The sequence below is a fragment of the Durio zibethinus genome, chromosome 24 (genome assembly GCF_047325235.1).
Source record: "Durio zibethinus cultivar Kanyao isolate XHJ-2024 chromosome 24, ASM4732523v1, whole genome shotgun sequence".
NCBI lineage: Eukaryota > Viridiplantae > Streptophyta > Magnoliopsida > Malvales > Malvaceae > Durio > Durio zibethinus.
Genome location: NC_143185.1, coordinates 5337581 through 5409669, shown reverse-complemented (window position 1 = coordinate 5409669; position 72089 = coordinate 5337581). Strand labels below are relative to the sequence as shown.

Here is a 72089-nt window from a genome sequence, read left to right as displayed (position 1 = left end):
AATGTACACATACAAAGATGTTTACATTGACGAAATGTATATGCAAATACATGTATATAATACATAGTAAAAACAAGAATTCATGCACAACTATATACAAAACTGAAAAGGTAAAGGTCGCCTTCAAATAAATGAAATAATGTACATACAAAAATATTTACATATATAAAAATATATATGCAAATACATGTATGCAATACATAGTAACAACAAGATTCATATTCACAACTATGTAAAAAATTGAAAAGGCAAAAATTGCCCCCAAAACAAAAAAAAATAATTTATATACAAAAATATTTACATGGATAAAAATATATAAACAATATATGTATGCAATACATAATAACAATAAGAATTCATAATCACAACTATGCACAAAATTGAAAGAAAGTAATCAAAAAAATTATTGCTTAATTTACAATTAGGCATTCACATTTGTTTTATATGTATGAAAAAGTGAAATGAAATGATGCATGAATGAATGGACAACCAAAATATATGTACAAATGCATGTATGTAATGGATATGATCCTAGATCATATAACAAGAAGATAATACATTTCAAAGTCTCACCTATTTTTCTTAATTTTTGTTTTCTAAAGAAAAAAATTATAAAAAATATTTTATTTTTTTACAAGTTTGGGTCTAAAATTTATACATGAATGCATATGGAGTGTGTGTAAAGGGACATGTCAACCTAAATAATCAAATAAATTGGTACACATGTGAGATCAAAATCTAAAAAATAAACAAATAGATTAGTACACAAAAAAAAAAAAACATAAGCTACAAGATAAACAAACATGTTAGTACACATGAAAAATCATAATAATGAAACCATCAAAGCAAGGCTTAAGATATCATATAACTAACTAATGGCTTGAATCTCTAATATCTCTAGTGGTGTCACCAAACTATCATAACATTCAAGTTCGAGAACTTGCTCATTAGACACAAAAAATATGGAGTCGTTACTAATCTTTTTTATCTAGATGTGATTAGTCACTTATGTAAATCTATCTTTTTTAAAGTTATCTTAAGCTTAAACTAGGATTCCCAAAAAGAATAAGTTTTGGTTTACATCATCAAAATTAAGTTCAGAGTCAATTACGTATAGAGAAGGTTTTAACAGCCCCACAATGCCTAAAATTGGTACCAAATTAGTCTTATGTTATCTTATCTAAATCTTAATTCAAATAGTTTTTATTCCTTTTTATTTATTTACAAAATATTAATTGCAAATAATGATACAATTATATTTACAAGTTTCTAATCATAAAATTATATATTTACACTTTTCTAAAAAATATAATTCAATTTTTAATTAAATCAGTTAAATAAATTAATTAATAGGTAAAAAATTGAAATAAAAAATAAATAATGAATAAATAAATATAGAAATAAACAAATAAGTACAAAAACTAGCAAAACAAAATTATCTCATAAAAAATTATTATCACAAATATTACCCCCAAACCACATTAAATAACAAAAAAATATATTATAAAAGAAAATATACCTAACTAATGCTCTTAGGTCAAACATGAAATAAAGCTTACTATCAAGAAAAATTTTGCTTGACTCTTTTTGCTTTAATATTATGTGTATGGCTCTCTTTTGTTATGCTTAATGATTCTTCTTCTTCCTTTGATCGAGAAGTTCTTCTAAATATTCAAAACTTTGTCTTGCTTGATGATTGTTGATTGTGTTATTTTTTCTTTTGCTTCTTAATTTTTTAATTGTTGATGATTTCTGATTGAAAATTGGCTCTTTCTATAGGGATTGAATACTTTGTCAATTTGAAAAATTTTAATGCTGACTAAATCTATCAAAATCTTGCCAAAATTTCTTTTATTTTTTGTAAAAACTTGATTCCCAAGAATTATCAAAATCAAACTCAATCTTTAAATTTTAAATATAAATAAAATCACTATCTTAAAAAAAATCAAATTTTATGTTATTATTTTTACCAAATAAATATACAAAATATTTTCGAGCCTTTAAAGTTGAATTTAAAAAATAGCTTTTAAAACCTAATAATGCAATTCGAGACTCAATAATATCAAAAAGACTTGGACAAAATTGTGTATCTACAAGTTTGGTTAGTTATTTAGGTTTTTAAATGTGTGATTGACTTGTTTGATGTTTATTTGAGGAGTTATTGAAAATATTTATCTTTTTAAACTAGGTATTAATTGCCTTGATTTTGTTTACATGTTTGATTTTTGAAATTGCTTCAAATATTTTCTTAAATTTAATATTCTACTTAATTTTGCAACAATTAATCTTTATGGAATTACAAGAAACCTTGAAGGTGTTTTAGCAACTTTGTTTGACATTAGTTTTGTTGTATTGATTATTAAGTTTGATTGAAATTGAATTAACTTTTTTGTTTGATTATTTTTCTTCATTTTCTTGCATGATGTGTTAAAGGTATTTAGTGGTTTGTAAATTCACTTTTTTAAGATATTCTAACAAGTGTATTTAAAGTTAACTTTGTTTTTAATTTTGTTGCATGTTGTTTAAAATGGTTTTGAAATTGATCATTAGCTCATAAACTATTTATACAATTTTACTTGAATGATTTCTTCATTTTCTTACAATAAGTGTTTAAGTTATTTTATCTATTGTGTTTGAAGTTGGTATGAATTATTGGTTTTAAATATTTGATTGAATTTTTTAATGTTTATTTGAAAGGTTGTTCAAGATATTTGGTTGTGTTTGTAACTTTTTCTTTATATTGCAAGGATTATTCAAAGTTTATGGGCATTTAAGTTATAGACCTAATATGGTTTATACTGGTTTGTTTTTGTATTATTTTAAATTGGATACTCTTCATTGCATCAAGATACTATTATGGTATATGTGTTTGATTTTGGGTTTTATTATTGCTTTTCCTTACTATTGGTTTTCTCTTTTTTTTTTTTTTGTTGCTTTATTTTTAGTTATTTGCACATAATGGTTGCTTAATTAGTATGTTTAGGTATGGTATGGATAATATTAATTAAACAAGAGAGAATTAGATTAAAAGATTAAAAAAGTTAAGGCCCGATAGATTAAAAAGATAAAATAATGCTATTCTGAAAGTGTTTTTCGAGTTTGTTATTAGTAATAGGAAGGATGGTAGAGTTGTTGATCAAGAAGGGAATGGGAAGGCTGAAAAATCAAATGACATAAGTATGAACAAGAGAAAGTTCCTAAGTTTAAATGATATTTAAATAGATTTAGAATTGTCTATTAGTAATATTTCAGATGATATGTTGATATGTTTGTAAAGTAAATGTCGAGATCAACCCCGTTCGATTTAAGATTAGGGTTATTCTTACCTAACAAGATATACAATATGTATATCTTATCAAATTGAGAAGAAAATGTTGTATTTTGTTTTTTTTTAATAGGCTAGAAATTTAATTTTTTTGCTAATATTATTTTTATAGAGTTAATATCATGAATGACCCTCTGAATTATAGTGAAATATTCAATATAGTACTTAAACTTTAAAAATCTTTAATTTGATATCTAATTATGAATATGTTAACTAATATGGTATTCACTCTTAATTAACTAATTTCAAATAATGACATGTAACAGATAAACAACACTTTAAATACTGCATTAATTAACAGATTCATAGTTAATGTACCACATTAAAGATTTTTAAAGTTTGAATACTATATTGAATTTTTTTTTTTATAATTTAAGGTTCACTGATGACATTAATCTCCTTTTTATATTTAGGTTATGCTTTTCGTTAGATATGTTGCTAAAATGAAACAAAACCAATATGCAAATTTAATTGTCATTTAAAACTTTTTTTTTGTTCAATGTGAAATTAAAAATTGAAAATTTAAGTTTTATTAATCTTAAGGTTTTATATCTATTTGAGACTATACCTTAATAAGATTGAAGTTGTAAAAAATATAAAAATTTTCTTAACCTTCTTGAAAATTGTTTCTTTGAGATGGTTAGGGATATTGTGATTTTAAGTGCTATAAGTAATTTCAAACACATACGAATTAAAACAATTGTAGCTTACCTCCTATTAAGCTTTTTTAAGCTCAAAATTTCTTTGAATTGTTTTTTTTTTCCAAGTTTTTTTATTGTTCACTATAATTAGTGAATCTTTAAGATAAATTAAGGATATAGAATATGAGTAATTCCATATTCTTATTACAAGAACCAAGGTATTTGTCACATTGGTTTTGACAGTCTAATATATCCTAGTTATGGATTTTAAATTCAAAAGGTATAGGCTAGTTAGGGGTATTTACTAGAATATTCGAATGTTATGCCATGCATGAAATGGATGGTATTGTAAATCGGATATCACTTTAGATTTACTTTTCTCATTCAAGTGTCTTTATTGTACTTCTAAACTTAACGTAATTATTTGGTTGAATTAGAATTTCTTTGTTGTTTATGCTTTAAATAATTGGTAGCTGGATGAGATAATAAGATTAGACTTTTCTCATCAAGTGCCATTATTGTGCTTCTAAACTTCAATTAATTGTTTCGTTTTGATTAAAATATTTTATTGTTTATGCTTAAAGGTGTCATTGGTATCCAACATAGTACAGATGATAAAATAAGATTACACTTTTCTCATCAAGTGTCTTTTTATGTTTTAAAACTTTACTTAATTGTTTCGTTTAATTAGGATTTCTTTGTTGTTTATGCTTAAAGATGTCATTGGTAGTCAATACAGTTGGAATGATAGAATAAGATTAGGAAATGGTAGAATTATTAATTAGTATTAATAATAGGATATAGCAGATGAACATTGAATACCAAATTGCAATGTATCTTGAATATTACTTTCAGTCACTGACTTTAAGCATCGAATTTATACAAACACTAATGTTGGCTTATATTAATATATTATATTTATCAAATAAATTTTATTTATATATTTAATAATTTAATAATATTCCACAATGAAGTGCAGTTTAACTCTAGTTACAAATTATAAGCACATTCTAGTTTTTTTATTTTTTCCACACAATTTAATTATGTTTTTAAAATTATTTTATTTTTCTTTTACATACATCGATAACTACTTTCTAATTGTATTAAAAAAATTTTAATATTCATTTTCTCATATAAGTAAAAGGACATAAGAGTTTATAAATTACTTTAAAATCATAAAATAATTTTTTTTATAATTATAATTATAATTAATATGTTTTGTTGTAAATTATGTAAATTAAAAAAAATTCACAACCACAATAATTGTAATTATATTCATTATATTTTGTAATCATGATAAATGCTATAAATTGAACACGTGTTTGCAACCAGAATTTAAATCCATGCTTTGGGTTGGAACTGAGTATTTAGCGCATTATTTGCATGAAAATTGATCTTGTACACAAAAAAGTAATCTTCAAATTCAAAAGCTGTACAGACAGAGAATTTGAGTATTGGCCTATGATACAAGCAAGGCACTCTTTTTTTATTATTAGGCTCACCAGCCTGACACTCAATGGGGCCTTCTACTGTTGATTGAAAAAGATGTTTCTCAACATTAAGGATATGATTGGTAAAATGGAAAAGTGGAAGAAATGATAGGGGAATGTGGAAAAGTGGAAAGAAAATAAATTTTATATGTGTGTGGTAGAAAAGAAAATTGAGAGGAAAGATAATTAAAAAGAATATCATTTTCCATTTATTAACAAAAATAAATCTTTTCAAATTGGAAAGAAAAGAAAAGAGAAAATGGAAGAGGTTTAAGCATGTATTGGATATTTACAAAATTATCCTTTATATTAAAATTTTTGGCTAAAGGGTATATAAAGCCCTTGAACTATAATTAAAAAATAATCCAATCTGTTATTTTTTGTTGCAATCAATCAACTTCTCCAACATTTATTTGCATCCAATTAAGTCTTTATTTAGATGAAAAAGTTAATATAATTAATTTTATTGCCAACTAAAACAAAATTCCATGTGACATCAACAAAATAGATGAAAGTTTGCCACTGGATGCAATTAATATATGTGAAAATTAAATAAAATAAACTTTTCTTCTTTGTTTCTTTTACTTCTCTATTTTCTTTATCTTTCTTTTTAAGATCTCTTTAAGAATTCAATTGACTGTAGTTTAAGATTTAATTGATTAAATTTTGTCAAGTGACTAGATTTTGTCCATTTAAGATTCAATTGAGCTGAAAATATTAAAGGCTTGATTAATTACAATAAAATGTTAAAGACTTAAATAATTATTGAATTATAATATGAGGGCCTTTTTTACCCTTTCGCTTATAATTTATTAAGACTTGACTTGATTACTATTTACCTTTTAATTTTTTTTTGCTAATACTTTTAATGTTGTTAGGGTTACATATATATCCTAATTGTTTTTAGTTAATGTTAGTTTCTTTTGAAAAAAAAAAAAACTTTGGCATAGGATCTCAAACTTAAGCTTTCTTGGTAGGTGGATAGAAAAATGAAAAGATGAAAAATTAGAAGAAAAGAAAAGTTAAAAATGAAAAAAAAATATATTTTTTTATTGATGTGATGTTTGAAAAGATGAAAAATTGAAAAAAAGTTTAATTTTCTTTCCATATATTATTTGGTAGAGTTGAAAATTGAAAGGAAATAACATGAAAATTGTATAATCTTACCATTATAACTTTTTGTAAATTAAAATAAAAAAGAAAATTTTAAATATGGAGGACAATTTAGTAAATATGTAACATATACTCACACTTCTTCCATTTTCTCTCCTTTTTTTCCCCAATTTGAAATGATTTGTTTTTGTTAGTAAGTGTGAAAAATGGTAATCTTTCCTATTTTCTTTCCTTCCATTCTTCTTTTCCACTAAGCACACCAAAAATTCATTTTTCTTTCCAGTTTTTCATCATCTCATATCAATCCTTCTATTTTTTTCACTTTACCAGGCATAGCTTTACGATATGTTTGGATAGACATTGATAAAGAAAAGGAAAAATTTGAATAGACATTGACAAAGGAAAGGAAAAATAAAGGAATTAAAGGAAAGGGTTAAATATAAAAATAGTTCTTGAATTATACACTTTATGTTAGTTTAGTATCTAAAGAAATAAAATTGTTAAATTTGTATATGAACTTTCATTATGTTATCATGTTGGTACCACAGACTAATACTACTCATCAACTATGTTGAAATGAAACAAACATCTAATAAAATGTTAACATATGTCAACAAGTATAATCAACATCATATCATCAATGCTACATCATCCTTAAAAATTCTAAAATACTTATAAAAAATTCTAAAAGGTTTTCAAATTTTCTAAAATTTTTTTAAAAATTCAAAAAATTCAAAAAAAATTTAAAAATTTTTCAAAAATTTTAAAAATTTTAAGAAAATTAAAAAATCTCACAAAATCTCAACATTATTTTCAAAATCTTAAAAATTTCAAAAAATTTTTGAAACATAAAAAAAATTAAGATTTTAATAAAAATAAAAAACTTCTTAAAATTAAAAAAAAATGATCAAAAATAAAAACAGTTAAAAATAAAAAATCTACAATTTTTTAATAAATAAAAAAAATTCTTAAAAATTATCAAAAATTTTTAAAAAAGGTTTAAAATCTTTCATATTTTTTGAATCTTACAAATTTAACTTTTTACATTTTTTTTGAATTTGTCAAAGTTTTTTTTTTTTTGAAAATTTTCAGTTTTTTATTAAAGTTTTAAGTTTTTTCTACATTTTTTTTCTAGAATGCTTCAAAAATTTCAAATTATTTGATGCTTAAAAATTTTTAGATTTTTAAAAAAAATTTTAGATTTTTTCAAATTTAAAATTTTTTAAAATTTCATGCTTTCAAAGTTTTTGTATTTTTTAATTTTTTAAAAAGATTTTAAATTTTTTGACTTTTTATTATTGTTTTTAGAATTTTATAATTTTCAAAATTATCATAATTTTTATATTTTTAAAATTTTTTTTTTTTCAGTTTTTATAAATTTCAAACAATTTAAAAACTTTTTTGCATCTTTTAGATTTTTTTAAATTTTTTAGAATTTTAAATATTTTTTAGAGATTTTAAATATTTTTTAAAATTTAAAATACATTTTGGAAATTTTTTTAGAAATGAATTAAGAATTTTATTATTTTTAAAAATTTTTAATGAATTGTAAAGTTTTTTGTTGTAAATTTTAAAAAAATTTTAAAAATTTTATTAGAAAATTTTTAATAAATTTTAAAATTTTGTAGAATTGTTTTGAATTTTTGTGAAGATTTCTTGAAATTTTTTGAAATTTTTTAGAATTTAAAAAAAGATTTTATGAATATTTTTAAATTTTTAAAAAATTAGAAAAAATTTTATTGAATTTTTGTGAATTTTTAAATACTTTTAAATTTTTTATAAAATTTTTTGGAATTTGTTAAAGTATTTTAGAATATTTAAAATTGTTTTTAGAATTTATTTCAAAATTTTGTAAAATTTGACAATTTTTTTTGAAAGTTTGATAATTTCTAATTTTTTTGGAATTTAAAAACACTTTTTATATTGAAAAAAATTTTTGAAATGTTTTTTTTTTTTAATTTTTTTAAATTTTCTAAAAATTTTTGAAAATGTTTTTATTTTTTAAGAATTTTAACATAGTTTTTTAAAAAATTTTAGAATATATTAAATTTTAAAATTTTTTAAATTTTTTTTGAAGTTTTAAATGTTTGTAAAGTTTTAAAAAATTTTTGAAAATTTTCAGTATTTTAAAAAATTTTTTGATATTTTTTTTAATGCTAATGTGGCATTGATGGTGTGTTATTGACTGAATTTTTTGATGCATATCTGCATCTTGTTGAATATTTATGCCTCGCCAACAAAGTTATTAACACTATTAGTCTTTTAGTATTAACGTGATAATGGAATGAAAGTTTAATTACCAATCTAACAGTTTCATTTATTTAGGTAACAAAGTGATAAAAAGTATATAGTTTAGAAATTTTTTTTTAGATTTAACTCTAAAGGAAAAAAAAAGATATATGTACTCCTTATTTAAGTAATTAAAATTAATAAAGCAAAAAAAGGAAATGAAATCCTAATAACGTTCAATTAAAAAGTTATTTATTATAATAATTTTCAATTATGCCTTGAAATGTTTCATTTATCATGTAAGTAATTTAGAAATTATTTGTTTTAAGTAAAAAATGAAAAAAATTCAATAAAAAGATTAATTTTTTTTAATCTATAAAATAATGTATGTTTGAAATTATTTCTATACAATTTTAGTTTTTCAAAATTAATTTCAATAAAAAAATTCAAAAAATAAATATGTCTTAGTAAATAAAATTAATTATAAACTTGTATTAATATTTTCTCATAAGTTTAACAAGCTTCATTAATATAAGCGTAATTTCTCAAATTATACATATTATATATATTTCTTTTCTTTTTCTTTTCTTTTTTCCAAATATATGAAATAATTATAAAATATAAAAATGATATAACGAGTTTGGGTTTGATAAAAAAGTAAATATTAATATTAAAAAATAACTTATATGATTACTTTTTCTTTATGGATAATTATAAGTTATCTAAACCAATAATAACTTAAAAGTTTGTTTTCATATAAAATAAAAAAAACGTGCTAAAAAAGGAGAAAGAATAAAAAAATATGCATACAAAAAATCTATAAAAAATTGAGGACAATAATATAGAAAGTTGATGAAAGTTATAAGAAAGCAAAAGAAGTAATGATACGGGTTTGGGTTTGATAAAAAGTAAATATTAATACTTCTTGTCAAGCTAGAAATGTATTTTTAAAAATTGAAGAAAATAATAAAGTGTAATAAATGTTATTTTGTATTTAAAAAATGTTCATTCCTTACCTTTTCTTAGTTTTTCTCTAGTTTAGAGTAATTAAAAATAGGGTTTTGAGGGAAAGACAAGGGTGCTCAACCTTTTCTTTATTTTAATTTAAAAGGAAAGCTAAACAAGAGAAATGTATATTGTTTCTCTTGCTTTCCTTTCATTTCCTTCACCTCTCTTTAATCCAAATATAAGCTTAGGCTTTGTTTAGTATGATGGATAGAAGAATGAAAAGATAAAAAATTGGAAAAGAAAAAAAATGAAAAGATGAAAAACATATTTTTTTCATTGATGTATTTTGTTGGAAAGATGAAAAAGTTGAAAGAAAATGTCATTTTCTTTCTATCCATTGCTTAGTAGAATTAAGAAATGAAAGGAAAAAATAAAAAATATATAATTTTATCATTATAACCCTGTAAATTAAGATAGAAAAGAAAAATCTAAGCTAAATGCTTAATTTATGACTAATAGTTTGAGTGCCTGTTTTAAGACTAAAAGATTTATTTTATACGAATAAGGATTAAAGATTATCAACTTGTGATGATGTAGGATTTTTTAGATGGAATTTTAATGTGAAAGACACATGCCATAATATTGCATGAAAAGAGTCAATTCCAACTGACCTGAACTTTTGGCAACAAAAAAATGGGATGATTTTTGCTTTTTTTGTTAATTTTTAGGTTCAAGAAAATTACAGGTTTTGGAACACAGATAAACAAAGAAAATTTAGAAGAAAATTCCAAAATCATCGCAAACATAGAAGGAAGAATCAATTGAGAGAAACCAAAAAGAAGAAGAATTGCAATTGGTGGCAGCAAATTTTTTTTAGAATTTTGAGCATATTTTTAAGGAATTACATAGATAATTGAAAATGGGAGAATCCAGCAGAACGTTTCATAATAAACACAAATGGGTGGAAGAAATATGTTAATGAAGAAGAAATTTGCACAAAAAATATAATAAAAATAAAACAAAGATAGAAACAAAAAAAGTGGAGGGGTCTGTGTTCCTGTGTAATTAATCTGCATTATTGTTTTTTTTTATTGTTTCTTGAGAAAATTTGGATCAAAAATAAAAACTCAAAGCAAAATAATAAAAAAAAAGGGTTTGATTTAATTTGTCAAATCAATCAATTGGGCACAATAAGCTTACCCCATTTATAAAGATTTCATTTCCTTCCCTTTGTTTGTTTTGTTGTTCCCCTTTGTTCGATTTTTCTTAATAAATTCCTACTTAAGGTACTTGGTTTGATGTCTTTTATCAATTTTTATGAAACCTTTTTTTAAGTTTTGATTAATTTTTTTTAAAGTTTTGAAATATTGTTTAAAACAAATAAATAAAATAAATGAAAAAAAAAGGAATATTAGAGTTTCTCAATGATGTAAAGAAATGGCGATAGCAAGTGAGACGACATTTGTGGAAAAAAGAGGGCAATTTTGGGAAAAAAAAAAGAAGATAAAGAAAGAGGAACAAAGAAAGAGAAAGATGATTTTTAAAATTAGAAAAATCACATGTCATTTTCATTTGTTAGGTTTTTCAAACTTAATTTGCATGTCTTTTACATTAATATTTTTGTTTAAAAAATCTTATATTGTTATAAGTCAATAACATTTAATTTTTATTTATATAAAATAAAATATTTAATCTTAATTAAGTAATTGTCCTAACATTTAATTTTATATTGAGCATTTGGCCCTTAAATTATAATGTTCAAGTATCGCATGATTAAATGCAATAAAATTATAAATATAAATATTATACATTATTGTTTTATTATTTTTTTATATTTTCATATAAAATATATTTAAAAATTAAAAATTCAATCAAAGTATTAAAGTTTTCATTTAACTTGATGTTACTCAAATAGTTCAAACTTGTATTTGGCTCAATAAGAAATGAGTAAAACTAGAATATTCATCAAAATTGAACTTGAATAGTTCACCAATAACTGAATTTGTTTATGCTCTTAATCAAAAGTGAAGTGATGGTGGGGTAATGTTAGGAGTATGTTTTGTCCAAAGGAAAAAAATGGACTTTTCCCTTCATTAGTATAAGTCGGTAGATAGTTAGTGGCATTTTGGACTTTTTGACCAAGCTGACGTGTCAAACCAACTTGAATTCAAGGATCCACATCAGCTTGACCACCTTATCAAGTCCACGTGAGGGAACCTTAAGGTGTTAATTTGGCACACCATGAATAGAAAGTCAACTACCATGTCAACCAAGGCTTACCAGGTCATTTTTAATCTTTAGAGCTGACCTCTGGTAGTCTAGGTTGCCTATGATACCCCACTTATAAATATAAATAGCACCTTCCAAATACCTTTCAACCATTTTGCTTTTCTATGTTTATTGCTTTCTCCTTCCCATTCTTTTCCTATACCAACAATTAACTTGAGCATTGGAGCACAAACGTTGGGATCACCCCTAGCCTTTATTGTTAACTATTTTTTTCCTTCTTTGTTGTGATTTTAAGGTTTTACCCCTTACAGATAGCTCAACATAAACATTTTGGGTACCAGGTAAGGGCACTTTTCATAAAAATTAAGCTAAAAATACCATCCAAAAAGAGAACTACTGAAAAAAGAGAAGCAGTTGCTGTTAGAATAGATACCCAGGTTAGCCAGCCTAACATAGATCGACCTACAGCAATAGGCCCTACAATGGAACAATTCTAAGCCTTAACCTAATAGCTTTAATGTTTAAAAGAAATGATCTAAAATCTTACCCCATTTCAAACATCAAAAACACTAAACCCAACCACACTAAGAAACCCTCATGTCTAAAAATTATCGAGATATGATGACACCATAGCCTCATCAGCATTAGATGATAATGAAGAAACCAACTCGATGACCTACTATCTCACACATACCTTGACATAAGCCACCACTTAAAAATCCAAGCAATACACTTTGAAGCTCTAACCGAATAAGGACTTAGAAGTTCAAATGTAAATCATGAAAAGAGAATTGAAGAACAAGGCTACTTCTTTTAATGATAAGTTGAAATTTTGAAAACTTTTCCTTTTATTGAGGAGATTGACTCATCTATACCACCAAAGGTATTCAAAATGTTGACTTTGAAACATATAACGATATATCTTACCTTTTTAATCATTTAAAGCTTTATCAAACAAATATAATGATGTGATAAGCCGATGAAGCTCTAATGTGTAAAGGATTGCCAACTATACTTAAAGGGGTAACTCAGTCATGGTATTTCAGTTTGGAACCAAAGTCTATCACTACATTTAAATAGTTTAGCTATTCTTTCTTGTCTAGATTTGTCAATAGCCAACAAATTAAAAAAACTATACTAAGCTTGATATCTATCTATCAAGGTCGAAATGGATCCCTAAAAGAGTACATCATGCATTTTAATGCCAAGGCTCTTTAGGTGAAACATCTAGAGTAAGCTACTGTAGTCGTTACTTTGACTAATATGCTGAATGATAAAGAGTATCATTTCAAGCTCAACCTCTTCCTAGAGCCACCAAAGACTTTGGTCAATGTTTTATTTATTGTCATAAAATACAACAACACTAAAGCTACAATGAAAAGCAGTTGAGGTTAGATAAGCTCGTCTTCCTTCTTCGACTTGCTAAAAGGAAAGGAAATCTATGATCTCTTATGAGGGAAGAAAATCTACAATCCCTCATAAGGGAAAAGATTGAAGTACCCTAGGACCAAGAGCTTAAAAAGATAATAAACAACTACACTACATTGAATACCTCCAAAAAGAGAATTTTGATTACCATTGTTATGTGAAAACCATGAAAGGTAAGATTAGGAAATAGATTGACAATTCAACTAGAAATGAAAAATCCCAAAATAGTAAAGAGGTCGAGGTAATGGTAAGGGAAATTAGTGAAGTAAAGAAAAATAGTTTAGGTAACAAGCAAAAAGAAATTGATGAAAAAAGAGAAACACGCTTTTAAGCCACTTTGAGCTCTTAAACTCAGTTCTTATACATACATTTGAAAGAAATTTTATGAAAAACCCATTAAGGTCACATTCTGAAGCTGGCATATACATATGTTAAGTACATTATGCTTTTAAGTTGGTCATACGAATACAAAAACTACATTTTTATCTACTTATCTTTCTACAATGTGTTACTCTACTATTAAATCAACTAGCTACTATGTTAGGATTTATCCATATCACAAGAAGTAGTCCCTACCTAACCAAATAAAAAAAATTATCGATCAAATACTTGAGGCCTACGATGGCCGACCAAAAATGATAAAAGATCACATTTCTGTGTTGTTATGCAAAAACAATACCAAGAAATGCATGCAACTTAAGGCCTAAGCTCGATTATAAAGAATAGATAATTTAACTCATAACAAATAATATTAACCTATTTGCATAGGCCTCATCTGACATATCTGAGATGAATCTCGTGATGATGATCCATAGGTTACATAATAACCCAAATATGAAACTAGTTCAGCAAAATAAAAAAGACTTTTACCTCAAAAAGGCCAAAAGCAATTGAAGAAGAGGTTGACAAATTATTAAAGGTAATCTTCATCAAGAAGCATATTACCCTAAATGGATTGCTAATGTCGTCATGGTGAAAAAGCACAACGAAAAGTAAAGAATATGCATAAATTTCACCAATCTTAATAAAGCTTGCTTGAAAGATAGCTTTCCCTTACCCAACATAGATCGACTGGTGGATGACAATACTAAGCATGGCTTGCTCAATTTTATGGATGCTTATTCAAGCTATAATCAAATTAAAATGTCAAAAAAAGATAAGAAAAAAATAACATTCATGACCAAAAAAGTATTTACTGTTATAAAATGATGCCTTTTGGTCTAATATAAGGGTGACTTATCAAAGGTCACTCAAAAAAGTATTTAAAGATAAGATCAATCATAATGTCGAGGTATACATCAATGGCATGATTATCAAAAGTAAAAGCTCAATTGAACACTTAAAGGATCTGAATAAGACCTTCAATACTCTAAAAAAATATAATATGAACCTCAACTCGATCAAATATGCCTTTGGAGTCACATCGAGTAAATTTCTAAAATAGATGATTAATAAAAAAAGGATATAAGTCGATGTATTTCATGAGCTGAGTACTAATAGGTGAACTATTTAAAAATAGAGAAGTTGGCGCTTATGCTGTTGTCAATTTAGCCAAAAAGCTTAAATCGTACTTCCAATCCTACATGGTAAGTGTTATGGCCGACTAGCCACTTAGGTAAATTTTAAAAGCTTAAATTACCGAAAAGAATAATCAAGTGGATAGTAAAGCTTAGTGCATATGGCTACATGTTTTACCCAAATCAACACTGAAGTCATAGGTATTATATGATTTTATAACTTAATGCACCTTTACAGAAATTGAGGAATAGCCCAACGAGGCTAATGAATAGAGAAAAGAAGAGACATGAAAACTTTTTATTGATGGGTCGACTACAAACCATAGGAGTGGGGCTGGCTTGATTTTGATCAGCCTTGAAAATATGTAATTTCAATATACCATGAAATTTGAATTCAAAGTTTCAAATAATGAAATTGAATATGAAACGTTGATTATTGGCCTTAAACTAGCTTCTAACTTGAACATTAAAAACCTTATTTTGTATAGTGACTCACAATTAGCTGTCAATTAGGTAAATCGAAAATTTAGAGCCTTAGAAGAAAGAATAAAGAAATGTCTCAATAAAACACCGGCACACTTAGTCGTATTTTCAACGACTGAAGTAAAAAAGATACCAAGGTTAGAAAATACTTTGGTTGATTTGTTATTCAAACTAGCATCTTGGATAACAATAAACAACCTAGCCCATGTCTTGGTGAAAGAGTTGACAAAAAAAGTATTAATGAGAAACAAGTTGACCAAATTGAAGAAAAATAATCATTGATGACACCAATTAGAATTTATTTGGTAACTAGTGAACTACCTAAGGATAAAATACATGCTAAAGTTTTGACTAGAAAAGATTTCAGTACATCATCAATAGAAAATTGTACATGAGATCTTTAAATTTACTTTACATAAGATGTGTGGATAAAGAGGAGACAAACGATGTACTTAGAAAAATCTACGAGGGAATATATGATAATCATGTTTGACCTCAGCTATTGGCTTATAAGGTGCTCAGACAAAGATATTATTAGCCAAACATTAGAAAAGATGTGATTGAGCTAGTGAAAAAAAATGTGATAAATGCCAAAGGTTTACTCATGTACAATATCTTTTAACAACCGAGCTCACACCCATAATTAGCCCATGGCCATTCATGTAGTAAGAGATGGACGTCCTCAATCTTTTCACCTTGACTATGGGACAAAAGAGGTTTGTGCTAGTAGCTATTGATTATTTCACCAAATGGTTTGAAGTCGAAACACTAGCTACCACGACTAAGTCCCAGGTAGAAAAATTTGTCTAGAAAAACATAAAATGCCAATTTGGCTTACCTTGGGTCATAGTAATAGATAATGGGAGATAATTTAATAATCTAAAGTTCAATGAGTGGTGTTTCAACCTCAGCATTGATATAAGATTCACCTTAGTTGCACATCCTCAGTTTAGTGGTCAGGTTGAGGTTCCTAATAAAACCATACTTGAGGCTCTTAAGAAGAGGCTAAATAAAGCAAAAGACAAATGGGCCAATAAGCTTCCTAGGGTATTATGGCTCCTCAGGATGATAACTAATGTCTTTAAAGGGGAAATTTCTTTCAACTTTGCTTTTGAAACAGAGGTCATGGTAGTTGTAGAGATTAGACTCCTTAGTCTTCGAGTCGAGCTCAGGTTTGAAGAAAAAAATAAGGAGACCTTTAGGGCCAACCTAGATTTGACCAAGAAATAGAGAGATATAGCTTTGACAAGGATAACAACCTATCAATAAAAGGTTTCCAATTTTTACAATAACATTGTTCGATGAAAGAACATAAACAAGGGAGACATGATGCTCAGAAAAGTGAAAGCCTTAAGTTGATGACTGAAATGAAAAGTTGGCTTTGAACTGAGAAGGCCCTTACATAATTAAAGAGGTCATATTAGATGGGATGTATAGGCTGAAAGATCTTAATGGAAATCTCATTTTGAATACATGAAAAATAGATAATTTAAAAATTTACTATTAATAAAATCTTCAGAACTGATCTCATACTTATAATTTGAAAGTGTACTGTACATATTGAAGTGGTTTTTTTTACTACAACGACTTCAATCTCCAAGTCTTTTTTTTCCTGAATAGCTTTAATAGGTGCCACAACTTGTTAAGACCTTAGGTTGTTGATGTTGATCATAGACAAGTTCAAATAAGCATGAAAAAACTTCACTTTTTTCAATGTTAAGTCAAAAGAGTCGAAGACTTATTCTTGAAATAAGTCTATTTACATATTGTAGAACTCATTGGACTTAAGGAAATTTTGCATAGCCTACTGCTTAGTCTTTTTTGCAACTTCAAACTCTTTCTTCAACCTCTCCACCTCAGCTAATGCTTCACTCAGTTTAAGGTCGGACTACAGCTACAAGGATTCAGCTATGGCTTTTTAGACTAAAATGTTTTCAAGCCATTAAGTCAAATCTTTGACCTTCTTGTCAAGTTTATCATTAGTATTTCTGAACTCGGTGTTTGATGCTTTGAATTTCCTCATAGTCTCTGTGAGGGTATTGAGTATAAATCTTGATATCCTGTTTGATCTTGAAGTAATAAACCAAAACTTAGTAGTAGTGCATCAAGCACTACCGTACATTATGGGAAGTAGAGGTTGAGAGTTGATCAAAAACTATAAAAAAAAAATTAAGCTTAGTGATAGGAAATAATTTAAACAAAAAAAAAGTTTTTAAACTGAACTTAAGAATACAAGTACCTTTCTTAGAAAGGGTAGCCCAAGTGATATACCTCACCACTTCAAGATTTTCATAGACATTCTTTGAAGAGTCAAACTCTACATTGATCACCATTTTTTTCAAGGTGGGTTAGAGTTTAACCATGAGCTCTAAAGGAGAGGTTTCGATCCTTGGCCTTTTCTCAGGCCTTACATCCACACTTTTCTGTTTCATCTTCTAAAGTGTAGCAGGACTTTTGCCACTAGCTTGGCCTTGTTGAAGAGGTGTTGGATCGATTATTTTAATACCCTTCAAAGGGGCATTAAGTTGAGGAGAGCCTTTGTTCTTCCCTCTCCTTTGGGGAGGTTGAACAAAATGAGATATGTCAAAAGCTCTAACTCAGCCAAAGATATCTACAAAAAAGAATTAAACTAAGAAAAAAAATTAAGAAGGATAAGTTTAAGACAAAGTTACTTTACACCTAGCTTAATACTTGACCTTCTTAAAAACACTAGGGGAAGTCAGCTCATAAGCATCAATTATTAACTTCCCCTTTTGAGGGAAGTCTATTATTTTATCATGAGCACCTAGCTCGTCTTTATTCAGAAAGCTGACCTGGGTTTCTTAAAAAATGTTGGGCCTATTATTTATTTTTCAAACCCTCTTAACCTTTTCTACGCAAAGGAAAAAGACTTTTCAAATTTTTATTGAACTCGAGTAGTTAGCAAAAATCCTCTTATCAATATAAGCTATTATATAGAATTGACTTTTATCATATGGATATATTTTCATCTCAGAAAATTCTCTAAATAGAAGGATGGTGAGAACTAAACCTAGCTTTCTATAAAGAATAATAAAAGCTACTATATACCAAAAAGAATATGGAGCAAGCTGAGTATAGTTAGATTGTAAGATAAAAAAAGCTCAACAATAAAAAAAATGTAATGAAAACCTAAAACCAGCTGCTATAAACTCCCAATACACCTAAACTTTATTAGAGTCTAAAGGTGTGGTGATCTGATCATCGTAGGTCACATTATTATATTGTACCTTTTCATGAAAAAGTCAAATTTGACCTTTATCGCAAAAGCAAGATGAACCAAGTACGAGTTAGGGCAGTCCTCAAGATTAGTCTTGCCTTTTATGCTCTTCATCACCATATTTAAGGTTATGCTTAAGGGACATGGGGTGTAGTAAGGAGGGAGGTTTTCATCATCGTCTTAGGTAACCTTTGCTTCCCTTTCACCTTTACCCCATTTCTTAGCATGGTCGAACCTTTTTGCTTACTTAGATCCTTAAACCTTTTCAACTCCAAAAGCCACATTACCTACCTATCCAGCTTTTGAAAAGGGAATAGGTCTTTGAATCTAAACAGGGGCAGGGACTTTTATTACGTCAGAGGAAGAAAAAGTTAAAAAGAAGCCAGAAGACTCATCGAACTCAAAAGATGAGTTAGAGTTTGATTTTGAGCTCGAATTATTGGATCATTGAGAAAAAAAAAAGGTAAAAAAGGTGAAAAGGACAAGGATTATTAAGGTGGCAGTAAAGAAAAAGGAAGAAAAGTTAGTTGGAGGAGCCAAACTGACCACAATAATTAAAACCAGAGGGTTTAAGAGGTTGGAATAGATTACAATAAGGAGCTCATCCATCCTATGATAAACCTATTCTCCCTTTGCTTGAACATTGTCTTTGATTTGTTTTTGGCCCTCAACAGACATCGAATTTAACTAGTAAGTAACTCGGCTATAATCCTTTCTTACAATGATAGAAGAGACCTGATCATTTTAAAAGAAAACTTCACGGCCAAGCTGATCTTCCCTTACTTTTACCTTAAAATTATTAGACATTTTAGAGTCAAAAGACATAATGAAAAAGAGAAGAAATATATCTAAAAGTTTAAAAGTAAGAAGGTGGATGAAAAAAAGCTAGAAGGATTAGAGGTCGATTAAACTTGGTTGGCTCGAGAGCTAGAGGTTTGTGATGTGAGATACTAAAGTGTCGAGGGCCCCTTATATAGCAAACTCAAAGATCAGATGGACATTCCAGATTGAGCCAAGTCATTGTCATAATGTATAGATTTGTAGATCCATCGCTAGCTATAGACTTAAGAAGTTGTCATAAATTTTTTTGTTTAGATGCGATTGACCACGCAGCTAAATCTGTCATATTTAAAGAAAAATCTCAAGTTTGACTTAGGTATATTTAAATAGTAAATTATAGTTCATAAAATCAGATTTTAGATTCAGGAGTACGATTATACGTGAGAAAAGTTATAGTATCCTCATAACACCCATCCAAAAGATGATACTAGTTTAATTTCAAGTTATCCAAGCCTTAAAATATATTTAAAATTTACCAAATAATTTTAATTATGAAAATTAATCCTAAATTTACTCCAATAGTTTAGTAGCAATTTAAGATGATTTTCTCACTTTAAAAGTATTCATAGAGACTAGTGTCCCACTATAACGAAGCTCTGTCATTGGATTCATTAATATATTTTATTCAAAAATATAATTAGTGAATTCCTCCAATAGTTTGGTAAGATTTACTTTGATGTAAATCTTTTAATAGTTTGGTGAGATTTCATTGTAAATTTATTTTTAGGAAATGCTTTAAATCTTCCAATAGTTTGGTAAGATTTAATTTAAGATTCAAATCCTCCAATAGTTTGGTAGGATTAAAACAAAATATTTTATGTTTTAATAAAAAATTATTTATGAAATTCTTCAATAGTTTGATCAAATTAATACAAATTTAAATCCATAAGAAATCCTTTAATAATTTAGTAGGATTTATGAATTTATTTTAGAAACATTTTTTGCTTTTTTTAATGAATAAATAAATAAAATAAAATTCATAAAGGTTTTTAAAAAAAATAAAAATTTCAATTTAAAATAATGAGTAAAATAATAATTAAAGATAATAATAATAATAATAATAATAATAATAATAATAAGTAAAATAAAAAAATCTGAAAATAAAATATATAAGAAAATCAAAACAAAAAATAAAATGAAAAAAGAAAAGTAAATACTTATTATCGGGTCGAATTTGAAGTTGGATCAATGTGCGAGTTGTCATAAGTTCACGTGTGTCAACTTCTTTACCCAAAACAATGTTGCGTCGATCCTGTTATAAAAGTAAAAAATCTTCTTTTTCCTCATAGTATCTTGATCCATCCTCTCTTTAGAATACTTTTTCTTTGTCTTTTCTCTAAGCTTCAAACGAAAAACCAAAAACTCCAGCCAATTTTTCAGATTCTGGCGTCGTGAAATTTGAACTGTCATCGAAAATTTAAGTTTTTTTCTAGAAAACCTTATGAATCCAGAATTTGACTTCTGCAAAAAGCTTCCGACTACTGTTAAAAGCCACCGAAAAAATCAAATTCCACTGAAATATTCAAGTAAAACCTAGAACAAACCTAGGTTTTCGAAAAAATTTCTAGAAAAATATCAGCAAAATTCAATGATTCTAGAAAACTTTATAAATTTAAATAAACCCAAAATTCCTTAGGAAATACCCAAAATTTAAGATCAATTCAAAACTAAAAATAAAACCTTAGAGGACCAAAATTAGAAATCCAAAACCCATATTAAAAACCCCAAATCCACAATAATGGCTAGAACCAAATCCACATCCAAAAACAAATTCTAATCAGAAACTAATTTCAATAACACCAAGGATACGAAACCATAACTAGTACCCAGAATCAAAAACCCAAAATTTTTTCTTTTACACTGAAGTTGATTGCTTTCTAAAATTAAAAACCCAAAAAATTTAGATCCATAGAGTTTTCTTTCTTCCTTTCTATAATCCTAAAAAAACCTAGTTAAAAAACCTAAACCTAGAAAACCCAAAATAAATCCAAAGCCTCTGATATTTTCTCTTTATCTTATTTTTTGTGTGTGGTTGATTATGTTTTTATAATAATTTAATCTGTCTCAAATCTAGAAACTAAATCAAATGGATTATTAATTTGATTTTATGTGATTCTTGATTATTTGAATCAAATTTATGAATTTCCATTCACCTTTTTTTCCGTTTTGGTTTTTTTCCTTTTTTTTCAATTTTTTACACGAACTTTTGACCTTTTTTTAAACTTTTTTACTTTAAAAAAAAAGTAAAATTAAAAAAATTAAATCAAATTAAAATTTTTCTATTGGGCCTGAAGCTTTCCAATCAAGACTAATTTTATGATCAAGCCCATTTTTTATTTTGAAAAGATTTTGGATAAAATGGAGTGTCTACATTCATCATAATAGTTACCAATGATGACTTTTCACATTCTCAGTCTTCTACACTTAACCGCCAATTTTTTTTTGTCATTAATAAATGCAAATTCAAATGAATTTGCATGAAAGGTATGTTGGTAATTCTAATGCCAAAATCACCAATCAAAGCAACATGGAACGATATCGATTATACATTCACAGCACATCAAATCTCTCACTGCTCAATACAAAAAATACCATAAGTCTCACATAGGCTATCAAGATAATGAGATGACTAGTGAATTGCAAATATCACATAATGCAATGTCAATCATATTAATCCATGTTTTGGTAACACCATTGCAAACTTGATTAGTGCTACCATCATTTACATCAACACTTAACACTCACCACCTTGGTAAAATGAGGTAGGAATAATTATCGATACAAAAATTTTTCAAACCCCACACTCAATTAACAACTCGATGTCATCAAAGACAAATTTGATCGATCCAACCCATGAACACCAGTTTGACACCTTATACTGCTAGATGAGAGGATAAAATGTTAGGAGTCTTTTTATATCCAAAGGGCAAAATGAATTTTTTTCGCCCATTAGTATAAGTCAACAGACAGTCAATGATATTTTAAACTTTTCAATCAAGTTAACATGTTAAACTGACATGAATTCACAGGTTCACGTTAACTCAACAACCTCATCAAGTCTACGTGGGGGATCCCTAATGTGTTGATTTGGCAAATCTGAGTGGAGAGTCAACTGTCAAGTTAGTTCAAGCCTACCAAGTCATCCCTAGCCTTTAAGACTGACCTTGGGCAGCCTAGATTGCCTGTGACCTCCACCTTGTACATATAAATAGTACCTTTCAGCCATATTGGTTTTTTCATATTTATTGCTTTCTCCTTTCTATTCTTTTTCTAAATCGACTACTGACTTAAGTATTGGAGCACAAATATTAAGCCATCCCCAGTCTTTTATTGTTAACCATTCTTTTTCAGGGTTGTCCCTCACAAACAGCTCGGCACCAACAAATAATATTAGCATAAAAGGTCGGGAGGTTTAAGAGTATACAAAAAAGCAGGTAATGAAAACCTGACGTCGGCGTTAGAAACGGGTTAAGGCCCTGCCTTTGCGGGGCGTTGGTATATTTATTTCCTTCCTTCCCGAGAGAAATGCATGCATAATCAAACCTGTTTCTGCTGCAGCTGCATAATCAATGGTTCCAAAATGAGGTTTGAGATAAGAGTAGTTGGAATAGCAGTTACATTTTGGTTATTTGCTATTGTTTCGCTAATAAGAGACCGGACTAAGAACATCTCCTCCTACAGCCCTTGAAAGAAATACCCATGAAAATAAATCATTGGTTCATGTCCTCTCCCTTCAATCAAACCCCAAATTTATGTAATTATTTTGAACTTAACTCAATTAATTCATATAATCATTTTTAAAAAATAATATCCAATTAATATAAAATTCAAATTCCAACACATATAGCTCATTCACTTATCCCTAAGCTTTAACATCCTGTGTAAAAAAAATACCCATGAAAAAAATCATTGGCTTCATATTAGCCATTACAATACAAGAATGCACCGCTCTTTCACAATTTCTATCTATACTGTTTACACTTTGACAGGGAATAGCTCTTCAACAATGAAATCTACCATATGACATCAACTTACAGATACTCGATTCGTACAATGCCTAATAGTATACCAAAAAATATGCTTAACGCCTTAGCCACTTAAGTTTTCATTTCAAGCTGCTTGTTTCCCTTTTAATTATCCTTGTCCTGTACAATTGAATTCTGAATCATCATCTTCTGTACGGTTCCTGAAGACATTCTTCCATGAATTCATTCCAAGCTAGCAACGCCGCTCCAACTGCAGGCTCTACCTGAAAAGCATACAAGAAAACAGCCCAAAAGTAAGTTGTGATACATATAAAACAAAATTCGCCTAGTGTCGGCAACCACACAGAGTTGGCTGTTAGGCCAGGAGGACCTCCATGCTACTCATCCCTTGCACTAAAGAACTACCATCTGCCAGTCAGCCACTTATAATATTGAGGGACATTCTTATAAAGACATTAGACCATAGGATATGCTTGAAGGACTAATTTGAATAGAGCAATGACTCAACGGGTGGTTAAATGCCTTGGGAGATATTTTATTGGCAGCTGCAGGCCAGCCAGCTTAAATCAGCCCCATCCCAAAACCATGCCAAGGCATAACAAATAAGACTGTACTTGCCATGACAATTAGATATCAGACAAAAAGTAGTAGTCTGATGGTGTAGGCCAGCCAACAGACCCACTTAAGCAGGAGGACTTTGAAATTCATTATCTCATCTTGTAAGTTTTTGATGTTCTGATATTAACCCTGGAATTTATTCCTAAACAGCAGTTGTGGCATTTTGCATCTCCTTTTGATTTCTACTCTGCTAATGTTTGTTGCAAGAACATGTGATAATTTTTGTCAGTAAAGTGGCCAAAAAGAAGATGACTGCACTTCAAACATAAAAACGTGGATGATGCTTGTACTGGCCATTTGCACTAGAATAGACTAAACTATTCTTACCTTAGGCCTAATAGGAAGGGCCCCTGGGTAGTCCTTCGAGATAAATTCCATGACTTCTCTTCCTATGTCCCACCTCTGCTTCGCTTCAAGAACACCGCCAACCATAACAAGAGGAAAGGAGTTTTTTCCATCTGCAAGGATTGATGCATAGAAATGGAAATTTAGCTGGAACATTCTAATCAACCTGTGGCATAGCTATCAAGGTAGAGACTTCCAAGTTACCCATTATTGCTTCAAAATTACATAATCTGCTGCTTTTGCAAGAACACAATAGCTACTGATTATCATACTAGTAACTAGTAACCATAAGAATGGACCACATACTTGTAGAATGCTTATTCAAACAATCAAATCAATTTATGGCAGAGATATAAAGGGAGTAAAAAAAAATTTTAGAAAATTACTTGTTATGACTTGGGATCACAGCAAAATATATTAAGACTCAACTGCTATATGAATGGCCCATGGAATTTTAAGAAAATGCTTAGCGTAAAAAAGAGCATCCAAAAGATTGTGACCAAACAATAAGGCAAACGGTCATTACAAGGTTATAATCCAAATAAAGCAGATATTAACAAACACAGCCTCTTAAGACTCCAACTGGCACTCCAGCACTTGTAAGCACAAGATATGCACTGGACAATGGCCCTTATAATAAACTAAACAATAATCTTTTAAAGACCAGTCATTTTTTATGAGGGGATAGAATAGACCCTTCATTATTTTTCATAATTAACTCTGCATGATATCTCGTCCAGGCCTACAAAGTCAAATCTAATTTTGTTGTCTGAAAGGTATAGCAAATAATCCTATGTTCTCCACATATTCAGATTTTCTACAAGAATGAAATATCTTTGTGCTAAATTTAGCCAATACTGCACTATCTGACACTACAAAGAGTTTTTTGCTTCTAAATATAGGAATAATTAAACCAAAAAAAAAAAAAAAGAAACTCTCCTCTAATTCAAATTTTGCTTGATACACCCTACCTTCACCACACAAGCCAAGTCTCTGAACAACAGCTTTCACACTTAAAGCCAACTCTTGAACTGCCTCTTTCAAGATCTTATTCGCAACTTCATCACCAGCCTCTGCACAAGAGACAACAACTGGAACAAGTGCTGCAATGCGAGCCCAGGATGGATCTGCATAGGTCCACCTAAATCAATAAGAGAGAAAACAAATGAAATTCAACATTTTATCAATAACGAAACCATGAAGCTCTAATTATATTAATCTATCCCGCAAACTTTGGTTGATGTTACAAACTTCGTGACACTACCTAACCATTGCTCCTAAGTTTCAGAAATTGTGAGAGGAGAAAATAAATTTCCTACATGATAATATAGTTGAGAGAGGATAAAAACAAAGGTCCTTACATAAAAATTAATTTGGATAAACTACATTTATCATCTGTGACCTTTTAAAATTAGTTCCATCTCATCCATGACCTTTTTTTAAGTGAAATGTGGTACCTCAGTGCCTTCTATAATCATGTTAATATCATCCTTCTACCATTAGCCATTAGAAAGTTGACCAAAAACAGCCCCATAAGCAACAATTGGCATGCCAGGGGGCAAGGGAGGAAAGAAAACATAAGGTAAGTTACACTCGTAATCCATGACTTTTTTTTGCAGTTTCATTTCATCCATTAGTTTCCAATTGCAACATAAAAATCTGTAACTTATGAGTGGTTCAATGTCATCCATCCAACTGACTGCATTAGAAATTGTATGGAAGTTGCTACAGAAGAAACACTTAAGATTGCACTGGTGGCAAGTCACCTAAAAAACAATGGTTAAAAGAAAAAGGTAAATCCAGATTATTAACATGCTTTAAATAAAGTCAATAACTAGTCTATCATGAAAAAAAAATATGAGTTTATAAGCTCTGGAAAGAATTTTTGAGATTCAGATAAAAGCTATACGAGCTTAGAGAAAGAAAATGAGAAAATTAATTTGGTGAAATAAGACAATAGAAAAAAAAAAGGAAAATCAAGCGTTTGTGGTGCCAGTAGCAAGGCGAGTTGGGCAATATATGTTTTAAGGTAAGGAAAAGGGGAGAGGGGTTTGCGATTTGGGTTTCTGATACTGCAAAGAAAGATACAGACATGCCAGAAAGATGCAAGAAATGAGAATAAAGAGCAAATGAAAAAAAAAAAAAAAAGATTAGTAATGTGGTTGCTTCATCAATGCTTATTTAGACATTTACATGACAACTTCTGACCATTTTTTAATGGCAATACAACAAATTAATCACAATGAACCATTTTTAAAAGGTCATGATTAAAGTAAAAAGTTGTAGATAAAAATCAAATTCTATAGAAAGATCACAGATGATAAGTGCTATTTACCTTACTTTTTCTTGCCCACATTTGTTACACAGCATGACTCACCTTGCTTACAAGGTCTTTTTGTTGATTTCTTAATGCTTGACTATTGAAAGGTTGATATTGACAGACATATGAAAGGTCATGAAGTATAATGTTAAAATTGAAAGGTAATGGATGAAATATAAACCCACCTTAAAAGGACAAAACTGAATAGTGCAATGAATATGATTTCCTAGCGGACTAATATTTTGATATATTCATATCGTTTAATTGACATCACAAATTGCAAAGAAATTCTAGGAGGCAATTATTAGCCATCTATTAAAGAATTAATCCATACATAAAAAAGGACCACACATATGAAAATATTGTCAATGAGTAACCATTATGAAAAGGGAAGTGGAAACTGTCACATACATTAACACTTTTCAGCCATATTTGATTGATCAATTATTTAATTTGTCTTTCTGAAAGGAGTAGCAATAAAGAGATCTTAACACAACAATTAGATAAATACCCAATTAGTTCATCTGCAGAAGAAAGACCAAGGGTCTGCAAAATGGTAGATTGAAGCATCGTTTGTGGACCACGACCGTCATGAGCCCTAATTACAGCAGTTAGTGCCTGTGCAGCTATTCCATATCCACTGCACTTAAATAAATAAGCACGTCAACGAAAGCTACACTTATAATCATACCAGCAGGTAAAGAAAAAAAAAAAAATAGTAACATATCATCCATCAATAAGATAATAAGTAGGAACAGTAAAAGTTCATGTAATTAAAGCAAATCGTCCTAGAAGCTATTAGGATTATAGAAGTTACTAAAAGAAAGAAGACTGAAAGAGGCTTTGTTAAACAAGTGTCAAATCAAACTTTCCCGAGTTAAGTTGTATTAAGCGAGCAATTTGCTTTTTCATATCTTTCTGCACTTATTTGCACCATTCTACAGCACTTGATTAATCCATCTTCTTTTTTCCATTTCTACACTTGTTCCAAGATTATTTACATTTCAAAGAACTGATACTCGCACAGGGCTATGGTAGACTTTAAAGGAGATACTAACATCCCTATCAAATCGTTGAACTCTACTATAGATGGGCAAAGAAAAAAGAGTTTGCACCATATCCTGGACAACTGCTACAAATACAGCTTTATAACACTAGTAGTTGCAACATTTGTGAAAACGAGGCCATTCAATCAAGCTCTTCTTTCCAATCAAGAGGCTTCTATTTAAGGAGAATTTTCCAAGATCTGAGTTTAGTATTTTTTTTTCCAGAGGAGCAGAACAGCAGAATCTATATTAAAACTCAAAAATGATTGGACTACAATTATCAAGTCTAGAATATGGACCAGTTGGTTGTCAAAAACCCTAGCAAAAATCACTTTGAAAATTGGGATATAAGGGTCAAGAAGGTACAGAGTATTGTATAGGGAATTGTTTTTGGTGTTTGATGTAGCGGGGGCTATGATAAGCCAAGTTTGTTTTTGGTTGGTATCATTTGGTTATTTTAACAAAATTGATTCACTTATAGGAAAAGAGGGGGGGGGGGGGGGGGGGAAGGAGGGGGAACGCTCTTCAAATTTTTGTAAGAAATGAAAGTGCAGAATCGTTTTTGTAGAATAGAATTTTCTTTTGCTAAAAAGTTTAGAATTGTAAAGTTGATTTCAATAAAGTTAATGTGTCAATGTCAATTCAAATCTTAAGCCATCTAATGATATAAATAATGAACTTGAACTTGTTTGAAATTTTGTATTCAAATCCTAACTATATCCAAACAAAAAATTTCAGACTCAAAATTTTCAGCTCCAAATTTGAGTCCCCATTCCCCAAAAAGACCTTAACCCTTAAGCATTGTGTCAACTAAACATCATCAAAATAAAAAAGTAACAGTCTGATAGGTAAAAACTCAAAATGTCTGGAAATGAATATTAGAGAAAAAATAAACAACAAATAAGGAGGCTAAAAATAAAAACAAAGTCACAATCATCTACCTTCCCCAATCTCCTAGGACAGGTCCTGCGCCAGCTGCTCGAGCTTCTCTGCCGTCTTCTGTGAATCCATATGCAATGGTTCCTGTACCAGCAATTAGTACACAACCATGGAGCTTACCCATTGTCCCACTAGCCAAAGCTGCCACAGCATCATTTCGTACATAGAGCTTTACATGGCTGGGAAATATGTCTCTATACAAATCATCAAAAGGCAGGTTCATAAATGACTATTTTTTACATATTTATATATAGAACAAACTTCAGGTAAAGAGAGAAGCAAAAAGGTTAAACGAATTATCATAACAAAATTTGAATATTTCAGCAGAAAATTGATAGAGTCGATGCATCTGCCCAAACCTTCAGATGCCTCTAAAGAATTCATAACTCAATAAGCATGGGTCATTTTCATTTTTCCTTTTCCACAAAACATGTCAGATATTGCAAATGAAAGGTGAATTACATGGATTTTCTTAAACTTGTATTAATTCTTAAAAGACATCAGAATCTCCATTTCATTTAAAATGAACACAGTTTCTCCCAGAATCTAGACAATGCTAGTTTATATGTTCCAAGTTAGGGATAACAGCGTTCACATTAATTCTAGCAGCTTTGCAATTATGTTGAGCTTCAAATTAGATGCCAGTCTCAAACTACAAGATGCATAAATAGAAAGCAAACCTAAGCCAGGTTAATATTCTTTGCTGGTCTGTAGGATGGTTAACACCAGATACTGCTAAACAAACAGCTCGAACTGCAGATCGATTAGAACCAGACTTTGAAAGCGCATCTGCCATAACTTGCTCCAATGTTTCTTTGGCAACAGTTTCTGTAAAATACAGAAAATTGATAACCACAACATTGACATGAACTACCGGTATTTACTATTTTATGGCCCAAAAAGAAAAATAACGGAAGAAACAACCAAAACCAGACTGTGAATCCAACATATTATGGACAATACTTGTAATTGCAATCAAAGATTAGCTTGCCAATTCAGGCTGCATCTAGTCTAATTGCTTTTGTTATTTGCTTTTTGCTTCTTCTGTTCTTTAGAAGTTGCTAAAAAAGGCAAAAGCAAATAGTAAACAGAAAATCACACTTCATTGAGAATGAAAAATGTTAAACATATTCAAACATAATTGTTTCACATAAAAGCAAAATCATGCATTGTGTTTTTCCCAAAATTTGAACTTTAATGTTTTAATAATTAAAAAATGCTACTATTTGCTTTTAAACCTATGAACACTTCTAAACTAATGAATTTGAACCCTCAAAATTGCTAATTATGTATAAATTTCGGAGACAAAAACAAATGAAAAATAAAACCCTACGCTTTAAGAGAGAGAGAGAGAGAGAGAGAGAGAAAGAGAGAAAATTACCGCCAACGCTGTTGTGATTCGAGCAGCCGGCGACGGCACGGGCGAGAAGGGGAAGTGGGTCAGGAAGAGCGTCGGAGAAAGGCATAATTGAAATACAAACGCAAACAGTGGAAGTGGTTCCACCGTCCAATCCTAAAATCACCTGCCTGTTCGTCGGCACCGCCACCTCGTGCTCGAAGTCCCAGATCTCGCCATTCCTGTATCTCTTCATTGCAGAAAAATCTGTTGATGATTCAAACTTGTAAAAATTCAAAGAGAGGGAGTCAGACAGTAGTGAATGAGCCAATGTAGAGCGAATTTTCCTTTTTTTTTTTTTTTAATTAACAAATGCGGGAAAGGGTTGGCGAAGACTTTAAAAAATACTCTGACAATTCGGACGGCTAATCCGCCAAATGCTAATAGCTTGACGATTCCGTCATTCAATGACTTTGAATTCAATTCCACGCCCACGTTGGCTCCATCTGTCGCTCTTAGAAATTTGATGATTTTTGACTCTACAAAAATGTACAAAAATGGAGGCTTCGAATCAAAATACAAAACATATAAAAGATGGAGGCTTCGATCGCCCAGCCGATTGGATGGGTTACGTTGTGAGGGAGGGCCAAGGGCAGCCAGGACCTGAATTTTTTAACAATTTCACAATGATGCAAAATTTCACCATAAATGCTAAGGACTCCTTAGTTTTCGCATTATTAATTAAAATTTTTGTAAAAGATAAGATTGAGATATTTCACTACTCCCTATCTCTGTCTTCTTTAATTCATTTATATTTATTTTGATGATAGTAATTAAAATTTTCGTAATTCCCATCTCTCTCCTCTTTAATTCATTTATTTTTATTTTTAAAATGTTTGATACGTTATCATCACTTAAAAATTTTGATATGGTATTATCAACCGAAAAATTATGATGATTTATGTATAAGGATTAAATTACCATATTTGATAATCATATAATGATTTAATATAACAATAATTTTGAATAATAAAAAATTATTTAATCATTATTTTGGAACATTATTTAATTTATATCCAAAAAGGTATGAAAATTTTTTATTGCAGTAAAAAAAATATAAAATTAATAATAGTTAATATTATTTATTTAATACATGAATTAAAAATTTATTTTTTTAAAATTAATTATAATTATTTTATATTTTTAAATTAATATTTATTGTGACAAGTTTAAAAATAATTTATGTGATTTCTTTTAATTTTTTAATTTATGTAGATGTGTCAAATAAATTAGGTGGCTAATGACATAACATGGTTCGATAGTCGTAAAATAATCGGATTGAATCAAGCAAAATACATACATATATATATATGTCATGTTGAGTTAGAAGTTTTAAAAATCTCTTGGTTTGACACGGTTCGACCCGTTAAAAGTTAGTTTCAGCACGTGATATATGGATTAATACTACATGATATACAAGTCTAAATGTGCCATACCATATTGGCACGTAATTGTTATAAATTGACTTTCGGGATTTGATTGTAGTTTTGTTATTTTTTGTATTATAATGAAATTATATTTATTTTTTGATAATTTATAAAATAAAATTATATTAAATAAATTTATTTATTAAATATTTAAATTATTAATAAATAAATTATCTCTAATTAGTTTGCAAATCATTCTATACATGAATTATTTTTATTCATTTAAATTGGCATTTATAAAAATAAATTAGTATTCTTTTCAAAGTTATATGATCAAAATATTCAAACTTGTAACATATATACATATATATATATATATATATAAGATTTTAGTTGTAAAATAAAAAGAGGGATTGGTCACTTAAAAAGGCATAAGAAAAAACATAAGGATGCATCTATCACTTTTAATAATCCCACACATACTATACTTAGTCAACATCTTAATGGGTCTTTAGGTGCATTTCATTTTCACAAGATAATTGGTGTAACCAATTAGTTAAATTTATAATATGATTTGAGCAACCATTTGTTTTTGCAGATGATGAACATTTTAATAATTTAATTAAAAATGATATACTACTTAATTATAAAATAATTTCAAGAAGTATCGTTAGATCATATGCTTTTACAATATTTTTTCTTATAAAAAAAATTTAATATCTAGTTTATAAAAAATTTCTTTTAGAATTTCACTTATTTCTGATATGAATTAATGACAAAACTTTAATTATGTGTATTATTGGGCAATTGTTAGATGATGTATGTATGTTTTTTTTTTTTAAATATTAGGATTGTAATTTCAATATCTTTATTTGGTGAATTATATTATTCATCTCTATGGATGTAGACATTTAACTAAATCAAGTAAATTATATGTTCTTTTTATTTCATTATGTGTTTATTATTTATCACATATTAATTTAAAAATAATAGATGAATCTTTTTAAATAATTAAAATTTTGAAAAAGTATTAATAGACTTTTCTTGACCTAGCTTGGCACAAAAAATAGTGTTGTGCCCAGCATGGTATGACCCATGAAAATTACTGGCTATGTGCCATGTTGGGCCATACTTTAACTTTCATGAACAGTGTTAGCATGACACATTAAAAAATAATGTTAGGTTGGCATATCTATTAACATATGAACTAATATTTAAGTGAGTTATGTCAGACCAACATAACTCATTTGACACTTCTAAATTTATATAATATAATATTTGATTTTAATATATTAGTTTTATTTTCTAATTCAAATATTTTTTTACATAATTTATACTATAAAAATTAATTTACTTATGAATAAATATATTTTTATTTAATAATTTAATAATATTTTATTATGAAGCAAATAAAATATTACTAATATTTGATAAATTTTTATTTTTAAATAACATTAAAATCATTAATTCATATAACTATTATAATGTGCATAGTTATTTTGGTACATTCAAATAAAATAATATTTAATTTATAATAACATGATAATCTTCAATTACTAAAAATTAATGATTTTTAATCAAACAATGTGATTAAATATCACAAGCAATATAATCACTTTAATAATAAGATTACCTCAGTTATTAAATTATCATAATGATTTTGAAAATAATATCAAAAGTTACGTTTAAGTTTATTTATTTATTCCTTTTTATTAATATATGATTTTAAATTATACAATAAAAATAATTTTTATTATTTTATAAATCTCATCTTTTTTTTTTGAAAAAAAAAAGTCAAATTGGAATTAAAATTGTAAACAAACCTAAAATTAACAAACGTTACTCATCTATATTAAAGAGTTAGTTGGCAAAAGCATTTAAATATTATAAACTATTTCTAACTTACAACCTCTAAATGCCAATTTCAAAGACGTACCAACTAATTCAAAAGTCAGTTGATAATATAGACACTTAATTTTGTTTGGTGTCCTTTGAAATTATTTTGATTCTTAATAATCTTGAATTTGTGGTGGGCTTTGAGCTAGTCCATTTCCTCATGGGTTTATTTGTGTCTCAGGCTTTTTGAATCAAAAGCCCAATTCTCTTTTTTTGAGTAAATTTTAATTTATCTTATTATTATTTGATTTTGAAAAATGAATCCGATAAACAAATCAGAAAATTTTGAGATAAATCTTAAATGAAAATGAGTTTGAATTGAAATATGATTGAAATGAAACCCTTATTAGATGAAGTTTTTAAAAGCAATCTAAAACCCTATCTCATTTAAGACCTTTTATATAAACAAACTCAATCAATCAAAAAGGGGAAACAATTACAAAAGATAACAATTGAGCGAGATCCAACATCCAGTGGCTAATTCCTAACTAATTAGCATCTTCGAACCACCACAAGTTCACTTTTGTTTCTATTGCCAACCTTTTACTTGAGCTTTACTAAGCAGTATCTAATATTAGATTTCTTCACCAATTAAAGACTGACAGTTTCCACCATTACCATTCAACACAAAAAAGGCAATTATCAATGATCTCGAGCCTACTAGCCAACAATAGCCATAGCCATCACCATCGCCCATTAACATCCAATAACATAGAATTCACCCTAAATTGACCTAAATTTCCCACTGTTATACCCCTTCCCATAACTAACGCCCTTTTTCTTACGACATTTCCAAGCTTGAGCTAGCTCTACCATTTGCACACAAAAGGCTACCACGACACAACCACTTGAGCCCTAACCATCCATAATATCACAACCGCTAAAAATTAGTCAAATCTATGCCTTTACCATAATTGATGAAAGCAGTAAACAATAGATGAAGAAAATACAATCGCCAAAAATATAATCACCTAACAACTCATCAACCATTAACAACTTATACCTAGCAATTTCACCAACATAGGCAACCAAAATCAGATAACAATCCAAAAAAGAGATATAAGCACAATTAAAGACCTAGCTTCAATCACAATCCACAATTAGATATCAAAACAAAAGAAAATAAAAAAAAACCATTCACCACCATTCATTATCATTATTGAGACCAGAGCCATCCCCAAGCTTCAAAATCAATCATTGTTAACACCAACAGTCCAAAGTCACCAACCTGAAATCTACACAACAACAAAGGAAAAAAAAAAAAGCTTAACACAAGAAAATATAAAAATGAGAGGATTTTTTCCCTTAGGTTTTGGGTCTAAGGTGTTTTAAAAAGATTTAAATCTTCAAGTTTGGCAAAGAGGGTGATTTGAAAAAGAGGAGAAACATACCCAAACTTGAAGGCCATTGGAACAGTGAGGGATGTTTTAAGGTTTGATCACCGAGACTTTAGGCTAAGATGTATAAAAAATCTAGCAAGTTCTTGGAGAAACTATATAGAACATATGAAAGAAGAGACTAATTGACTTATTTTAGAATTTTTAAAGTTTTTCGATTGTTGATGGATGGTTGACGTTGATGGCATATGGTGACCACATGACAATTACCAAGTTCTGGGAATTTTAAAAAACATAATGCCAGATGTTCTTGAGTTATTGGTTTTCTAGGTTAATTTTGTAAAAAGAGAATAAAAAGAGAGGAAAAGAAAAAAAAAAGAAAAAAAATGAGGTAAAACAAAAAATTTTTGTTTTAAATAAACTAAGTAAAATGCACCGTTTCATTAAACAAAGAAGATCTGCGTGTTTTGCTAACCCGACTCGAAATCCATGAAGATAACCTGAAAACTTAAAAATTGGTTTCAGTTGAGCTATAGAAGCCAAGCCTCCAAGCCATCTTTTGACTATAGAGTCTAACCGAGTAGTCCTTTTAAGTGGATTTGAGCCAAGAAAAGATGAATTTTTTTGTATTGTTTTGATATTTTATTTATTTATTTATTTGTTTGTTTGTTTCATTTAAGGTTTTTAAATAAAATAGTATAATTAATTTTTTAAAATTCTATCAAACTATTAAAAAATTTAAATATCAAATTGAATCTTATAAAATTATTGGAAGGTTTAATAAATTTTTTAAATGAATTAAAAAATATTTTTTCGAAACCAATCCTACCAAACTATTAAAGGCTTTAAATATCAAATTAAATCTTATCAAACTATTTGAAGACTTAATGATTTTTTTCAATCATAACAAATTATTGGAAAAGTTAAATCTCAGAGTTAAATCTTACTAAATTATTAAAAGATTTAATGATTTTTTAAAATAAATTCATAAATAAATTTTTGAATAAAAAATTTTACCAAACTATTGGAGGTAATGTCTTAAAATAAATGTTATCAAATTATTAGAAGATTTTATTGATTTTAAAGATAATTAATATCTTGAAAACACATTAATGAATCCAATAACAAAGCCTCTTTAGAGTTGGACATTAGTCTCCATGAATACTCCTGAGGTGAGAAAAATTTCTTAATTTGCTACTAAACTATTGAAGTAATTTTAAGATTAATTTTTAATATTAAATTTATTCATTAAAATTATGAATATGTTTTAAGGCATGGATAACACGAAATCAATTGGTACCATCCTTTGGATGGGTGCTATAAGGGTGCTATAATCTTTATCATGTGTAACTATACTCTCAAATGTAATTCTAGTTTTGCAAACTAGAATCTAGCTTTTAAAAATATCCAAGTCAAACTTGGGACTTCTCTTTCAAATGAGATATATTTAGTTGGGTAGCCAATCGTAGTTAAACAAAAAAAAATTGGTGGCAACTCCTATTATCGTGTCTAGTGGTTAAGTTTTCAAACTTATATGTTATGATAGTTTGACAACTCTTCTGGAAATTGCTAAGAATTAGGCTAGTAAATGAATTCATATTATCCAAGCCTAACTTAATAAGTTTAAGAATTTTCTTTAAAGATTTTTTTTATATTTTATTTATTTTCAACTATGTAATATTCTATCATTCATTTGCATTTCATGATATAAGCTCTATACTCAGGCTCCATCCTTTAGGAAAGAGTAAAGTACTTACATTTTCATGAGATTTCATGTTTTCACATGGGCTAGCAAAATACTCTCATTCAAATTAATTTTTTTTTTTATTGTAGCCTATGATAGGTGAGGATTGGGTTATCTTACTAGTTTGTCATGGACAAGAATATGAGGAATAATTTGGGAACCTTTAGATTGTGAATCCAAACTACAAATAGTAAAACATAAGAAGCCAACCTTAGGTTAAAGCCATATCTAAAATATAACCCTAGGTAGGACATATGAGTGGACATTTCTAATTTTATTTGTATCAACCTTATGAAAGGTTGGAAAATTTTATTTGGTCTTTTATTTATTGTTAAGCTATTATATGTCAAACTTTAATGCAACATCATTAAAGTATGCATTCACCCATGCATCATAATATGGTAAACATTAGTATATGCATTCATTTACCCTTTCATACATTGTTATGCATGCATTTATGTGTGTATGCGTCATAATTGTTATGTGTCATGCATTAAATGCATGCATTCATTCATGCATATAGGATTTTTAAGTAAGTTAAGGTAATATTGAAAACTTCTTTGCATAAACACTTAGTAACATAAGCATGTTAATTGTAGTACATAAGGTTCAAGGATAGCTTGATCATTTAAAAATTTGATTTAGCCCACTCACGATTAGTAGAATACTCGAGCATAAGCCAGATGCATGGAACAAGATAATGTAAGCCGTCTTGAAAAAATGGATAAGGCATAAAAAGAGCTTAAATGAGAACTAAACAAAATATTAGAGGCCTTGAATAAAATGAATAAAAGAAAGATTGTAGAAAAAGATTTTACTTTACAATACCATCTATCATTGGATATTATCAACCTTTGTACCCTCTCAAGTATGGCACACATAAGGCTCAGTCTTCTTAATGAATTCCCCTACTTATAATTTATGCTTCTTGCGAGATATACGCATCTTGGGATGCCATTTGCATTCCACTAACAATTTATGCTTCTTGTAAGATATACCTATATTGGGATTTTTTTACGTCAACGCATGGGCAATTTTAAAGCTTCATTAATCCTCTTTATATAAAAAAATAGTTGATCCAACTTAAGTCCCCAACTTAGATGGCCTAAAAGAGAAAAAGAAGGTGAAAACAGTTGAGACTTTAGAAGACTCAAAAGCCAAATAAAAAATAAACATTAAAGGAGAGATTACAAGTAGTTGAAGGGATAGACTATTATAGTTCCATGGATGTAGCAAGCTTCTCTTAGTCCCAAATGTTGTAATCCTGCCAAAATTCAATATTCTTGAGTTTGAAAAGTATGATGGTATGAAGTGTCCGATAAATCATATCATTATGTAATATTGAAAAATGACTGCCTATACTAGTGATGAAAAGCTATTGATACATTTGTTCCAAGATAACATTATTGGCTCAGCTGTACATCTAATTAAACATAACCTATATCCACTATTGAAATAGCTTGCTTGGGCATTCTTTACATAGTATTGCCACAACATAGACTTGGTTTTTGATCAATTTTTTTCATAAAACATGGAAAAGAAAGTAACAGAGTCATTTAAGAAATATGTCTAAAGATGGAATGGCTACTTAAGTTCAACCATGTCTGGCTAAGAAAGAAATAATTGTACTATTTGTGAATACCCTAAAAGCACCCTATTATGAAAAAATGATAGGGAATGCAACAAAAAACTTCATCAACATAGTAATTTCAAAAATAAAAAATAAAAAATACCATTAAAAGTGACAAACTTGAAGAAGAAGAGACCAGCAATACAAAAAAAGATGGGATACCTAAAAAGAAAGAAATTGAAGCCCAAGCTATAAACTTAAAAGGGTAATAGTTAAGAAGTTATGCTCTGTATCCACAATCAGTTTATCTTACTTACTACCCCATTGTTAATAGTATTGCATAAGTACTTTACCAACCTGTTCCATAACCAACATACCTAGCCATTTACCAACCAACTTGTCAAACATGTGCATATGGGCCTGGTCCTATCCACTAGCAGATTTTAACCTTTAATTTTGAAGTAGCCAAAGTAATAGTTTATGATAATTTTTTTAAAATATATAAAATCTATTAATAATAAAAAAAAGATGCAAACATATAATAACAAAACTTACAATTATAAGTATGCTAATATATAAATATATATATATCAAATTGAATATATTAAACAATTAATCTCACGATTTCTAATGATAAATCACTAATAATATTCTTTATAAAAATAAAATCATTATATTTTTTACAATATTAAAATATTATTTTATCATACTTAATAGTTAAAGTATTAAATGAAAAAATCATAAAAATATATTTTTTAAATAAATTAAATTTTAAAACAACAAAGTAAAGACTGTGATATATAAATTAAAACCTTTTAATTTTTTACATGGTATTTTTATATTATGAAAAATGAAAATGTATTTAAACTAATCATATTAATTGTTTTAACATGTAATGATTTTCAAATAAAACGAGCATGCAGAATATAGTAAAAGAATTGATTGAAAAAATGAATCATAATTGGATATTTGTCAAATCGGTTTTAGTTATTATAATAAGTGCATATATATCAAACTTAAATTTATATATTTGTAAAAATATAGTGTTGACAAATTTATTACTCATTTTAAATTAAAAATTATTTATAATAAGTAAACACAAGTTAAAGAATTATATTTTCTTTTTGAAATTAGTAATTGTAATATTTAGATACAAATAATTTTTGTAACTATATATTTAATAAAAATGCATAAAATAAAGAATAATATATATCAACATAATATATCAACATAATAAATTTAGGTTTAAAGGGGCCGAATTAATTTTTTTATAAAAAGATTTCAAAATTATTATGAAAATAACATATGTATATGCATGTCTTGAAAGCATCCACCAGTCTGTTTTTGTTCAATAAATGGTCTTCAAAGAAAGCATTCACATTTGAAATGAAAAATGACCATTTTTATTTTGCCTTTCATGAAATCTTCCATTGCTACCCTTTTTGAGCCTATTATGATTTTTTTTCTAAAGAACCTTGACCAAAAACCATTCTCCCCACTGAGAGACAAATTCTAGGAAGTGACCCATTTGGTAAAAAAGAAAAAAAAAGAGCGAAAGGTCACAATATGTCTCAAAGATGAAGAGCAAAAAAAGATAGTTAAGCTTTTCACAAAAGAAAAAATAGATATCATAAATGATTTGAAAGGTAAGGTAGAAAAAAATAATTTTGTAAGTGAACTTTACTTAGAAAAGAATAGTAAAAAAATGAAGAGTGTGAATAAAAAATGAAATGATAAAGAATGGGGTGAAGCGCCAAGTTGCCTTACATATTAAGAAATGATCCTTTGGTTTGAACCTTTTAAACATATATTTTAAGCTTATTTTAGTTATTTTTTATGATCTTTCACTGTAGCCTACATTAAATGCCTTAAAAATCAATTTTGATTAAATACAAATGCTTGAATTGAAGGATCATATATTGAACTAAAGTAGCTTGTGATCAAGTAATGATATCATGATTTATTCTCAAGTTTTAGAGATTGATTTGAAATGTGTGAGAGACATCAATTATGGGTTAAGTGAAATGAAATAAAAAGGAAAAAAATGAAAAAATGTGAAAAAAAAAAGATTCAAATTGAAAACCTAAAAAATGTGATTTAGGTAGAAAAACATTTTAGTTGAAAACTAGAGAGGTAATTAAATATAAGAAAGATCAATTTCCTTTGAAGATCTTTAAAACTAAGGCAAATTTTGATGAACTTAAAATGATTTCAAAAATCAATGGAATGACTTTTTAAAAAAGAATTTTGATTAATGTTAAAACTTGTCTGAATATTCATTATTTGAATATTGTTATGCCATGCAAACACTTATCCTAGTGGTATGCTTTGAGTTTGTTCTATTGCCTATTTGTTTTTTCTATCAAACTTATTTTTGTATTGATTATCCCATTCTTTCATTTTAACTTATTCCTATCACTTTTGCATCCTCATGATGAATTGGGGAAACATGTTATGCATTGTATTTGTCATGAATTGAAATAACGATATATAAATGACTGATAATATTCATAAAAGATTCCTGTATTCTTTTGAAAATAAATCTAGGATGAGAGCAAAATAAAAATGAAAAAAAAATGAAAGAAACCTGAGAGAATGATTTGAAAAGGCAAATATGGTGACCAAGTGATGAATATAGTGATAGATTAGTTAATATAACTTATGAGTTATGACCAGATGATGGAAATAACGTGGATTAGTTTTATGAAATTTGTAAATTAATTGTAAAACTATTAGTGCTAAGAAACTAAAAAAGAAAATGTGAGATAGTGGAGTTTTGACAACCTTATCACCATAATTGGAATTTCATGGCATTAATTTTAGTGAAATTTGCATTATATGCATTGCATTGATGATAATCATTTCACATATAAGAAATTTTGATTTTGATTTTGAAGTTAAACCTAATAAAAGGTTCTGGAAGTTTTTCGAGAAGATGTTGATCCTTAGAAAAGAAAAATTTTCCAAGATAAGATTTTGATCCCTAGATAAGAAATAGTTATGCTTGTTTGAAAAGAATTTTTAGTTGAGTTATTAAACAATGGATAAGGAATGTATTTTGAAAAGATTTTAAAGTTAATGAGCATTTGTTTAGAGAAGTTTTTTTTTGCCATAAGATTTTTCTGATGAGAATCTATAAACTCTTAAATGTGAATCCTCAAATCTTTAAATTTTGTATATGAATTTTGAAATTTTGGATGTGAATTTCTAAAGTTTTTTTAATGAGAATCTTTGAAAATTTAGATGTGAATCTCTAAAGTTATTTGGATAAGAATCTTTGAAATTTTGAATGTAAATCTCTAAAGTTTTTCAAATGAGAATCTTTGAAATCTTGGACGTAAAATCTCTCAAGGTTTTCAAATGAAAATCTATGAATTTTTGGTGTGAACCTTTAAAATTTTCGAATATGAATCTTTAAATTTTGGATGTGAGCCTTGAAAATTTTTATATGAATCTCTAAATTTTTCAAATATGAATCTTTGACTTTTGGATGTAAATCACTAACAAAAATCTTTTGAATGCGAATATTTGAATTTTCATGTGAATTTGGAATTTTGGATGAAAATTTCTAAAAAATTACAATTATGAATCTTTACAACGGTGAAGTTTTGAAATTTCACTTGTGAATATTAATTTTTACAAATCTAAAAATGTTACGAATCTTCATTTTTTTGTGAATTTTTGAAAATTTGCAAACCTTTGAATTCTTTGCAAATTTTTGAGTTCTTGCAAATCTAAACATTTTACAAATATTCAATTTTAGCAAATCTTTGAGTTCTTATGGATCTTTGAAATCTTGCAAATCTAAAAATCTTGTAAATCAATTCTTGCGAACCTGAAAATCTTACGAATCTTTAAATTTTTGCAAATTTTTTGTGAACTTTTGAAATCTTGTCAATCTTTGAATTCTTAAGAATCTTTGAGTTCTTTAAGACATTGTGAATCTTTGAAATCTTGTGAACCATTGAATTTAAAAATGTGAAACTTTGAATTTCAAGTTAGAAATTCTTGAATTTCAAATTGTGAAACTTTGAATTTTAAGTTAGGAAACCTTTAATTTTAAGTTACAAATTTTTATTTTAGTGGAGAATCTTTAAGTTTCTATTTTGGGTCATATATGGACATAATGGATGTTTATGTTTTTTCATAATTTTTGTTTCACATAAAGTGCGTAAAGAAAGGTAACTGTAGACATCTAATTTTGTTTGGTGTCATTTGAAATTGTTTTGAGTCTTGATGATCTTGAATTTGTGGTGGGCTTTAAGCTAGTCCATTTCCTTATGGATTTGTTTGTGTCGAGCTTCTTAAATCAAAAGCCCAATTTTCTTTCTTTGAGTAAATTTTAGTTTATGTTATTATTATTTGATTTTGAAAAATGGATCAGATAAACAAAAGCAAAAATTTTATGATAAATCTCAAATGAAGATGAGTTTAAATTAAAATATGATTGAGATGAAACCCTTATTAGATGAAATTTTTAAAAACAATCTAAAACCTTATCTCACAAAGGGGTAACACTTATGAAAGAAAATAATTGAGCTAGATCCAACATCCAATGGCTAATTCCTAGCTAACTGGCATCCTCAAACCACCACAAGTTTGCCTCTGTTTTTATTGCTATCAATTTGCTTAATCTTCACTAAGTAGTGTTTAATATTAAATTTCTTCACAAACTCAAGACTGGCTATTTCAACCATTACTAGTCAACATAAAATAGGCAATTATCGATGACCTAAAGTCCACTAGTCGATAATACCCACAACCATCACCATCACCCACTAACATCTAGAAACATAGAATTCACCCTAAATTGACCCTAATTTTCCACTGCCATACCCTTTCCCAAAACTAACAACCCTTTTTTCATGACCTTCTTATGCTTAAGCTAACTCCACCATTTGCACACAAAAGGCCACCCTGACATAACCACCTGAGTAACAATCATCCACAATCTTATAACAACTAAAACTTAGTCAAAATCTATGCCCTTATCATAATCGGTAAGAGCAATAAATAATATAAGAAAAAAATCACAATTAGCTAACAAGTCATCATCCATTAAAAATCCATACCTAGCAATTTCATCAATGCATGCAACCAAAATTAGATAGCAATCCAAAAAAAAAAAGACAAGCACAATCAAAGACCTAGCCTTAACTGCAATCCATAATTAGATCTCAAAACAAAGAAAATTAAAAAAAAAAAAAACCATTTACTATTATTACTAAGACCAGAGCCATCCTCAAGCTTCAACGACAATCATTGCTACCACCAATAGTCCAAGGTCACCAACTAGAGATCTACATAACAACAAAGGAAAAAAAAAACTCAACATAGGAAAACAAAAAAGAAATGACTTTCTTCATTAGATTTTATGTCCAAAGTGTTTTAGAGAGAATTAAATCTTCAAGTTTGGTGATGAGAAGGATTCGAAGGAAATGAGAAACATACCCAAATTTGAAGGCCATCGAAATAGTGTGGGTTGTTTGGATGTTTGACTGTTGAAACTTTGGGCTAAGATTTATAAAAATCCAGCAAGTTCTTGGAGGAACCATCTAGAGCATGTGAAAGAATAGGCCGAAAGGACTCATTTTGAAAATTTATGAGTTTTTTATGTCACCGATGAATGATTTACGGTGCATACTATTGTGACATGACAGAGCATCACCATGTCCTGGGAATTTTGAAGAACACAGTGGCCAGTGTTCTTATGTTATTGATTTTTTAGGTTAATTTTATAGAGAGAGAATAAGAGAATAAAAAGATAAGAAAGATAAAGAAATAGGAAGGAATGAGGAAAAACAAAAATTTTTTGTTTTAAATAAACCAAGTAAAATGTGCTATTTCATTAAACAGGGAGGATCTGCGTGTTTTGTTGACTAGACTTGGAACTCATGCATTAGACTCGAAAATAAAAAAACTAATTTTAATTGAGCCATGAAGCTGAGTTGTTAAAGCCGAGCCTTCAAGCCACCTTTTGAGTCTAAAGTCTAGCCAAGCCGTCTCCCTAAGTCGAGCCGAGACAACTTTTTTTGGTTTTTTTATATATTTATTTATTTGTTTTTTTCATTTAAAGTTTAAATAAAATAGTATATTAAGTTTTTAAAATTCTATCAAACTATTAGAGGATTTAAATATCAAATTAAACCTTATTAAATTATTGGAAAGGTTTAATGAATTTTTTAAATAAATTAATAAAAAATATATTTTTTGAAACAAATCCTACCAAACTATTGAAAGATTTAAATCTCAAATTAAATCTTACTAAACTATTGAAGGGTTTAATGATTTGTTTCAGTCCTACGAAACTATTGAAAAAAATATTGTAAGATTTAATGATTTTCTTAAATAAATTCATAAATAAATTTTTTAATAAAAAATCTACAAAACTATTGAAGGATATGCATCAAAATAAAATCTTACTAAATTATTGGAAGCTTTTATTGATTTTAAAAAAAATTAATTTATTGAAAACACATTAATTAATATGACGATAGAGCTTTTTTAGAGTGAGATTCTAGTGTCTATGAATACTCTTGAGGTAAATTTTTTTTTTTAATTTGCTATCAAACTATTGGAGTAATTTTAAGATTAATTTTCAATATTAGATTTATTCGATAAAATTATGAATATGTTTTAAGGCTTGAATAATATGAAATCAACTGGTACCATTATTTGAATAGGCGTTGTAAAGGTGCTATAATCTTTTTTTATGTGTAATCGTACTCTTAAACTTAGTTTTGATTTCAATGTCTAGAATTTACCTTTTAAAAATATCTGAATTAAACTTGAGATTTCTTTTTAAAATGGTACAAATTTAGTTGGGTAGCCAATAACATCTAAACAAACAATATTGGTGGCAACTCCTATTTTTGTGTCTAGCAATTAAGTTTTCAAACTTATATGTTATGATAGAAAAAAACAATTAAATATTACTTATGACTAAAACATGACAAAATTCGATGATAATAGACTCCATCACTTTTCCAAACACTCTTTATCTTGATTTACTTCAAGCTGTTATCCTAAACAATTTCTATAGTTGATAAAATATCTCAAACACAAAAAATGTATTTGAGATACAAGATTATGATAGAATAAGATAAGATGATATTATGAATAAGATTAGATTAAATAATGTCATCCTATATTGTGTTTGATGTGTGTAAAAATTAGAATAAAATAATTTATTTATTGGTAATAATTATCTTTCTTCAAAGTTTATACAATTTAACTTATTGATGTAATTTTTAAGGATATAATAATACATGTAAGTTCGATTTCATGGATTAAAAATAACCATTTCCACTTTGGAAGGATTGAATCATCCTATACTAAAAGAATGATTAATCCTCTTTATAATTCTATCCTTTCATTTAGATACAAATCCAACATAATATAAAATAATTATCATTCTATTCTATCTATCATTTTATACACCAAATAAGATCAAAATTTATTATATTAAATTTATGTAAACACGTCAAACATAACATTTTTTTTTGTCAAATTCACATAATTTTTATGAAAACTTTAAATTTTGTATATCATTTTCATATGATGTCATTTTTGTGCGTGATGCCACAATATTATGTTTGAAATTGTAAGTATATAAATAGAGAAAAGCACAAGGGAAAGAAATTGTTTCTTTATTTACTAAAATGATTACTTCACCAGTTTGACAGTGTTCTTCACACTAACAACATGCAGAAAACATATTTGACTTTGAGAAAGGCATATGCCATTCTAGCCTCACTTTACTACTATTACACCACTAGATTAATTAGGATATAAATACATTCGGATATAAATACATATAGGTGGTGAAGACTATACACATCGAACCAATGCTCATTGATGGAGAAAAGTGGGCTTTCCATAACTTCCCTAGAAACATCAATGAAAATTAAGATTAATGTGTCAGTCGATCCCTAGCCAACATCCATAAATACATACTTTTGAACCAACGTAATTACATGTGGGAGATTAAAAGTGGATCAGATAATGATGCTTCTTTGCCCATGATTGGCTAGAATAAGTCCAACTCTTCATATCATTCTAGTAAACGCATCTGACAGTCCTCAGCAGCCATCTGTCCGATTAAAAATGCACCATGAATAGACCTTGTGTAGCTTATACTTGTTGCCTCCCACACAAAGAATAGGTTATCCACTGGAATCCTTAACTTATCATATAGATCATAAGGCTTGCCTACAGTATCATAGCGATATGAGCCAACTATATTCATGTCTATGCCTCATCGTGAAACAAGATATTGAATCTGTAGGTTCATGAAACAGTAAAATTTACTCACTTTTATTAGAAGCCCAAGGTGAAGTGCAGAATCTGAATAAAAATGATTTGTAACTTCAAAAATATCATAATTGACTATATCATAATTAAATTTACACATTCAGTGGCTCCATATGAATACATGCTTAAAAGAAGAAAGCAAAAAACTATTTTATCTCATCATAATGTTAAAGTTTTAACTTAATAAAGCATCTATAATTATTGGTGCAAGAAACTGACATAGATAAATACAGTTTATACATTTTCAAGTATCCCACATGTCAGTTCTTAGACAAAGCATCCTACAAAATTTAGAACAAAATATATCTATGAAAATTTAACTTACTAGGGCAGATGCCTTTGAAGGATCTTTCTCAGTTACATAAAAGCAAAATTCACAGCAGCTTCATCAGACATTTTATCAATGTCTCGGGCAAGTTACCTAGCAGGCATATACAGAAGGATAGAATGACTAGTGACCTTGTGAAGGTTTAGAAAGTAACTGTAATCATAAGTTGTCTCGGTAACAACTCTCAAAAACTCCACATTAGGGCAAAACACCTTGTCAAAGTGCAATGCTATTTTGTTCTCAATCCCCACTCCAAGGTCATTAATTGCTGCTTCCTTACACTCTGGAAGCCTTGGCTCAAACTCGATGCTCTTGGCTTTTAGAACACTTAGAGAAATAGCAATGACAACATTATCTACCACAAATGTAGTTTCATCTTTTGCAGTAACCTTTACTACATTATGACGCCTCACTATTTTTGTAACGTTAAGGATAAATTACATTACAACAATAGACATTAGCAAGTAAAAGTCACCTCTATGCTACAAGGCATACAAACTCATGAACTAATTACTCAAGTGAAATTACCTATGGCTCAAGCAGATGTCAAAACCTTTAGTAAGAGTGTTTATAACAAAAAGATAGCCCGAGATGACTGGGTAATGATTCTTCCTACAGATAAAAAACAAAAAGAGAAAATTGGAAGAAGAAAGTGCAACTCTATATATTAAGTAAAGCAAAAAAAAGGAAAGAAGTTAAAGAATGTAGTTAAGAAGTATCATAATTAAGCAACTTAAGGAAATCTTATGCAAAGGTTAGTGTTAGGATTTGTCTTGAATCTCAGAATCTCACATCGAAAGTTAAGTGAGTTTGAGTTTGTCTTATATCCCATATCGGGAGTTTAGTAGAGGTATAAGGGATTTTATATTTATAAATATGATGTTTTGGTTTTTGGTTTGGTAATCTCAGAGAGTTAGACACCAAAAGAATAGGTAAGCGAGTAAGCTATTAAATGATGTAATTGGGTTTTTGTGTTAAGTTTTGAGTAAGGAATTTTAAGAAACTTTTCTCATTCTAAAAGTCTCACAGTTGTAAAGATTTATTTTTTAGTGGATTGTGTTTAGAGTAGGCCATTTTGAGTTAGGTCGAACCAAATATATTCGTGTGTTCTTATTCTTGATTTGAGCTTACTATTTTGTGTGTCGTTGTTACGTGCGGGTGTTATTTTTTCTAACAAGTGGTATCAAAGCGAGGTTTGAGGTTTAAGGTTCGTAGGCCCAAGAGATCGTGAAGCAATGTTTGAAGATATCTAAAGAAGGTATGTCTGGTATGCCTATTCTTAAGTTTGAGATTCTGTTATTTGATGGAAAGAGTAATTTTATGTTATGACAAAGTACGATTCAAGATCTGTTAGTACAACGAGGATTGGATCAGGCATTAGAGAATAGTAAGCTTGAGAGAATATCTGACATTAACTAGAATAGGATTCAAAAAAAAGTTGTTAGTACTATTAGATTGGCGTTAGCTCCAGAGGTAAAATACAGTGTGTTGACTGAAAATACTCTGAAGAGTTTATGGGATAAGCTTGAAGGTATTTATGCTTCAAAGTTATTGATTAATAGATTATGTTTGAAGATGGATCTGTATTCTCTGAAGATAGAAGAAGGTATGAGTTTTCATAATCACCTGAATGAGTTTAATAGATTGGTTTCTCAATTGCTAGCGATTTCTGTTGGTGAGTTAAAAAATGAAGAGAAGGCTTTAATTTTGCTGTCATCTTTGCCCAAGTCTTATGGGCCTATAGTTCAGACTGTGTTAGTAGGCAGATCTACTTTGAAGTTGGATGATGTGACTACCCTATTACGTGAGAATAAAAGGTTTATAAGAGCTGAAAACTCATCACCTAGGGAAAGTATACTAGCTGTAGAGGGTTTTGATCGAAGGAAGACTCAAAAGAAGATTGATGGATCAAAAGGGAGATCCAAGTCAAGAGATAGAGATTACAGTGATATAGAATGTTATTATTATGGTAAGAAATGACATATCCAAGTGCGCGGCAAGAAGCTGAGAAGGGATATGATTGCTTTTAAAAGGGTGAATGATGAGAAAAAAATAGATGAAGAAAAAGGTGATATTGCTGCTATCGTGTTTGATGATGATGATGTTGCTTTGACAACTTGTGTTAATGAGACTCAAATTTTGAAAAGTGATAAAAGTTGGATTTTAGATTCAACTACTACAGTTCATGTTTGTAATGATAGGAGTTGTTTTGTGAAGTGGAATGAGAATGAAAAGTATGGAGATATTATGGTTGCTAACAAAAAAAAGGTACAGATTCAAGGCATTGAAAGTGTTCGCCTTAGATCTCACAATGGTGTTATTAGGACACTTCGTCATGTAAGATATGTACCAAGTTATCACTATAATTTGATTGCTTTAGGTGAGTTAGATTCTCGAAGGTACACATATTATAGTAGTAATGATTGGTTAAAAGTATATAAGAATGGTAGTGTGATTCTACAAGAGAATAGGGTCAATAATAATTTGTACATGTTTGATGGAGACTCAGTTGTCGAGATGCCTGTGATGAAAGAAAAGAAGAAAGGTAAGCGTGTTAGCTTTACAGATATTATTGAAGTGTTTGGAGATTCAAGTCAAAGGAGGATTTGTTAGGATTTGCCTTAAATCTCAGAATCTCACATCGAAAGTTAAGTAAGTTTGAGTTTATCTTGTATCCCATATCTGGAGTTTAGTAAAGGTATAAGGGGTTTCATATTTATAAATATGATGTTTTGGTTTTTGGTTTGGTAATCTTAGAGAGTTAGACACCAAGACAATAGCTAAGTGAGTAGGTTATTAAAGGGTGTAATTGGGTTTTTGGGTTAAGTTTTGAGTAAGGAGTTTTATGAGACTTTTCTCATTCTAAAAGTTTCATAGTTGTAAATATTTATTTGTTAGTGGATTGTGTTTAGAGTAGGCTATTTTGAGTTGGGCCAAACTAAATATATTCGTGTGTTCTTATTCTTGATTTGAGCTTACTATTTTGTGTGTGGTTGCTGCGTGTGGGTGTTGTTTTTCCCAACAGTTAGAACACGATATGAAAATTTCACAAAATAAAATTCTTAGTTGAATACCTCAAGTAGCAATTCTTAATGTAATTTTTACTAATTTTCTTAGCATTTTAATTGTATGTAATTATAGATGACCATTTGCTAGATAATTTCATGATGCCTGATAGGAATCATGATCAACAGATCAAATGTGACTTCCCAATAACGTATAACAGACACAATCACGTTAGACTTTTAGTAGCTAAATGGGACTCTTTGTGTAGTCAAGAGAATTAAATAATTGTTCAATAGCTTATTTCTTAATTATTAAATCCAATGCCAATGTGAGATAAGAGAAAAATGGATTTTACACAAAATTCTGAAGAGTGAAGAAGAAATGTTACTGTGTTGGATAAGAGTCCAACACATTTGAAAGAGTCTAAGTAGATGTGGAGTTGGTCAAACCAGCTTATAAATGGGCATAGATGATAAACAAGAAATAAGTTCATATATTAGGGTATATTTGATACACGAGATTATAAAGGATAGGATAAAATGATATTATGAATAGGATTAGATTAAATAATGTCAATCTTGTGTTTAATGTATACAAGGATTACGATGTGATAATTTATTTATTGAGCAAAATTATCTTTCCTCAAAATTGTTACAATTTAAATTATTGATGTAATTTTTAAGGATATAATAGGACATTTAACTTCAATCATATAGATTAAAAATAATCTTCTTCACTTTGGGAGGATTGAATCATCTTATATCAAGAGGATGATTAATCCTCCTTGCAATCCTATCTTTTTTTTTTTTAGATAAAAATCAAACATGATATAAGATGATTATTGTCCTATCTTATACATCATCTTATGCACCAAACATTACCTTAATATATGTTTATATATTTGTGTATGTGTGTATTAAGTGGATGCTGGTATTTGCAAGGAATAGTATGAAATAGAAAAGAAAATTCTAACTACCAGCATTTGTGCACACTTACCACATTTATGAATCTACTAATGCTCGTAATGCAAGATTACATATTTCAATCTTGATAGTTGATTGAAAATTTTAGAAAATGAGTATAGGGACATAAACATGATTCAAAACAAGTATGAATTTGTCAAAAAATAAAAACAAAAAAAAAAGCAAAAAGGGGTAAGGCAAGTTAAACTTAGGACCTATCCCTAAATTTTATTGAAAGATTTTTATCCATTGAGTACAAAGATATTGAACCCTCAATATGTTCAACAGTTCAATAATATTCTAAACCTCCATTTCGCATCTGAGTTCTTATTGTCTGCAAACATCTGCAATATATTTAATTTTTGGTGCCTCAATGAATAAGTTTGTTAAAGAACGCTAAGAAATGAACTACAAAAACTCAAAACACTTCAAATAAAACCTCAAATTTCTATGTATGAAAACCTACCTGGTCCCAACTTTTAAGTGAGATAGTATCAGCATCTGCAACAAACCAACCTTTCATTTGGCGTGAGTACCATTGAAGTACCTTATATGCAAACCCTTCCAACCTATAGATTAACAAAGAAATTTTTAAAATTCACGTTTTCAAAGTCGTAAAATGGGAGATCAAGAAAAAGAGATAAAACAATAGAGCCATGTTTGGTTAGACCTTAATTCTGGTCTTTCAAAAACAATTGAGAAAGTGTGACTTATAAACATGTCTTCACTGTGCTTTACTGCTTTTCTCTCACTTTATCAGTCCGCGATCTTTGTAAAATATTAGTAATATTTTATTTATTTTATAAAAATATAATTAAATTATTAAATTAATAAATACATTTATTAATAGGTTTATTAATTTTTATAATATAAATTATGTAAAAAAAATTTGAATTAGAAAATAAATTTAATATGTTAAATTCATAATAAAATATTAAAAAAATAAATTATATAAAATGTTAAAAAAAAAAAAAACATGCCAATTATTTTTGAATTTGTTGTAATGAATAAAAGTTTGAAAATATAAAAAAATTATAATAGAAAATAATAACAATTTTAAGAGAAAGTAAGTTTTTAATTTACATATCATTTTACCTTTGTGATAAAAATTTCCCACCATTAGTAGTTGAAGCAATTAAGTATGGTATTTCTATTGCAACTTATGCCATCATTTTTGTAATTATTTTATTGGTTAGCTAGCGTGATGGATACGTGTGTGGTGATTCATATTGTTAGGCAAACAACTTGTGTAGTAATTAGACAAATTTTTGTATTTTGAAGCTTATAAATAAATGAAATGAAACTCATTTTCAGTGTGAGCCAATTTATGTAATAACAAATTAGTTTCTTCATTTTTTGCTTTATTTTTCCTCTACTCTATATCTTTTACCACCTTTTTGCATAGGAATTAAATCATCATCCAAGGTAGTTATATGATCACTCAACATGATCCAAGATCACTGTTACATAACATTATAGAGTACTTACCTAACATAGTGATCTAATTCTGAAATAATCACCGATATCAAACACTAAAGTTGATAGAAAAAGCTAATGGTTGGTTGCTAAAAGCCCATGAAGCCCTGAAAGGGCAAAAAATATGCCTAAAAGCCCATATAAATCTATTGAAAAACCTTTGGTCCCCTTATTTCCCATCTCAACCCTATTAATCAATAAAATAGTTAAATGTTTTTGGTAGCCTATTTAGCTTGAAAAGGAAATAGTTTTTTTTTTCCTAATAACCTCATTCTCCTTTTTCCAAGATTTAAATATTTAGAAAAAAAAATCTTCAATTTAAGAATGATTTGAAATATTTATAAAATAAATAAACGTTGTCCCTAAAGTAGATTTGCAAAACACATTTTCAATGTCATAAAAAAATTTGAAGGATAAATTTAGGAAGAAAAAACTAAAGTTTTTCTAAAAGCTTTTTTTTTTTATTTTATGATTTCATTGTTGATGAAATAAAATCAATATTAAAGCTATCCAGAAGCTTTTAGAGGTAAAGGATTGTGAAAAAAAAAATGAAAATGAAAGCAACGAGAAATAATAGAAGCAGTGCAAGAGAGAAAAAATCACCAACGAACGTCACTGAAAGCTGTAATCAGCACTAAATGACTAAATTAAGAGGCAAGGAGAAAGAGAGAGATAAAAGGATAAGATGAGTGGGTGTTTTGTAACAGGTACTATATTTTGTTTGTTCATATTTTTTTTCTGTTTCTATTTTTTTGAAATTTTGACTTATAATTAAATATCTTTTTTTTTTGTTTCCTTTATGGAATAAACCACAAATCGAGAGAGGGACAGCAAGCCAAAACTTGAAGATGAGCACTGGAAACCAAGTAGTGGAAACCTTTCTCATTTTTATATGCCACTTTAGTAGTTGTGTTGATTCTCGTGAGCACTGCCTGCAACCTTCATTATTCTATCATCATTTTAGAATCAAGTACTACTAGTTAAAATTAAAAACTTTTCCTTCTTGTTCAAAAAAAAAAATGAAAAATACAGTGCAAATAGTGATGTTATTAGTTACTACTAATAATAACTAAAACAAGTGGATTATTTTTTTGTTGTTTCCTTTATGGAAGTTTGAATTTTGACTAGAAAAATTAATTAAATTTTTGTTTACTCATTCGATAGAAGGAGAATATCACTATAGTTGGTTCAAAAATTACGTTAAGTTTTGGAATTTTTTTTACTATATTTAATTTATCATTTACTTCTTTTATTCTAACAAAAAATGCATTTGATTTGATTCATTTAAGTTTCTAACTTTCAATTTTATCGAGTGTTTTAGGAATTAAATGAATCAATGATTGAGTTGCCAATAAAATTCAAAAGTTGAAGCAGGTAATAATGGAAAATATAACTTTATTTTTTAATTTTTACAAATTTTCATATTTTAGGTTATATATTCTGAGAATCTTTTTTTATTATGATCTAAAAAATTAAAGATCAAAATTGGACATTCAAGTTAAAATTTACTGCAATATAAGTTCAATTTTGCATTTTGTCTTTTTAAAGAATATTTTGGTTGTCATAATGAACTATTGATGTTTTTTTTTTCATTCTTTTTTGTTTATTATTACCGAGGTTGTCAATATTATATAGTGATACGAAAGGTTTCGAAATAAAATCTATAGGAATGAATGCTTCATGTCATGTAAGTAAGTATTTAATAATTAAAGTTGATGGATCTTTTACTATGAAATGAAGTTTCTCTTAAGAGAATCTACACATGGGTATTTATTTTCTATAAATAAAATAAACAAGTAAGGGAAAATCTAGCTTCAACTAGTTTAAATTTTCATCTTTGTATGCTATGTACATAACTACAATTAAATTAAGAAAATGCTGTTGAGTTTACTTATACATGTCTTTTTTACTCGTCAAAGTCAGATGTTGGTGAACTTGTTAGCGATGAGCTTAACTTTGAAAAAATTTTATATGCATTTAGGATAAAAAATGAACAAGAGATTATTAATAAAATATGTTAAGATCTTAAATATAATATAAAATATATTTATGTATTTAAAGTCTTGAACTATTAAGTGGATAATTGTTTGCCCGAGCCTTTTGTGTTTCTACATTCAAGTTGACGATTTTTTGGCATGACTTGCTTTTTATGAATAGTTTGGATAATCTATTTCAAATTTTAAAGAACATCAAATCCTTTGTTTTCTCTTAACTCTATTGTAATTTTTAGTTGTTAAACACAATTTTGCTAATTTTTCTTCGATGATATTAGCCATTTATTCATTTTGATTGCTTGTAGACTATTATTCTCAAGGTTGGTATATCATGCCAAGGTAATGTTGGAACTATGAATAGAGTTTTGAAAAAAAATAAAAGATGTATTTCAACCCTTCCTTTTTTATCTTTGTTCTTTTCTTATTAACTTTAATGCTCAACATTAGCTAAAAACTTTATGTTCGTCATCTTTCTTTTCTTTGGAATAATAATTATAGATATTTTTTCTCTTTTTTTAACAAATTAGTCAATGATTAGCTTTTTTTAGAATTAAGTGAAAAATTCTACTCAAATTCTATTTTTTCACTTTTTACTAGACATAACATAATCCATATTCAATTGTTTTTTTTTTTTTTTCATTGGTTTGATAATTAATATTTATATTTTGTCATAAAACACTTATTAGGCATGGAATTATATGAAGTAAATTTAAAGGTGCAAAAAGTTATTATAAAAGGTAACGTCCAACCTAATGTAATTCTGCTTCTAAGAAGCGAAAGCTCTAGTAGAACTTGAGGCAAAGCCTGTAAAAGTTGTTGTTGCTGCTCAATATGTGTCTCAATTTATTTATTGGATTGCATGAGTGATTTTTACATTTTATTTCTTGCAACAAAAGTAATCCTTTTAATTTTTTTTATTATCCAAGTCAGCAATGTAATAAAAAAATATTGGACGGTTAATTTTGGGATGAATCTTGTTTTTAAACATGCGAGTGTGTTTTTTCTTTATTTTTTGCTTTTCTTTTTCTTTATTTTTTCAATATATTTTCTTTTTCTTTGTTTTCTTTGTTGAGGTAAGTTTTTGTTGTTTTTCTTCTCTTTTGTTTCTGTTTTTTCTTTTTTTTTGTTGGGTGGTTTGTTTTTTATTAATGATTTGCTGTTATTGTTTTGAGATTGTTATTTTTCTCTATGAATGTTGTTCATTGGGGTTATAGTATTTTTATGGTGATGAATTTTTCTAGATGTTAGTTTTGTGTTTCGATTGTCTTTTTTTTTTTATGCATGGCATTCTTTTTTAGTAAGCTATGTTTTTCTTATTTGGGTTACGAATTGTCGGTTGTGAATTTATTAAGTGTATCAATTTTATACTTATTGTTTTATGGGTTTTGACTTTGAATTTGTTGATGGTGGTTGTAGCTTTATCACTGTTTTTATCAATCTTTATTTTACTATTGAAATTTAAGTTCTTGATATTCAAAATTAGTGGATTTTCTCCTTTTTTTTATTGGTATTTGTTTTATGTTTTTTAAATTATTATTTGATTGCATGTAAGTCATTTTTTGTTATAAAAGGTTTTATGTTTTTCTTGAATTTCATCGTGTTTTGATCATCATTTGTAAATTGGTGAGTATTTGATTGTTTGCATTATTAAATCAATTTGTATTGAGTATATTTTGTTTTTTCTGTGGAGAATATTATGTAACTCATGTTCAATATTAATTATTGTTTTGTTTGTTGATTGTGAGATGTATTTTACTGAAATTATTTTGCTAATTATGTAGGTTTGGTATTTTATTTTTGTAATTGATAGAATTGAAGTGGTTTTTTTTTTTTATCAAGTTTTTGTTTTATATGGTTTTTATTTTTATTTTTGCAGTTTTGTTCTCATTTTATTTATGGTTTTATGATTTGTAAAAATTTGTTGATCTTGAGATCATTCCAAAATCTTTGCTTTGAAGATTGAAGTTGAGGTTTAATTTTTTTTTATTTTACTTTTGAGTGCATGTTAATCTTCTTTTCTTTTTATTGTGATTTTATAATTTAATGCAAAATATAGTTATATTGTATTAAGTTATTGTTGTTGTTGTTGTTATTCTTTGTTTGATTTTTTTTCTTTTTAGGACATGTTAATCTGCTAATATTTTTGTTTTGGTTTTATTAATTAGTGTATAACAGAGTTGTATAGTTTGTTTTGATAGATAGTATGTTAAATGTTATAGTTTTAATTTGTTTCTATTACTATGATTGTCGAGGGAGTTCTTGATGGAAAAATTGATTTATGATATGTATTTGAGTTTAGAAAAGTTGTTTAGAGTTGAATTTTATTGTTAAAAGGGATATATGTGTGATGCATTTCTTTATAGAGTTTTTCATGGTTTATGTTGTTTTTGTTTTATAGGTTAGTTTTCTTTGATAATGTTTTTTTTTTTTTTTTTATCTTTTGAAATTATTCAAACAAAAAAAAAAGCTTTATTTCATAGTTTGTTACTATTCTAAACAACAAATTAGTGGTGTGTGATAATAATATAAAGATAGTAGATATAATGTTTTTAGCTACAAAACAATACTTTATTCTTCATGTAAGATTTCTCTTTTTGATTTATTTTTTGTAATTGATTTTTTAGAAGTAAGATGGTCATGTTAAAAAGGGAAGTAAGAGACATTAGTTAATAATGTTGTTCGTCAAAAGTCAAAAGCAATCTAGCATTACATGCACACTTTCAAAATATAATGGTATTTCTCTTTGGTCTCTACTTTCATCTGTCCTATAACCAGTTGATTCTATGAGATAAGAGACATATCTATTGGAGTTTGGTGTTTGTGGAAGATCTGACACAAATTGATTATTGTTAAGAGTAAAGACATAATTATTTTTTTAAAAAATTTTTATCAGTTGTTGTATAGTGTTTTTTGTGAATCTAAAAGGAAGTAAGGTGTGAAATAACAGTTAGAGAGAAAAGTATGTGGTTTATAGAATGGAACATTATTAGGTAAATTTTAATGTTGCTCAAAACTAAAGAGATAGAAGTAGAAGTAGAATTAAATGGATGAAGACAAGATAATTAATAGTGCATTATCAATGTTACATGTTGGAAATTAGATTTGAGTTATCACATCTGTTGTTTTTTACATGATTCAACAAATTTATCCTGTAATATATTTGGTTTTTTACATTGGCCAAATTATGCAATATATTTTTAGCATTTGTGATTGGTCTGTTTGATAATTATCAATCTAAAAAAAAAATTTATTAATGGTTTGTTATGTGATTTTTACACTTTGTTATTGATGGTTTGGTATAGTTATTATTTTTGTTTTATCAAGTTTTTATCTTATTTTTATAGTTTTGTTCTTATATTATTCTTAATTTCATGATTTGTAGAAGCCTGTTGATTTTGAGGTCATTTAAGAGTCCTTACTATGAAGATTAAAGTTGAGGTTTGAGCAATTTTAAAATAAATTTTTATTGTGTTAAGTTGTTGATGTTGGTTTTATTTTTTTGTTTGATTTTATTTTTTATTTTAACTATTTACAATGTTAATCTTGAATTGATCCTTATTTTGAAATGATAAAACATTAAGTTAAAAAAGCTTGATTCTAATTTTGTAAAATGAATTATTTAGTATATGTTCTTATGGTTTATTATCTTTGTACTAAATACAAAAATTGTTTACAAAATGATTTTTGGTGTGCTAAAATTTACAAAACTTAGAAGTATGTTTTGAACTCGAAATGAAATATTGGTAAGTGTTTTATCAAGTGAAAAATTGATTTAGAACTTAAACAAACTTCTTTTCATGATTCAAAAACATTTTATGCAAAAATGGAAGGAAATGATCGATCTTTTCAGGGACAAAATCAATCCCTATATGCAATGGATTGATCATTTGCTTCATTGGATCAATTGATTTTTCACCTTAAAAGCTTCCAAGTTGAGATTTTAGCAAAACCAATCGATCCCTTATAGTATAAAATCGATTGGTTAGGATTCATAAAGACATGATCAATCCTCTTTTTAAAAGGATCGATTGATTTTTGTTACAAAATAAAAAATGATTTTCAAAATGCAAGAAGGGATCGATCACCTTATATATGAGATCAACCACCCTTTAGATAGGATCAATTTCCTACTAAAGCAATCGATTGGATAGTGTTTTTAAGCATGAATTTAGGCTTTCTTAAAAATGAACCAATTGATCCCTTATGTTAAGAAACGTTTCAACGGCTAGTTTTTCAAGCTTTTAATGAGTATTTTCTCAATCAAACAATCCCCAACAGCTAGCTCTTTAATTTCTCTATAAATATAAGTCTTCAAACATTATTGAAGCTAAAGACAGAAGCTTAAAAGAGCAATAGATCAAAATCTCTCAAGAAATCAAGAGTTTAGAAAAAATAAAGCTTAAAGTTTATATCTTTTGTATTTCTTGTATCCAAAATATTGTTGTGTTTCATTCATCAATCTTTTTGTACTTCAATAGGCAAACACTCAACCTTAGAGGGGTAATTTAGTTTGCAAAATTCATTTGGATTATCTTGTAAGAGGTGAGGCATCCTTTTGGTTTTGTAAGAGTTGCTATCAAACCTTAAGAAAAATATAGAGATTTAGTGTAAGATATGTTTGTATCTTTTAAGAGTTTTTTTTAATTTAGTGGATTGAAATCTTGGTGTGGACAACTAAGAAAAGAAGACATAGGTACCTTGTGGAGAATGATCAAACCTCTATAAATCATTATCTTTGATTTCTCTATCCCTATCTCTTTACTTTGACTATTGTTTATATTTTTTTCAAGTTCATAAATTTATTGTTATTTGCATATATTTTCACTGAATGACTTATTGTTTTAATCTTTCATTCAATTATCTTGAAATCTATTATTTGGAAAAAAATTTAAAAAGATCAAATTTATCTCTTTTTGGATCACTATCTCACTTAAAAAACTAACAATTGGTATTAGAACTTTGATATCTTTTTGTAGGTTTAATTACTTTGAGTAAAGATCTTATGGCTCAATTTAAGTTTCAAGATTGTGATGAAGTCCTTAAAGCTCTTATATTCGATAAATATGGGTTTTGTAAACAGAGAATAATGATGAAAGTGTTCATAATAACTCAAGATTTTAGACATGAAATGTAATTGAAAAACGGCTTAGAACTTTTTCCAATGATGCAAAATATGTGAAGTAAATAATAGATAATGTAAAGTATAAGTACATTCTTTATGAAGCTTTAGATACTTACAACTTCAATTTGATCTCACATTGCTTCACTTCAAATGAGATATAAAAGAAGTTAGATGAACTACATGAAAGACAATAATCCAATCGAAATGCATCATGTCTCATGGCTCTGGAAAAGCCCAAAGTAACCTCAAACTCAATTGATTCAACTTCATATACTTTTGATGAATTACAAGATGCTTTTGATAAGTTAATTATGAAATTTGAGTCAATGAGAATGAAATATAAAAAAATGATTTCAAAATTGAATATTGAAAATAAATTTTTAACGAACGCAAAAAATGTTTGTAAAAAGAAAATGAAAAAGTGAAAAAAGATTTTGAAACCTTTCAAAATAGAAATGAATTTTTAGAGAAAGAAAATTTGATTTGCAAAAGAAAGTTGATGAATTGATGAACAAAAAATCAAAGCTTTTAAAGAATTATTTAAGTACTAAAATGATCAAATGTAAGTTTTATCATTTTCAAGGTTGTACTACATATACTTGTATTATAAAGAGAAATGTTCATTTAGAATTAGGCAAGTATGGATTCTAAAAGAAAAAAGAGATATTGTGACTAACTTTCAAGCACCTAAAGCAATTTGGGTACCAAAAATAAAATGAAAATGTCTCTTATAAGTGTGTTAAAAGCAAGAGCTATAATGTGATTTTGAAAAATGGAACTCTAGACAAACATTGAAAATGAGTAACCTCTAAACTTTTATTTGAAGTAAATATGAAATTGGTTGACTATTCTTGTTGAACATTGAGTGCTTAATGGTTATTGGTATATGTTTTGTTGATATATCTTGAATATGTCAATCTTGTTTGATATATGTTGAAAAATATAAGCTTAATTGAGTATGCATTTATTTTTGTTCTTAAGTGCATAATTGTGATGCTTATTATTGTGTTTGATACTTTTTTGCTTGAAAAATATTTTTAGGTGAATTCATGAATGCTTTAATAGATTTGTGAAATTACATATGCTTATGCCATATAACTACTTTTGATAATGGGATTGTATGAATGATCTTGATATTTTGATAGTTATTGGTAAAATTGATATTCTTGAGATATGTTTACGTTTAAAACTTATGCTTTAAGTATGATTGTGTATATGAATGCTAGATATTGATGATATAATGCTTTGTGAAATTATTATTGGTGTTTAATATAATTAATTATGTGCTTAATTGTTTTTATATGTATGCATAAACTTAAGGAGAGCATGCAAAGATAAATAATTTTGAAATTTTAAGTTTTGTTTTGAAAAATGATTTTTTACAAAAGTCAAGTATTTAAAATATGAAAATTTATTTTAGCAAGTTTTTTAAGTATAAAATGAATTTGAAAATCTTGAGTTAAATGTACTAAACTTGTTTAAACAAAAAAACTTGATAACTCACATTAGTTTTAATTTCACAGTATTACATGCAAGTTTCAAAGGTTTTTGGAGCTTAAAGCTTAAAAGATTAAATTTTGTTTTTGAACATATATAGGCATTAAACTTTTTCAAATGATTTAAAGAGCTTAAATATGAGTTTAAACATATTTACCCATTTTAATCGCATTTTTCAAGGAAAGATGAAGTTTAAGAATTGACTTTTTAATTTTCTTGTTTCTAAGGCTAAATGACCACTTGAACAACTTTGTTTTATCATTTGAAATTTATTATTATGGTTCAAGTTGGTCAAAAATGAGCTTAATTAATTTTGAGCTTTATGAAGGTCCTTTTCAAGTAAATATGAGTTTGTCAAAAATAAAAAATTTGCACTTATTAAGCTTTGAGTGGTTTATCCTATTGTATTTTGCATAAATATATTTATTTAAATGAAGGAAATAATTTTTGTGATTTTTATGCATATTGATTTATGATTGTTGAACATACTTATATGATCATGATGTTAAAATTGCTTAATTTGTTTAAAATGCTTGGATCTTGTGAATTCTTTAAACTTGATTCAGTTATACATAATTATTTTGTCTCTTGATTTCTTATGAAATAATCTTGAAATATATTTTATAGTTAATTTTAATTAATAATTCAAGATTTATTTCTTATGTTGGTGAATTGATAAAACATCTTGAGCTTAAGTGATATATATTGATTCTTTGTTTATTTATGCTTTTGGTTAAGATATATGCTTATATGATCATTAATTAAACTTGACCTTAAAACTTTTGGTTTAAAATGCTTGAAATGTTTATATCTTGTTTTTGAAAAATATTTTGGAAATATATCTATTCTTTGTGCTTACTTGATTTATTAATTTTGTGAAATATTTTGGATCTTGTGCTTAGATGTTTTATCTTTTAAATTTTTATTTGGATTTTGAATTGATGAACTACTTGTTTTTTAAATGATTTATGTTGTTAGTTCATCTATTGTTCTTGTCAAGTATGTGTGTTTATATGAAAATGATTGAGCTTTACTTGACATGTTTAAAACATGAGTTAAGTGAATAATTTTCTTATCATGCCTATGTTTGCCTTAAGTCATTATTGATTATGGCCTATGACTTGTGTTGACAGATTTATGCTTTTGAATATATTTTTGATGATAAATGTCTTTATTGAGTTTTTAAATTCTACAGGGACTAAGATTGATTTTGACATATTCTTTGATGAATTTTTGAATACATGTAAATATTGAATATATCTTCTTTATGTTCATAAATGGTCTAAAAAGATTTATGTTTTGCACATTGCTTGAGCACTTTAGATTTTGTGCCATCCTTGAGCTTTTGGTGTTTGAAATGATACATGGCCTTTAGCTTATGTTTATATATATATATATATATATATCCTTTTTGCTATTAGTAACTTGTACTTAATGAACAAAATTTCTTTATATATATATATATATCTCCCATTTGCTATTGGTAACATGTGGTTAATGAACATAATTTTTTTTGCCTATAATGACTTAGAATGTAAAATTCATTTTCTAACAATTGGTATAATTTTTATCAATTGATTTTCTTGATGTTACTAATGAAAATTTTTTTGTCAAGAAATTTTTCTAAGTCTATGCTAAGAGAACTTGAAATGAGCATGAATGAGCTTACTTTTTTGGGATTTCAAATGGAACAAGCAAAACAAATCATCTTCATCAATCAAGTTTCATTATCTTAAAGATTTGCTCAAAATATTTGAAATGGAGTACTCAAAGCCAAATGAGCACAATAATAAAGCTTGGCAAAGATAGAGATAAGTGTATTGACTTTATGATATGATGTATGAATACATATACATACTTGCTTTTGTTTATGTGCAAAAATGAAATATCGTGATTGAATTTGTGAACACATTGCACTTTAATTAATATTTATGCCTAGATTGCTTTGATTGATATCGTTAATACATAAATATTTTGTTAATGCATGAATCTTTAAAGATGGATATAGGTTAAATTGGTCGATTTCTTTGAACATGTTCATTGATGAAGATTATTAAAATAGCATATACCACATTATGTCTAAATATTTGTATTATCTTTGGTATATTGCTATATATGTTTTGAAATGTTCTTGTTGAAATGTTCTTGCATATACTTTTGGTGATTTTGTTTGAAATAAATACATGTTTAATTACTTGCATATGCTTAGATTAAATATATTGCTATGCATTAAAATAAATAAAAATATATTTGAATAATTATGATCTCATTATTTCTTTGGTATAGCTTATATTTTCATCATGTTAGAAAAATTATGCTTGCTTAATCTTTACGATTTGAACCTTAATGCTTATTTGTACTTATGCTTCATTTCATATATATAAGTTTTTTATTTTTATTTGAATAAGATATGCTTATGAAAGATTGGTTTTATCATATTAGAATAACTGAGTGAATCTTTCATATGCTTTAAATATTTGTAATCTTTGAAAGTTGTTGGATATATTGCTAATGAATTTTTTTTCAACTTTCATTGATGCTTATTTAGTATACCTATCCTTGTTGCTTATATCTTTCATGTAAAATTGTGTGCCTTAAATTATTTCACTTCTTTTTTAATTCAAAGGAAGAAAAACTTTACAATTTTGCTTGAAATAAAATAAATTGTTTTGTGATAGTAATTGGTATGCTTCTTGATGATATATTTTTAATAGTTAGTATTCTTAACATTTGGTACAAGCTTGAATATGCATGTACTTGAATTGCATGCTTAATTGATATTGATGTTTTATGTTCAAAGCACATTTGTTAATAACATGATTTATGAGTAGGTTGCATATCGTTTGTTATCCTTTTGCTCATAAATTTCATGTGAGTAGGTTAAATGAATGATTTTGTGCTAAAATGTTTAAAATTGAATACATTTATATATTTATGCTATTGTATTTGAATACATGTATTTGAACTTGATTGTGAACATCACTTAATTACATGTATTCAAAATACTTTAGATGTTATTGGTATCATGCATTTTTTCTCATGTCTTAAATTAATTTCTTTCTTTTGTAATCATAAAAAAAAAGGGAAGATTTATAAATTTTTCTTCTTTGTATGCTTATAACAATTGATATAGTAGCTTTAACAGTATAAGGAGCTTAAATAAAAAAGAAGAAAATGTTTTATAAATATTTGCTTATGTCTAGTGTTTGCTAATACATCTTTTTTTATTTGCTCATGCCTTTTTATTGTGACAAAAAGTGAGAAATATCACATGAACAAATTTGTTTATTCTTGACATACATACACATGTTTATATGTTTGTGCTTATTTATTATGTTTGCTCAACATATTTTTGTTAAATTGTGTTGGACTAAGATGTATTGATTAAAGGGGAGAATTTATTTAGCTTTGGTATGCATAGTTTAAGGGGGAGTTTTTGCAAAATGATTTTTGAAAAGCTTTCAAAACCCTAAAATGAGTTTCAATGTTTTTTAAGCAAGCGGATTTATCTTTAAGTTTTGCCATATCATAAAAAGAAAAAATTATTAGTCTTGAATTGATCCATATTTTAAAATAACAAAATATTAAACTAAATAAGCTTGATTGTGATTTTGCAAAATGAATTATTTAGTACTTTTCCTTATGGTTTATTATCTTTGTACTATATATAAAAATTATTCACAAAATGATTTTTGCTGTACTAAAATTTGGAAAACTTAGAAATATGTTTTGAACTCAAAATGAAAATGTTTGTAAGTGTTTTATCAAGTGAAAATTTTATTTATAACTTAAACAAACTCATTTCCTTGATTCAAAAACATTTTATGCAAAAATGGAATGAAGGGATCAATCCCCTCAGGAACAGGATCGATCCCTTCATGCAATGGATCGATTCTCTATTTCATTGGATCGATTGGTTTTCACCTAAAAAGCTTCCAATTTGCGATTTTAGCAAAACCAATCTATCTCCTATGGTATAGGATCGATGGGTCAAGGTTTCATAAAGACAGGATTGATCCCATCTTTAAAGGGATTGCATGATTTTTGTTACAAAATGAAAATTGGTTTTCAAAAAGCAAGAAGGGATTGATCACCTTATGTAGAGGATTAATCAGCATTTAGATAGGATCTATCCCCTATATAAAGGGATTGATCAGGTAATGTTTTTAAGTGTGAATTTGGGCTTTCCTAAAGAGAAACCAATCGATCCTCTCCAAGAAGAGATCTATCTTTTATGCCCAAAAAAGCTTTAATGGCTAGTTTTTCAAGGTTCTAACGAGTGTTTTCTTAATTAAACAATCCCCAATGGCTAGCTCTTTAATTCCTCTATAAATACAAGTCTTCCAACACCATTGAAGCTAAAGAGAGAAGATCAAAAGAGCAATACATCAAAATCTCTCAAAAAATCAAGAGTTTAGAGAAAATAAAACTTAAAGTTCATGTATTTCTTGTATCTAAAATATTGTTGTGTTTCATTCATTAATCTATTTGTACTTCAATAGGTAAACACTCAACTTTAGAAGGATATTTTAGTTTGCAAAATTCATTTGGGTTATCTTGTAAGTAAGAAGTGAGGTATCATCTGGATTCAGTAGGAGTAGAAATTGCTATCTAAGCCTTAAGAAAATGATAAGGATTTAGTACAAGATAAGTTTGTATCTTGTAAGATTTTTTTCAATTTAGTGAATTGAAGCCTTAATGTAGACAACCAAGAAGAAATGACGTTGGTGCCTTGAGGAAAATGACCAAACCTCTATATATTATTATGTTTGATTTCTCTATCCCTATATTTTTGCTTTGATAATTGTTTATATTTGCTTCAAATTCATAAATTTATTGTTATTTGCATCATATTTTCATTGAAGTGCTTATTGTTTTAATCTTCCATTCAATTATCTTGAAATTTATTATTTGGGAAGAATTTAGAGAGATCCAATTCAGCTCCCTCTTAGATCATCATCTTACCTAAAAAGCTAACATACAATAATTTGTTTTCTTCTTGCATGCAAGGTTTTAAGTTAAGTTTAATGTTTGCTATTTAACAAATTGCAGATGGAGTTCTAGTAGCAAGAGCTTGCTTGAGCTCTTGTATTTCCTGCCTCTGAGTTCGACAAATTACAGATAACTTTTCGAATTTGGAAGTCATCCCAGCCTTCTCCATGTTAGATTGCTTTAGCCTTTCTTTCAGCCTCTCTATTTCAGCCATTAATGCTTCTTCTTTTCCAGTTTTTTTATCACTAATTCTAGAACTGATCTTATTGGTATCAAATTCAACAACAAAGGTATTAAATGTTTTGTCTTGAAAGTAGTGGTGGTATCCTTATCCTTAAAAAAATTTATTTCAAAATCTTTAAAAAGGCAATCTTCAGGTTTATGCGATTTATCAGGCATACTTCTTCGTGTAGAATGAGTTTGTACATTTTCCCCTCTTATAGGGCTACTGTTTTTGGGTAAAGGGCTATTCTTAAGATGACTCCTGTCATCTTTTATTAAGCTATAGCTGGTTGGATCTTCATCAAATTTGGTTTTGCTTTTCTCTTCAACAACAAATGAGTCCTTTGCATGAGGAGTTGACCAGAAAACACCAAGCCGTCTGCCACTTGCCCTTGAGCCATCTATAAAGTGGCAGGCAACTGCTCACTAACTCGAAACTAGACCTGCCATCATGGGAAGAAAATCCCAAAACCGGTGAGCAAAACGTTAGATCTCTGCCAAAGATTAACAGGGACATAGATGACCTAAAACTAACCTAAATTCATGGGACGAAGCGCCAATCAAGCAAAGGGTTTACCTGCATGATGTTAGGTCTGTCAATAGGTGAAGCTTGCAGCAAGTCTTTGATTAGGTCTAGAAATACATAGGATAGAAAAATAAAATTAAGCCCCCATCATAGAAGTAGTGCGATAATCATTTGAAGAAAGAATAATTAAAAGTACAATATAATTTCGTTTCCTGCATTTAGTACCTGAACAAGATTGAAAAGAAGCTAATTGGCTAAAATCTTCTCAAGCTAGCATTTTTCAGTATATTAATCTTGCTGAGACAAACAATGACTGAATTTTTTTTCTCTGATTGTAAAGGAAGAGTGTCAAAATTTGTATTTTAATCTGGAGCTTAATTAAATTTATTTATATACTCACTTTTAAAAGGTAGCAGCCAATAGATTAAAGATTTAAATCTCGCAATCCATTTTCTTATCTGACAATAGCCTTCTGTAAAAATAAACAAAAAAATTGTGTTCAAATTTCAAGTTATAAGCAAACATATTGAATTATATCAACATGTAGATATATGTATTAGCATGGAAGCCATGCATTATTGATTTCCTTCATCAGGTGTCCAGCTACGCCGCAGGTGCTACATCAGCTCCATCATCGTCATCGTCATCATCCCCATCACTTTCGTTGTAAACAAATAGACAAGTCGCAACATGAAGGTGGTTGGTGATGAGCAACTTGGAAAGATCTGCTGCTGGTTTCTTGCTATTGACAAGCACCATTGCAGTAAACGATCGAGTAATTAATGCCGTGGAAGAAACTACTTCTAGAGCAAATTGAGAGAGTTTGTTGAGTACTGAAACGAAACCACATACAATATCCACTATTTAATTATAGCAGGTAAAATTAGTAGTAGTGGCACTAAGAATTGAAGTAAAGTTGGAAAGGGAGAGTGACATTGCAGCTAATGGCTTGATACTTAGGCCAACGCTCTGTGTGGCCTTAGGCTGAAAATCTCCTTCTTATATGTTTTGTCTGAGTAAGTCTAAAACATTTTAAGTAAGCCTAAAACATTTTCTAAACATTTTCTAGAAGAGTGGAAAGCAAACATTTTCTAAAAATTTTTAAAAGAAGTGAGTACTCAAAAGAACAAGGGAAAGGCGTTCAAAAATAAGAAAAGCTAGAGGAGATGCTAGAAATGCTGCAACTCTATTAACTTAACTGTTTTTTTTCTTTTATCATGATACCCTCTATTTAGAGTTGAAGTCTCATGAATCAATGGTTAGGATTGACTCAATCCAATGGCTATTACAGAGTGTAAAATTACGAGGAGATTACATGAGATTACATTCAATAGTTCAAATTTTGCAAGGGAACTATCCCAGCTTGATCAATCTCTAACTCCTTAGAGAACTTTTAGCACTTTGGGTTTGCTAGGGCCTGGTCTGCCCACACCTGGGCCTAGTGCACTTGGGGCCCTTTTAGAAGTAATTTCCTTAGCTTGAAGACCTTGTGCAAGTAGCTCGTGTTTGTTGCAAGCCCAGGGTCTGAACCTTCTTGACTGATCCTGCTAATGTTTCCTGGGCCTCGAGTGTGCCCACACTGGCTGTGAAACTTTGTCCCATTTAATCTCGAGATGCCCTCGTCGGTCCTCTAAGTGGAAGTGTTTGATCTGGCACATAAACTGCCAAAGATCCTCAGCCGGTTCCTAACTAGCCTCATTGTCAAGAAATCCTTCCACTGCACTAAGTAATCATATCTTGGCTTGTAATTTTGCTGCCTCAAAACCCTGTCAGCTAATATGTATTTGACTTATTTGTCATGTGAGTCATCCATTCCTATAGGTGCTTGTTGTGACTTTGCTCGTGCTGGATCATCCTGATCAGAACTCTGAAAGGTCCCTCATACCTCTGAACTAGACCCTTATGCACGCCCTTATTGTATCACTAAGTGCAGCTACACCATCACCAAGTCCCCAGCCTGGTACTGCATATCCCATCTCTTGTGATTTACCCACTTCTTGCTCTTTTTAGCTACTTCGTGTAAATAGATTCGGGTAAGGTCTACTTGCTCATACCAAGCCTTGGCAAACTTGTATGTTACTGAGTTAGGTCTTGTGTAGCCCATTACAACAGCTCTTGGAGTGAGTGGCTACTGGCCTTTCACAATCTCTTACGGATGATGTTGTGACAAGCTACTTCCAGAGTCAAAAGAAGCTATCCCCCAAATAGGCTAGATGGCAGGATTACCTTTTAGAGTTTGATTTTAACATGGAGTACAAGCCTGGGAAAGCTAACACTGTGGCTGATGGACTTAGTAGAAAAGTGATGCTTGCTACCATCAACTGACTTGAAGGTTCCTTGGTGTTGTGCATTAATAAGGGACTGGCCTATGATCTTACAGCCAAAATACTCATAGAGTATGCATAGCAAGGTAAAACTAAAAATTTTTGGTTGTAGGATTACTTTCTTTAAACTAAGGGAAACAAGTTGTTCGTGCTGCAACATGGGAATCTCCATAGGGAAGTTATGTAGGAATGCTATGATATAAGGTAGGGTAACCACCTTGGAGTGCACCGCACCTTAGCATTGGTGTAAGACTGATACTATTGGCCTCACATACAGGATGACATTGAGCCCTATGTGAAAACTTTTCTTATGTGCCAACAGGACAAGGTGGAGCAAAAGTCATCAGTTGGTCTCTTGGAGCCATTGCCTATATCGGAGCACCTGCGGGAGAGCGTTTTATTTCGGACTACTTAAGGCAAACGGGTTTGGGAGCATCATGATAGTAGTGGATAATTTTTTCAAATTTTCATTCCAGCAACCAAGGAATGCCCAGCTGAAGAGGTAACTTATTTGTTCTTTAAGAACATGGTGAAGTATTAGGGCACTTGTCACATGGCCATTAGACTCTTCCCGCAAAACCGGAGGATGTGCAGTGCTAACACTTATATGCCTAGTGACCTTCCCTTTTCTATTCAATGTGGGATTGAAGTGCCCTGCCTACTTTTGTGAAAGGCTTAGTGTGATCTTCTCCCCCATTTAATCTCGAGATACTTTTGTACTAGTTACCACCTTGCCTGCTCCTTTTTGGAGTGCTTGGCGTAGGTCAGATTTTGCTACCGTGCCTTACCTCGACACCTTATTAAGTACCAAACCGGCCCACCTTGCCTACCTCCACTAGGGTGCTTGGTGTGAATTTGAATGAATTAAGAGTTGACTTTGATGTCACTTGTTACTTGACCATTATCTTTTTTTTACAAAATCGATTTATTGGGGTATGCAGCACAAATGCTTATATATCGAGTGACCTTTCATTTTTTATGTAATATGGAATTGAAGCACCCTACTTGCTATCTTAGAAGACTTAGAGTGACATGTGGGGAAAGCATGAGCCATTCTCATGTAAAGTTGTTGTCCACTCGTGTTACGCACACTCTGGACCTTCATTGCAACATGCTGTTAGAAATTAAACTTATAATATTTATATTAATATAGTTTTAGCTATATATTCACAGATCTACTGTATCCATGAATCTAATAATTAATTGTAATGAATGTATACTATGTCTAGTGTCATTTGTATTTAATATTTTGAATTTAGATTCATCTATTGAGTAGTATAAATTTAGCTAGTATTTGCAAGTCAATCAAAATTGAAGTTCTACACTTCTAAGTGTCTTCCTTTTCTATTTTATTTTTTGTGTGAATTTAATTTATGTGAATGTCCACTGCCTTTAACAAAATTGTATCAAAGCAAGGATGACATCCCAGGGAGTCTCTCTTTTTCTCCATTATTATTCACAACTCACCAAAGTCAATTATGATAATGGGGCACTTAGAATAAAGGCCATACTTGGTTCCCATGGAGTATGGAAAGAAATTGACCAGTTTTGAGCAGCCAGAAATTGAAATAACTCTTTCTTCAAACCAAAAAGAGTCCTTGGAAAATGACAGGAAATATCAGTGTGCACTTATCATCATCCAAAAAAGAGTGAGAGATGCTAGCTTGGCAACTCCATCATGGGAATAAATTGAATAGAGTTCGACTTCAAACTCAAAGGGTTGAATTTGAGTTTCTAAGGAGAGTGAATCTATTTCGGATTGTTTTATTATAAGAGTCTTAGCAGAGATGAACCAAATGAAGAGACTTGGAGAAACTATATATGCCAATTAATGTTCGCGTTGTGGAGAAAAAATTTCGCTCTCTCGATACAAAGTTTAGTCATGTCATAGTAGCGATTGAAGAGTCTAAAGACTTGGAAACCATGACCATCAAATATCAATTAAATGATCATTGAGAGCTTATGAACAGAGAATGAATCGTGACAAGCAAGACCAAATAGAAATGTTTTGCAAGCAAAGATGACTTTGAAGTCCATAGGTGATGGTTCTGGTAGTGGTATAAGTTCTGGCCAAAGGTGACTATATATGTTCTTGTTGGACTTGAAGAATGGTAGTGCTTTGTACTTGAAGACTTGTGTCAATGATTTGCATATATAAGGTTTGGCCATTTGAATTTTGGATGACTTAAGAGAAAAGAAGGATAATTAAGGAAATACCAACAGTTGATCTCCCCTATCAATTGTGTGAAGCATGTTTACTTTGTAAGCTTTCAATAAAGAATTTTCCGAAGCAATCCATCTCAAGAGCCTCTAAATCACTCGAATTTGTTAATGCGATATTTGTAGTCATAATCTTTTGGTAAAAACTCTTGTTTGCTGTTTTTTTTTTTTTTATTGTTGACTAATTTAGTATGAAGACTTGGGTAATTTACTTCTTAAAACAAAAATCAAACAATTAACAAGTTTAAAGTTTTTGTTTAAACTTATAATATAACAAATTCACATCTTTAATTGATATTTCTCTATTATTTTGATTGATTTTCAGTTTCATCATTTTTAGTTTGCCATTGTTCAGGTAATTTCCCTTCATTTTGATACACTTCTTCCTCTTCACACGTCTCTTTATTTAGTAATTAAGATCCGTTCTCCTAATCCCACCCCAAAAGAGCTATTTAATCCTTTTTGCTGCTATATATGTAATTAATTATTTGTAATACAAAGTTACAGTAGACCCAATCCGGAGATAGCCAAAGCTTAAGGTCAGCGGCGGATTTAAATTTTGTAAATGTTTACTTACAACACAACAAACTAGTTTTTTTTAACCCGTTTAATGCTAGGGATTTTGTTATTATATTTTTTTATAATTTTTAATTAATTTTAATTTTTTATATTATCTTAAAAAAAAATACAAATTCTTATTTATCTATTATATATAATCATACATTCATAAATGCTAAGTTACAATTAAATGATAATTTATACATAATATATTATAAATAATACTGTTAATCTAAAAGAAGTCTAAACTTTTATAAATTTTCAAAAATTATAAAATCCTTTCTTTTTCATCAAAAAAATATTTTTTCCAATTCATTTGCTAAACCTGTTGCTTCTTTTCTTGTTTGATAAAAAATAAAAAATCGATCTTTAAATAGTTAAGACTAATAATTTCTTTTATGATAATGTTGATATGGAGATATAAATATAAATATATATATATCATTTGATTAAATTGTGAAAGATATTTTATATTAGTAGAATATTCCTAAATTATTGAATTAT

The 72089-nt window shown here is 28.4% G+C and overlaps 1 protein-coding gene and 1 pseudogene across 2 annotated transcripts; both read right to left on the bottom strand.

Moving 5' to 3' along the window:
- Positions 1 to 23275: 23275 nt before the first annotated feature.
- Positions 23276 to 30821, bottom strand: LOC111316764 (uncharacterized). Of its 2 annotated transcripts, none has more exons than XM_022918881.2 (8): positions 30468 to 30821; positions 30117 to 30354; positions 29416 to 29563; positions 28738 to 28929; positions 27262 to 27390; positions 25402 to 25571; positions 24413 to 24543; positions 23276 to 23730 (listed from the first exon to the last, which is right to left on the bottom strand). In XM_022918881.2, the coding sequence occupies exons 2-8, from the start codon at positions 30325 to 30327 to the stop codon at positions 23650 to 23652; spliced, it is 1062 nt and encodes a 353-aa protein (XP_022774616.2). In that variant the 5' UTR covers positions 30328 to 30354; positions 30468 to 30821; the 3' UTR covers positions 23276 to 23649. The 2 variants fall into 2 exon arrangements, with proteins under 2 accessions (XP_022774616.2, XP_022774617.2); XM_022918882.2 differs by having other exon boundaries at positions 30480 to 30821.
- Positions 30822 to 45727: 14906 nt separating this feature from the next.
- LOC111316334 (polyamine oxidase 2-like) lies at positions 45728 to 67242 on the bottom strand (annotated as a pseudogene).
- Between the last annotated feature and the right edge of the window lie 4847 nt (positions 67243 to 72089).

Excerpts from the sequence above, each read along its gene's own strand:
- LOC111316764 (XM_022918881.2), bottom strand. The coding sequence starts at position 30,327 with ATGAAGAGATACAGGAATGGCGAGATCTGGGACTTCGAGCACGAGGTG. Across the intron at positions 25,572-27,261 it reads TCTGCAGATGAACTAATTGG|GTGGACCTATGCAGATCCAT; the intron begins GTATTTATCTAA and ends TTATTGATTTAG. Across the intron at positions 23,731-24,412 it reads CCCTTCCTATTAGGCCTAAG|GTAGAGCCTGCAGTTGGAGC; the intron begins GTAAGAATAGTT and ends TATGCTTTTCAG.